This window comes from Brassica napus, chromosome C8 (assembly GCF_020379485.1).
Source record: "Brassica napus cultivar Da-Ae chromosome C8, Da-Ae, whole genome shotgun sequence".
NCBI lineage: Eukaryota > Viridiplantae > Streptophyta > Magnoliopsida > Brassicales > Brassicaceae > Brassica > Brassica napus.
Genome location: NC_063451.1, coordinates 17148273 through 17217507, shown reverse-complemented (window position 1 = coordinate 17217507; position 69235 = coordinate 17148273). Strand labels below are relative to the sequence as shown.

At 39.2% G+C, this 69235-nt stretch overlaps 6 protein-coding genes, 1 long non-coding RNA gene and 1 pseudogene across 11 annotated transcripts in view; 2 read left to right on the top strand and 6 right to left on the bottom strand.

The window, feature by feature from the left end:
• LOC106416161 (ATP-dependent DNA helicase Q-like 2) overlaps nucleotides 1-3591 on the top strand; it is a 4450-nt gene extending 859 nt beyond the window's left edge. The window contains exons 4-20 of one of the 3 annotated variants that reach the window (XM_048765577.1): nucleotides 1-107; nucleotides 182-286; nucleotides 516-620; nucleotides 709-831; nucleotides 948-1036; nucleotides 1142-1178; nucleotides 1256-1289; nucleotides 1387-1439; nucleotides 1514-1591; nucleotides 1677-1742; nucleotides 1939-2005; nucleotides 2081-2134; nucleotides 2314-2421; nucleotides 2515-2579; nucleotides 2677-2755; nucleotides 2932-3137; nucleotides 3236-3591. The exon at nucleotides 1-107 is cut by the window's left edge and continues 109 nt beyond it. In XM_048765577.1, the coding sequence (XP_048621534.1) occupies nucleotides 1-107; nucleotides 182-286; nucleotides 516-620; nucleotides 709-831; nucleotides 948-1036; nucleotides 1142-1178; nucleotides 1256-1289; nucleotides 1387-1439; nucleotides 1514-1591; nucleotides 1677-1742; nucleotides 1939-2005; nucleotides 2081-2134; nucleotides 2314-2421; nucleotides 2515-2579; nucleotides 2677-2755; nucleotides 2932-3137; nucleotides 3236-3433 (1574 nt within the window). In that variant the 3' untranslated portion in view covers nucleotides 3434-3591. Of the gene's footprint in view, nucleotides 108-181; nucleotides 287-515; nucleotides 621-708; nucleotides 832-947; nucleotides 1037-1141; nucleotides 1183-1255; nucleotides 1290-1386; nucleotides 1592-1676; nucleotides 1743-1938; nucleotides 2006-2080; nucleotides 2135-2313; nucleotides 2422-2514; nucleotides 2580-2676; nucleotides 2756-2931; nucleotides 3138-3235 lie in introns of all 3 variants that reach the window. The other 2 variants (XM_048765578.1, XM_048765576.1) reach the window with 2 other exon arrangements.
• A 965-nt stretch (nucleotides 3592-4556) lies between these two features.
• On the bottom strand, nucleotides 4557-6830 carry LOC106412343 (pentatricopeptide repeat-containing protein At1g31430). Its single transcript, XM_013853265.3, has one exon. It carries the CDS (start codon nucleotides 6295-6297, stop codon nucleotides 4594-4596), a length of 1704 nt encoding a protein of 567 aa, XP_013708719.1. The 5' UTR covers nucleotides 6298-6830; the 3' UTR covers nucleotides 4557-4593.
• Nucleotides 6831-6909: 79 nt separating this feature from the next.
• On the bottom strand, nucleotides 6910-9661 carry LOC106415630 (SH3 domain-containing protein 1-like). The gene is made up of 10 exons (XM_013856382.3): nucleotides 9292-9661; nucleotides 8893-9006; nucleotides 8742-8811; nucleotides 8516-8664; nucleotides 8335-8436; nucleotides 8043-8243; nucleotides 7900-7962; nucleotides 7474-7812; nucleotides 7317-7391; nucleotides 6910-7250 (listed from the first exon to the last, which is right to left on the bottom strand). Exons 1-10 carry the CDS (start codon nucleotides 9349-9351, stop codon nucleotides 7122-7124), a joined length of 1302 nt encoding a protein of 433 aa, XP_013711836.2. The 5' UTR covers nucleotides 9352-9661; the 3' UTR covers nucleotides 6910-7121.
• Nucleotides 9662-22647: 12986 nt separating this feature from the next.
• LOC106415737 (phospholipase SGR2) lies at nucleotides 22648-28191 on the top strand. 3 transcript variants are annotated; one of them, XM_048765572.1, is made up of 23 exons: nucleotides 22648-22833; nucleotides 22941-23156; nucleotides 23253-23353; nucleotides 23499-23693; nucleotides 23847-24002; nucleotides 24148-24219; nucleotides 24311-24463; nucleotides 24613-24663; nucleotides 24777-24947; nucleotides 25045-25194; nucleotides 25359-25424; nucleotides 25532-25826; nucleotides 25938-26005; nucleotides 26202-26262; nucleotides 26356-26459; nucleotides 26551-26623; nucleotides 26728-26830; nucleotides 26928-27021; nucleotides 27095-27157; nucleotides 27242-27290; nucleotides 27396-27499; nucleotides 27623-27669; nucleotides 27753-28191. In XM_048765572.1, the coding sequence occupies exons 2-23, from the start codon at nucleotides 22958-22960 to the stop codon at nucleotides 28003-28005; spliced, it is 2628 nt and encodes an 875-aa protein (XP_048621529.1). In that variant the 5' UTR covers nucleotides 22648-22833; nucleotides 22941-22957; the 3' UTR covers nucleotides 28006-28191. The 3 variants fall into 3 exon arrangements, with proteins under 3 accessions (XP_048621529.1, XP_013711956.3, XP_048621528.1); XM_013856502.3 differs by having other exon boundaries at nucleotides 25532-26005; XM_048765571.1 differs by having other exon boundaries at nucleotides 22671-22833; nucleotides 22932-23156; nucleotides 25532-26005.
• Nucleotides 28192-29087: 896 nt separating this feature from the next.
• LOC106351701 (carbon catabolite repressor protein 4 homolog 4-like) lies at nucleotides 29088-37111 on the bottom strand. The gene is made up of 10 exons (XM_048765573.1): nucleotides 36967-37111; nucleotides 36639-36754; nucleotides 36484-36524; nucleotides 36228-36277; nucleotides 30527-30596; nucleotides 30258-30382; nucleotides 30069-30172; nucleotides 29834-29972; nucleotides 29615-29762; nucleotides 29088-29544 (listed from the first exon to the last, which is right to left on the bottom strand). The coding sequence occupies exons 1-10, from the start codon at nucleotides 37023-37025 to the stop codon at nucleotides 29257-29259; spliced, it is 1140 nt and encodes a 379-aa protein (XP_048621530.1). The 5' UTR covers nucleotides 37026-37111; the 3' UTR covers nucleotides 29088-29256.
• Nucleotides 37112-37193: 82 nt separating this feature from the next.
• On the bottom strand, nucleotides 37194-39202 carry LOC106412207 (alkylated DNA repair protein ALKBH8 homolog). Its single transcript, XM_048765574.1, has 6 exons — nucleotides 38764-39202; nucleotides 38403-38504; nucleotides 38084-38299; nucleotides 37731-38012; nucleotides 37557-37622; nucleotides 37194-37476 (listed from the first exon to the last, which is right to left on the bottom strand). The coding sequence occupies exons 1-6, from the start codon at nucleotides 39151-39153 to the stop codon at nucleotides 37408-37410; spliced, it is 1125 nt and encodes a 374-aa protein (XP_048621531.1). The 5' UTR covers nucleotides 39154-39202; the 3' UTR covers nucleotides 37194-37407.
• Nucleotides 39203-42021: 2819 nt separating this feature from the next.
• Nucleotides 42022-46085, bottom strand: LOC125591878 (annotated as a pseudogene).
• A 6117-nt stretch (nucleotides 46086-52202) lies between these two features.
• Nucleotides 52203-59394, bottom strand: LOC106412776. Its single transcript, XR_007327389.1, has 3 exons — nucleotides 59117-59394; nucleotides 52794-53205; nucleotides 52203-52699 (listed from the first exon to the last, which is right to left on the bottom strand). It is a non-coding gene; the product is annotated as an uncharacterized LOC106412776 (long non-coding RNA).
• Between the last annotated feature and the right edge of the window lie 9841 nt (nucleotides 59395-69235).

Sequence of the window (69235 nt, the reverse complement as noted above, 5' to 3'; positions counted from 1 at the left end):
TCAAGATACTTTATGTGACACCTGAAAAGGTATCAAAGAGTAAAAGATTCATGTCGAAGCTTGAAAAGTGTCACAATGCTGGTCGCCTCTCTCTTATTTCAATTGATGTAAGTCCTTCCTGCTTTTAATTTCTTACTTTGTAACCAATACTTGAATGTTTAATTTCCTACTTTATTTGCAGGAGGCTCATTGTTGTAGTCAGTGGGGTCACGATTTTCGGCCTGATTACAAGAACTTGAGCATTCTTAAAACTCAGTTTCCCAAAGTTCCCATGGTGGCTTTAACCGTACGTTCTTTTTCTTCTTTTTATTTGCTGCATCCTTTCTCCGTCCTGTTACATTCCTGAGAGAGAGAGTTTAAATCAGTCAACACTGGGAGCTTGTTCCACCTTACTATGCTTATCAGAATGTAACAATTTTATTCTAAGTTGATCTCTCCCATCTATATATATATATATATATATTATGTTTTGGAAGGTTGAATATTTCATTTTTTTTACTATGTCTCTGATGCAGGCAACTGCTACACAGAAGGTCCAAAATGATCTGATAGAGATGCTGCATATTCCTAAATGCGTCAAATTTGTTAGCAGTGTTAACAGGCCAAATCTCTTTTACTCGGTACTCTTTTAGTAATTTTTTTTAGTAGACGATTCTCATGCTGTTGATAGTTTGTAGGCTTTAACATGAGCAATAAATTGTCGTGCAGGTGCGAGAAAAGTCGCTGGTTGGTAAAGCTGTGGTTGATGAGATCGCAGAGTTCATACGGGAATCATATTCTAACAATGAATCTGGAATAGTTTATTGTTTCTCTCGGAAGGAGTGTGAACAGGTTTGCAACTAGAATTGACACATCATCATATGTTCTGACCTCACCATCATGTTGTTATTGTCCTTGGACTGGGGAGGAAAATCTTTCATATTTTCACTTATAATCAATGGTGATAGATTGCAGGAGAACTACGAGCAAGAGGGATCTCTGCTGATTATTACCACGCAGAAATGGATGTAAATATGCGAGAAAAAGTTCATATGCGGTAAAGGTCCAGCTTTGATGAAGCATGACTCTGGGCTTAATGATTCAGTTAGTGATGTGCAATTTGCAGCGTTGCCTAATTATGGTTGTTCTTTTATGTTCACAGATGGAGTAAGAACAAGTTGCAGGTCATTGTTGGAACAGTATGTATATTCCTCCTCTTATCATTCGATTATTTTGTGATGTACACCTATCAACTCTTCTTATTATTGCTTGGCAGGTTGCCTTCGGCATGGGAATCAACAAACCAGATGGTTAGTAGTGCTAAGCTCTGATCACCGTCCTTCACATTTTTTTAAATCACCGATTTTTATTTCCTTTTCCAACTGATACATGGGGGCATTTTTGTAGTCAGGTTTGTTATCCACCACAGTTTAAGCAAATCAATGGAGACTTACTATCAGGTTCTAGTCACCTGTCCACTAAAACTAGATGTGGTTATGAGGTTGCTTCTTATCACCATTACTTTATACTGCAGGAGAGTGGTCGTGCTGGTCGTGATGGCCTCCCATCTGAGTGCGTTCTCTTTTTCCGTTCGGGTGATGTTCCCAGGCAGGTAAGCATCAATTTACTCTAACCTGCTTATTTGTGATAAACACATTTCTAAAATTGCATTGATGCTTTTGTTTCTTGTACAACAGAGTTCCATGGTCTTCTACGAGTATTCTGGTCTGCAGAATCTCTACGATATAGTACGATACTGTCAGGTACCCAGTTTCATTTCTTCTTTCTTGAAGATTGCATTATCGTTATTCATGTAATATCTGGAGAAAACTTGATAATCAGGCCGCTCTGGAGTGACTTGAATTGTTTTCTTTTGGTGGCTTTAAGGGTCGTGATTTTGAAATGTTCTAAAATGTATGATATCTTATGAACTATCGTTTCTGAATTCCCTTGTTGCAGTCGAAAACAAAATGTCGTCGAAGTGCTTTTTTCCGTCATTTTGGAGAGCCGTCACAAGATTGCAACGGTATTCTTGTTTGTAGAATTGGTACCACCTACATTGATTCTAGATTTTCTGATCATTATTTTGGCATTATGTTAGGAATGTGCGACAACTGTGCCTTGTCAAGTGAGGTCAAGGAAGTTGATGTATCGGGTATGTATGTCCCACTTACATTCGCATGTTGTTTCTTTGAACATCATTCTTGTTTGAAATAAGCTTGAAACCTTTGTTTTTTTGCTGCCAAAAGTTTTTCTCTAGTAATTTTATAAGTAAGTATCTGCCAATATGTGAATAATATCATGATGAGTTTTTGGGGTCACGACTTTTTGCAGACCTAGCTAAGCTCGTGGTTTCTATGGTGCAAGACATGCAAGCTAAGGATCAAAGAGTGACAATGTTGCAGCTGGGTGACAAACTGAGAACTAAGCACAAGGATCTAAGTTAGTTTCATTTCATTACTTTGAATTGCAAACAATATTTAATGCCTTAATCTCTCGCTCTATGATTTTTTTTGGTTGTTGTTGATCGGCTAGGTGCTGAGCTAAAGAGAGAAGAGATAGAACATCTCGTGATAAAACTGATTGTTGACTCGGTATTGGTAAGATCGTTGTCCATGTTTTCTGTCAGATTGTATCTGACACATGATAAACCAGCTCAAGACAGCTGTATCTGAGTTTTGTTCTGTTTTTGTGCAGAAAGAAGAATTCCTGCACACACCATACTCGACAAACGCCTATGTAACAACGGGACCGTTGGCAAACCAATTGTTGCAAGGTAAGGAGTTGTAATGAATTGCCTTCATCTATAGGCTTCAGGATCTGATTAGAAGTCATAAGAAACAGTCAATTTTAGAAGAATATATTAATGTTATGGTCATTATTACTTGGTTGCTCGGCACTCATAGATAAAACTCCTGAAAGAAAACTTGTCCTACATGTGATCTGGAACAGGAAGAAAGACGATCAAAACGGAAACCTCAAGCAGACAAATAAACAAGAAATCGAAAAGAAGTAGTTCATTTTCTGGATTAGAATCCAAGCTTGACGAGCTAAGGAAAGAGATATCTGCTGCTCATGGAAGCATGCTCCCTCACACTGTCCTCTCAACACAGCAGATTGGCTTGATAAGTTCCCAGAAACCAGATTCATTACAAGAGGTGAGTTATCTTTTTTCTGTATATAACCCGGATTTTCATTGGTGTTTGTATATCTACTCCTCTCTGTTAAAGCTGCTTTATTGGTTGGATTTTTGCAGTTGGAGAGCATAATAGGAAAACTGAAAACAGACAAGTACGGAGACAAGATTCTAGAAGTGATGAGACATGATACGGTCTCTGAACAACTTGTTGAAGATGCAACAAAGGAAGAGACATGTAAAAGCAGATCAAGTAAAAGAGCTAAGACACAGAAGAATGTTGTTTTGTTAGAGAGCAGCGAAGAAGAAGAAGCTTGATGAATCCGGTTTGGAAAAATTTCAGGTCGTCGGCAAACCGGTAATACACCATTCTTTATGCATTAACTATGTACTGCGAATTGGCGTTTAAGGGATGCTTAATCGATATACACTTGCACCTTGTTTTCCAAGTGATAATCATACCAATGATTCTGTTTTCCACTTTTTTTTTTTGAGTTCTCTTAATCTGGGAGTAGTGAAAACGTTGTCCTAAAACCTCGAACCAAAACCGAAGCAAATGTCCTGTACTTTTAAACTGATGTTCATATGTTAAACCACTTATTTTAAGACTCGCCTTCCATTTATCATTCAAGCCTTTATGCCAGACTAGATCTTCTATCCCTTTCATTGGCTCAGTCAGCTTCTCCTTAATTCCGACAAGAATCACCGATCTGCTGATGCAGTTGAAGCAGAACCCTTGTTTCCTTTACTACCAAGCTTCGAAGAAAATGTTGACACCTGGTCTTTAACCTCACTCTCTTCCCTTGTGACTGAGCTCATGAACTCCTGAATTCAACTATATAAGCTAAGATGCAAATAATGATGATGAAAATTGCTCATAACATTTAACGGCACAGTCAGAGAATACACTTTAGCTTTGTAAGCTTTCCATCCTCTCTCTTCATCTTCATTTACAACTCCATGATCCTCCTCCTCCTCACCTGCTAAAGTTTCCGAGTCGAGGCCACTCTGAAACGGATTGTAAAGAGTTTACTGGCGGAGATAATCGAGCTATTTATGAATATAACCTCGACCGGTTTAGTGCGGTTTGGCTTGGCCTATAGCTAATGTATGAATTTAAGTACGTAGTACACTTGTTCTTGAACTTCACAAGAATCGTAATCTGATTTTTTTTCTATAAAAAAGTAGTTATTTCCCTTTGTGATCTGGAGTTTGTTTCTTACTTGAATATACATATAGGAATGGGATCATCAGAATCTATTAAAGTGGTAGACCAAACTCACATATACAGTTTTGGGGTTCTCGTTTTTGAATGGGAAACGACCATTTGATGCCCTTCTTTCATTGAGAAAGGCCTTAACGTTGTTGGTTGGGTATATGCTAATGAGATCCCTTTTCAATATTGTGAAAGATCAGCTTTTGCTATAGGTTGACTAAGAAGTTATCTAACACCAAAAAAGTGTTAACTTTCAATTACTTCATGTTCCAAACTCAACATCCAATTTGTAGTTTGATGCAAGCATTGTATTAATCTCATCCATTTTTGGGTGAGATGATGATGATGATGATGATGATGATGTATCTCCAACAATGAATTCATGAGGCACCCCATCAATCTCCACAGAGCTGCATCCAGGAAACTTTCTGATTCCCAAATCTTTCATTCTCCTTCTCACATTCGTCACATCTTGCCATCTATTTGCAGATGCGTATACACTTGCGAGCAGAGTATGAGCACTTGAATCACTAACTTCCACTTCCTTCAGCTTCTCAGCTACCCGTTCTGCTACCTCCAAATTCCCATAGTTCCGAGCAGCGCTTAGCAAAGAGCAGTATACAGGAACCAAAGTTTCATCGCTTTCATTCCTCATTTTGTCTATCAATTCCTCTGCTTCATCTAAACAACCAGCTCTGCATAGTAGATCAATCATACAGCTATAGTGCTCTGTTTTAGGCTGGATCATCGAATAGAAAACTCTACGCCCTTCTGCTACAAATCCACCGTGATTACAAGCTGTTAGAACCGCGACAAAGGTTATATCATCTAATCTAACGCCAACGTTTTCCATCTCGTAGTACAAGTCCATCGCTCTCCTTGACATCCCGTTCATGGCAAGACCGTAGATAAGCGATGTCCAAGAAGCAGCGTCTCTCTCTTTAGTTTTATAGAAAACCTCTAGAGCTGTCTCTATGCACCCACATTTTGCATACATGTCTACAAGAGCAGTACCAACTACTTCATCTACTCTAACTCTGTTCTCACATATGTAACCATGGATCCACTTCCCTTGCTCTAGAGCTCCCGTCTGCGCACAGCCTTTCAAGAGAGAGACGAGCACGAAGTTATCAGGGCTAACACCTTGGCTTTGCATGCACCTGAACAGCTCGAGTGCTTCGTCAAACCGGTTAAACTGAACATACCCATTCATCATAGCTGTCCACAGAACAACATCTTTCGCAGGACTTCTCTCAAACAGCTCTCTACCCTCATCGATCCTGCCCTTACTAACATACCCAGAGACCATACTAGTCCAACACTTGACATTTTTCCCTCTCATCGAATCGAAAACAGCTCTAGCCTTATCGAGACATCCGCATTTACAGTACATATTCACCAACGCATTCCCAATCTTAACACTCGTTTCAAGTTCTGTGCCAACAACATACCTGTGAATCCCTTCACCAACTTCCAAATTCTTCAAAGCGGAACAAGCCGAGAGAGTGCTCACGATGGTACTCTCATCAGGCTTCAGGCTGCTCTCTTTACTCATCCGCTTAAAAACAGCAACGGCATCATCAAACCTCCCGTGCCCAACGTAGCTGGAAATCAACCCGTTCCAAGAAACAACATCTCGTTCAGGCATTTCGTCGAACACCTTATGAGTGATCTCCATCTTCCCCAACGCAGCATACATTCCCATGAGTGAATTACACACGTAGGGATCGAACTTAAGCCCAGATTTCACAGCGTAGCCATGGAGTTTCTCGCCTTCTAAAACGTTCCTCAAGCGTCCGATTGATTTGAGAACGATGGGTAAAGTGAAATTATCAGGAAACAAGGCGTTTCGTCGCAGTTCAGAGAACAGAGCCAAGACTTTGGTGAAGGTTTTAGTGTCGGCTAAAGATTTGAGCATCTTGTTGTATGCTATGAGCGATGGAGTTTGAACAGGACCCATCTTCATCTCAGATATTCCCTTTAGACACGCTTGAGAGAGAGAGAGAGGGCTTTTAATCTACTCGTCAACTTTGTAGAAAAACAGAGCTTTTCTGCATATTATTATCATTTGTTACATAACCCCCAAAACTGTCTGAAGATTACTAAATTAAAACGAAAAAGATTCGGTTCGGTTGGATTCGAGGACTTATATTTCTGGTTTTTGAAAGTTTTGCTGAATTGAACTTAATATTTCTGATTTTTATTAGATTTCTTTCGGTTTAAACTTGTTAAAAACTTATTGGGGGTGTTACTGAATACAAAATTTCAGTTCAATTTGTTTAATTCCGTTACTTGGTTATTTATGTTCGAGAGTTTGGCAAAACAAATTTATTTTGAAAACTGACTTAACCGGCTATTGAACTGAACCGAAAAAAAAAAAAAGCTTTTCGCGCACAAAACCGAATCTGATTCTGAATCAAAAACCAAAAATTTGGTTCGGTTATTAAACCCAGAGATAATTCAAACCATATCTGGAACTGATCACATCTAAGGCGCGGTAAGAAAAACAAGAAGAGATACTACGACAAAAACCAAATTAAGAAGGAAGAAGATATAGATTTACAAAAAAAAAAAAAAAAAAAAGGAAGAAGATATCATATTATCATTTTCAGAGTAAATATTACAGAAGAAACAGAGAACCCATCAAACAAACGTTAAGATAGGAGAAAACGACTTGAAGAGTAGTAAAACTTATGATGATACATAAACAAGGAAGAAACAACACACATAATGATCATACGTATGTACTCGTGGAAACATCAAACATATCATACATTATAGAGGGTGAGATCATTGCTGGTTAAGGTTTGCTTCCACAATCTTGCTCGCAGGAGCTTTCTCTTGTTTCTCCACGTACGCCGACGGAAACCATCCAGCTTTCCCCTTGTATTCTCCTTCCGACCACCCTGTCCCAGCCACCTGAAACACAACCAGAATCATAAGACCGATCTTTCTCTGTTTTGCATTGTTTAGGAAAGGGTGTACCTGTCGCACGATGACATAATCATCAACCGCTAGACTCAGTTCTCCTGGCGCTTGAGCATCAAACGGGTGCACAACCTGTCCCAAAAAAAAAAAAAACAAGAAAACATAACTCTTGTTCTTGACCGAGTTTGGAAGAACTGCTTCGAAAGACTATTACCTTTGCAAGAAAGTAGGAATCATTTTGACTGAGAAGTTGCTGATGACTGTGATGATCATCAGATCCATTGGAGGTTTTCGTATCTTCCTGTGGACTAGAAGACTTGATTTCTTTCTGAGGTTTGGATTTAATTTCTACTTCGGGACTAGACTCCATGTCTTCCTTTGGATTGGGTTTCGTTACTTCTTCATGGGGAGTAGTATGCTTGGTTTCTCCTTGGTGGTTTGATTTGATCTCTCCACTGTGACTGGCTTGGGGATGTGAAACAATATCCTCCAAATGTAAAGGTAGAGGTAGAGACTTTGGTGATGATTCTATAGCTTCTTCCCCAGCAATCATCTGAGAACATGGAAGACATCCAAAATCAGTATGTTCTATTCATTATCTCAAGTAGTTTATCATAGAGAGAGAGAGAGAGTTACTGACCTCAGAATGTAGCTTATCAAGGATATCAAGAGCATTGCGATGATATGATATCTCAGCTTCAACCTGCAGTTGGTAAATTTCATTTTCATATCCAATCCAGGGACCAACCAGTAAAACAAACAATCATCAAGTGGAGTCTTTACCAGGGTACGGAGGCGCTGATAAGTTACGCTCTGCTGCTGATTGTCCACTTCTAACATAGCCTTAGTAGCTTCTTTGCCGAGGGTTTTCATGCTTGATTTGAGGTCAGCCAATCTGGACTCAGAGTTCTTAAGCTTCATGTAAGCCTCTTCAGAAACATCAGATTCCTTCAACTTTGATCTTCTCCTCAGTACATCAGTCGCCTATTCATTAAAAAAAAAAAGGTTTTTTCAAATTATAAATTGACTCGAAACAAATTTTTAAAAAAAAAAAAAAAAAAGAGAGACTATTTACCTGTGCTTCGACTTCTTGTCTCAACCTGTCGTAATGATTCACTAAATGCCTTGCATCCTCCAAAGGCGCACTATATATCATTGTACGAATTGGCTCACAAACCTAACCAAATCAAACCCTGAAGCTTTATTAAATGTTATGAAACTATATAATTGAAAAGGAAATGTTCCAAAAGTTTTACCTGCTCACTAAGAACTCCAAGTAGAGTTTCCCTGCCATCTTCCACAGACTTGTAAGAGGTCCCAAAGTGATGTGCAACTCTTGAGAGAGGAGTGTTAGCATCGGGATTCTCATCTCCATATTTCTTACAATCTTCAGCAAACTTCAACCCTATTATGGATACAACATTCCTAAATCTGATCCCAAGAAGTATATAAATGAGACTGGAGTAAGAAACAAGAACTCACCTATCTCTACAACTTTCGTGCCTGTCGCAATGAACCCTTCTAGCCCACGAACAATGTTCCTTTGCAAACGCTGTCAACATAACAAACTAATTAGATTTCTTAAAAAAAAAAAAAAGTCTCCCTTGAAAAATACTAAAGATTATCATTTTACCTTTGCAGCCTTGGTAGAGCTGTATAGTTCTTGGAGTTTCTGATGACAATGAAGCTCTTCTTCGTCAACAACCACAGCATCCGCGTTAACATGCCCTAAATGCTTCAACACCGCCTGAACAATAACTGGAACCTTTATACAAGACAGAAAAACCCTACACAAATCTTGTCTGAAAAGATAACGTAATCAGATAGCTAAAAACAATAAAACTTGATTCTAAAACAAGCAAAAGTCTACCAATTCAATACGTCAGTCAATCATATCTGCCCCCTAAGACTATAAAAAAATAAACATGAGCACTTCCAAGATTCCACCTTTATTGAAACCCGCATAATCAATTTTTCCAGATTTATCTCCTGAATAAATCTAACAACACAGGAAAAAAGGAAAGAAACCCACTTGCTGTTGCCTAGCAACTTGCTCTCTGAGCTTTGCCGCTTGCTTTCTTATGGCTTCCATGGCTGAAAAGTCGCGCTCTTTTTTTTACTCCTTGCTCAAGTCGGTTTCTTCACTAGATCGAGAGAGAAAGCCAAATCAAAAGAGGGGTAGTTGGAGTTTCTGAATTAGAGGAAGTAGAGAGAGAAAGTCGGCAGTTTTGGACATGGATCCTTAACTCCTTTACAGGTAACAGTCGGCAAAACACCAAAAGGTAACGACAATGGAATATAAATTATAGTGGAGATGAAAGATGAAGCTACTCACTCTTTCGGTTCAACGCTTTCTTTTCTTTATGAGTGGTCTTTATTTTCCTACTCATTTACTAATTTTTTTCTCTAAACACAGTCGGCTGATTATTTACCAAAAAAACAAACACAGTCGGTTTAGCATTTCTACTTCTACTTTTAAATATAAAAAGAAATAAAAGAATATGTTATAAATATTGTGGATGTCCATAACCGGTCCGGTCCATAACCGGTTCAATGCTAGAGAGAGAGTCGGCCGTGAAGAGAGAGAGAGAGTCGGCCGTGAAGAGAGAGAGAGAATCGACATCTTGCATTTTCCTTATTAGATTATGATTTGTACTCTTTTCATATTTGTATTTCTTTTCTTTAGTCTTTCCATTATTCTATGACAGTGTAATTCCCTATATATAAATGGCTCCTTATGTTTATGAATAATACAGAAACATAGATTATATTCTCTAGTTTCACAACACGTTATCAGCACGATTACTCTAAGAACCCTAAGCTACAAAACCCCGACGATAAAACCCTAAACCCTAGCCGGCGATAACCCCATCCCAATCGCGAACCAAAACCCGATCGAGAACATCTCATCCCGCATTCAAACCGTTCCCGATTCCATCCAGCACGCGACGATCTCAGCATTCAGCACGTTCGCGACCTGATAGCAGCTCGATACCGTTCGACGATCTCAGCTCCAGCTCGCGACCCGATCAGTTCCAGCTCGCGACGATCAGCAAGCAATCCGTTCGCGGTTCTTCTCCAGTTGGAGGTCCATTCAACCCGTCTTGAGGTTAAGGTATTACTAAACCTAATAACCAAAACCCTAAGGCAATAGATCCAATCCCTAATAACCAAAATTGAATCTTATTGCTTGATCTAAAATCGAAACCCTAATACCCTAAAGCCTAGCCGCACGTATGCAGATCGCATACCATGCAAACCCTAAAATCGAAATCGAAGTTGATTGTTTATGTGATTGAATGTTTTGAATCTGAATTTGATCACATAGAACCGATTGCTATGATTGATTAATCTCATACTTGAATTTGGTTGCTTGAATTGATGATCCAATTGAATGAATTAAGGTTAAAGAAATCGCTTAGGTTTAAGTTGTTTTCATCTTGTTTAAAGACTTAACCTGACCGGCTTGTTCATATTGAAACCTTAATTGCATTGACTGATTAATCTTGAATATGATATGTTAGGATGATAGTAATTAACTATTTGATGCATTGCTTGATTGTTTGATTGAGGTTTCATGTTTCATGATCACTTAGAAACCATTTTGCTAAGATGTATAAACGATTGCATTATGAACATATAGAAACCGTTTGATAATATTGTTCATACCCTTGGCCGTGTGGCATGCCTTGCATCATGCATGTTCGGATTGTTTGGTTGTGCGGCTTGTTAACATATCATGCATGCATAATCGTATGAACTGAATGCATCATATCCATTTGGTCGTGTGACCAATTTGCATATCTGATTGTCTAGTATGCATCATAAGAACATTATAAATCCTAAGAATGAAACATATAATTTCAGATGTCGAAAATCAACAACTTGGATTTTGCTGCCCTAAATCTCTCTGGAGATAATTACTTGCAATGGGCACTTGATGCTAAGATCATCCTGAAATCCAAGGGACTCGGTGAATGTATCACCGAGGGCAATAATGCAAGTGAGAAAGATAGATATAGAGCTATATTGATTATACTTGAGAGTCTCAAAGATCAGTATTTGACTATTGAGAATCCTCTAGACCTTTGGACAAAGTTGAAAACGAGATATGATCACCAGAGAACGGTGTTATTACCAAAGGCTATGTATGATTGGAGGAATCTCAGAATCCAGGACTTCAAGTCCGTGGACGAGTATAACTCGGCTCTGTTTAAAATAGTTTCAAAATTGAAACTGTGTGGTGAGGATATAACGGATAAGGATATGCTTGAGAAAACCTTTTTCACCTTCCACCTTCCACACAAGCAATGTGTTGTTACAACAACAGTACCGTGAGAAGGGCTTCACAACTTATGTTAATATGATCCCTTGTCTCTTGCTCACTGAGCAGAACAATGAAATGTTGATGAAAAACAGTGAATTGAGACCTCCTGGAATAAACTCATTACATGAGGCACATGCGACCGTAGAGGCTAAGAAAGAGTCGAACCATGTCCAGAGTGATAGCAAACACAACCGTGGTCGTGGAAAATGGCATGGACGTGGTGGTCGAGACCGAAACTCGTTTGGTCAAGGCCAAGACAACTCATATGGTCGTGGCTCCTATGGAGGCCGTGGACATGGTCGAGGCCATGGACATCTTTCAAGCCACAAAACTCGACCAAATTCGTGTGTCATAGATGTGGTATGGATAATCATTGGGCTAAGACATGTAAGACTCCCAAACATCTCGTTGACCTCTACCAAGAGAGTTTGAAAGGGAAGAATCCTGAAACTCATATGACTTATCAAGATGGTGAAGAAGATTTCAATCATGAACAAGATGATATTATGGATTATGAAACTTCAGATTGTTTAAAAGATCAAAGTTGATTTCGGCCATCTAAGTCTTTGTGTTCTTTGCTTTGTGTTTTCTATGTTTTGATTTCTTTGAATTTGTTTTCTATTTATAAACTTAATGAATGAAAGTTTTTATAAAAGTCTCTAAAGTTTAGATTTATAAAAGACTATATGTCTTGATAATGAGTTCACGTGCCAAGCGTTTTATGATTACTGTATGTCCATGGGGGTAAGTATGGAACACTCCGTGGCACATGTACATACACAGAACGGCTTGGCCGAATCATTCATAAAACGAATTCAACTAATAGCTAGACCATTGCTTATGAGGTCTAAGCTTCTGACCACATCTTGGGGACACGCGGTCTTGCACGCGGCCGAACTGATTCGTATAAGACTGTCTAGTGAACATAGATATTCCCCATCACAATTGCTTACGGGTCATGAGCCAGACATATCCCATCTTAAGACATTTGGCTGTGCCGTTTATGTTCCAATTGCTCCACCACAGAGAACAAAGATGGGACCTCAAAGGAGGATGGGGATATGTGTTGGATATGATTCTCCCACGATTATAAAATACCTTGAGCCAACCACGGGTGATTTATTTAAGGCCAAGTATGCGGATTGTCACTTTGATGAATCCGAACATCCAACATTAGGGGGAGATAGCAGTAAACAGGTAAAAAAAGATTACATGGAATCAAACATCCTTATCTTGGCAAGATCCTCGGACTCAGGAATGTGATTTAGAAGTCTAAAAGATTATACATTTACAAAAGCTAGCTAATCAATTGCCAGATTCCTTTGCTGACCCGAAAAGAGTGACAAAGTAATATATACCAGCTGCTAATGCACCAATCAGAATTGATGTTTAAGAGGGACACAATCAAATTGCTACAGAGTCTAGACAACGTTTGAAACGTGGTAGACCAATAGGTTCCAAAGATAAGAACCCTCGGAAAACTAAGAAAGGTGCAGAGAATGAAACCGAGGTTGTTGAAACCCTAGACACGACCGCGGTCGTTCCTAAATCCCGGGACTTAACCGCGGCCGATCCCAAAACCTTAATAGCGATTGCGGACGATCATGAATGCTTAGATGCGGCCGGCCCTGATGTATCTAATACTTATTCTTGGGACGCCAAGATTCAAGGTACTGAAGGTCCTGATAATAATGAGATCTCAATAAACTATGTCTTGTATGGGATAAAATGGAACAGAAAGAATGTCGACATTGATGATATATTTGCATACAAGGTAGCACTTGAACTTATGGATTTGAATGAGGATCATGAACCCACGTCTATTTATGAGTGCACTCAACGATCAGATTGGATCAAATGGAAAGAAGCTATAAACGTGGAGTTAAACTCTTTAAAGAAGAGAGATGTCTTTGGACCAATAGTCCGGACACCATATGATGTTAAACCAGTCGGCTATAAGTGGGTCTTTGTGAGGAAAAGAAATGAACACAGCAAGATCGTGAGATATAAAGCACGGCTTGTTGCACAAGGATTCTCACAGAGACCAGGAATCGATTATGAGGTGACATACTCTCCTGTGGTGGATTCTACTACTTTTAGATTCCTGATAAGTCTGGCTATAAGAGAGAAATTAGAATTGCGGTTAATGGATGTTGTAACTGCATACTTATATGAGCCACTGGATAATGAGATTTATATGAAAGTACCAAAGGGTATAGAGTTGAAAAACAAATCGAGTACTCGAGAACAACACTGTATAAAGTTGAATAAGTCACTTTATGGATTGAAACAATCAGGCCGAATGTGGTACAATAGGTTAAGTGAGTACCTAGAGAGAGAAGGATACAATAATGATCCGATCAGCCCTTGTATCTTTATAGCCCTTGTATCTTTATAAAGAAATTCAGCCAGAGCTTTGGGATTATAGCAGTGTATGTTGATGATTTAAATATCATAGGAACCTCTGGAGAGATTTCCCAAACAGTTGAATATCTTAAGAAAGAATTCGAGATGAAAGATCTTGAAAAAAAAACAAAGTTTTGTTTGGGATTACAGCTTGAGTACATAAGAGATGAAATCCTTGTGCATCAAATGGCATATACAGAAAAGTACTCAAGAGATTCAACATGGCCGAGTCTCACCCATTATCTAGCCCCATGGTCGTGAGGTCCCTCGGCCTGGACACTGATCCGTTCCGTCCTAAGATGGACGATAAAGATGTCCTTGGTCCCGAAGTGTCATATCTCAGTGCCATAGGAGCTTTGATGTATCTGGCTAGTCACACGACCATATATATGTTTTGCCGTGAATCTATTGTCTAGATTAAGCTCTTGTCCAACCCAAAGGAACTGGAACAGGATTAAACATGTTCTTCGTTACGAAAGACTTGAGTTTATTTTATAGTAACCAAAACAAAGAAGGTTTAGTTGATTTTGCTGATGCAGGTTATCTTTCGGATCCACATAATGCTCGATCGCAGACATGCTATATTTTCACACATGGTGGAACGGCCATATCATGGCGTTCCATGAAGCAGACGATCGCGGCCACATCTTCAAACCATTCGGAGATCTTGGCTGTTCATGAGGCCAGCCGCGAGTTGTTCAGAACAGGGGGAGTAATACGTGTTGTACTCTTTTTCCTTCACCATGGTTTTGTCCCACTGGGTTTTCTTGATAAGGTTTTAATGAGACAACATCTAAGGCGTATTACAATCCATGTATGATTATGACATCCAAGGGGGAGTGTTATAAATCATATCGTGGATGTCCATAACCGACCCGATTCATAACCGGTTCAATGCTAGAGAGAGAGACGACCGTGAGGAGAGAGAGAATCAGCATCTTACTTTTTTCTTGTTAGATTATGACTTGTACTCTTTCTATATTTGTATTTCTTTTCTTTAGTCTTCCATTATTCTATGACGGTGTAATTCCCTATATATAAAAGACTGTTTATGTTTATGAATAATACATAAACATAGTTTCTATTCTCTAGTTTCACAATGAATAATAATTTATTAAATCAATATTTTAAGTCCAGTTCAAATATTTCTCTAATTACACTCGGTTTATCATTTCTACTTATAAATTTTTATAAACAAAAGGATTGACAAAAAAAAAAGGAATTATAATTTGTTAGATAAATTTTTTTAGATTCAATTCAAATATTTCTCGATTAAAATGCCTTTATTTTTTTTTGTTATCCTCAGTTGTCTTGTTTTGTTTATTTAGCTCGAGTGTATTTATGAAAGTTTATTATAATTTTAATGACAGATATAATTGGACAATTAAAAAAAAAATTGTCTTCATTTTCTTTGGTCTATTTGCCGAAGATCCTTTTCAACGTGAGGTAATCATATGAATAACTTTTGAAAATTCAGTCTATTTCACATGATAAGTCTTTTTAACTAAAACTAAGTAATAAATAACCAGTCAATTTCGTCGGTCTGGCTTCACTTGAATGCTTTTTGGACTATAACTGGTGTGGCTATTTGTTTTTGGTTTCTAAAATACGAGAAAAAATCTTAAGGAAATATAGATATTATTCACTGAATATTCGTTAAATTGCATTACTTATTCAAATACAAATGAACCATGCACTAGCAGCTTTCATAGAGTGGGTGAAAGTTTGCAAGATTTATAAAAACACGAAAACAAAAGAAAAAGAATATTGAAACGGGAAGGAGTTAAGGTTACCTGGTGATTAAAACGGTTATTGATAGTCTTTCCATTTCAAAAATTATATTTTAGAAAACAATTATTGCAGAAAGCCATTTTTACAATTGCAATAGATTTTTTATACGAAATAATTGTAAGTTGAAGATTTAAAAAAAAATTATATATTAGCTACAAATATGAAAATAGTTACTTACAAATATAGTCAAAATTTAATGTATTTTTAATATATGTGGAAATATATATTAGCTTTAATTTTCATTAAGATTTTGCTGAGAGGTTTAATGGAGGACATTGGGTTGACTAATGGGTAAGAAAAAAACAGATGTGTGTTCTGAGTTTATTGCTTTTGTTTCTTTTACTCGATAATAATAATATATAACAATAAATTCTGTCTAACGAATTAACTTTAGCTTTGGGAGTTAGATTTTGATTGCTATCATTTTATTGATCTTAACTAGGGATGTTAACATTTGATCAAAAAAAAAAACTAGGGATGTTAACATGAGTAAAAAAACCCAGTCCAGCCCGATCCACAAATAACCCGACCCAATTTATTCTCAACCCACGAAAAATCAGCCCACTCCAACCCACAAATAACCCGACCTAATTTATTCCCAGCCCACGGAAACCCAGAAACATAAAGGTTTGAAGCCAAACCCAGAAAATAACTCAGTAGGGTATGGGTTTATCCATGGGTACCCATGTTGCCATTTTATTTGTTGTAAGCACGTCATGTAAAATGTTAATTATCTTTTGTGTGTATAATCAAATTATAGATTTTATATACCATTAAAAAGATAATTTTAATATCTGTCTATATTTTAAAATCACAATTATTATAAATCAATACTCCCTCCGTTTCATAATATAAGTAGTTTTGGCTAAAAGCACGAAGATTAAGAAGTATTTTATAATAAATAAGTTAGACAATTTAACCAATAAAAAATAAGTCTATTTAATTTGATTGGTCACACTGTATTCAATAAATGTAAAAATTACCTAGAATTACGAAAACTACTTACATTTTGAAACAAAAACATTTCCCTAAAACTACTTACAATATGAAACAGAGAGAGTATAAATTTAAATAAATGACAGCAAAATTATTATTTAGCACACATGGGAAACAGGAAGAAGGATGTGGCTGCAGCAACGATACCTTAAGAACTAGCTTTGTAGCATATGCCTTAAGAACGAGAGAGTTACATTGAGGGACACTTTCTCAGTTTTTCTATCGCTAAAAGACACATTACAAACTTAGCACACTTTTAACTGCCAGCTGTTTATTTTCGGACAAAAGTAACCCTGATATTGTCTAGAGAGGAGTGTATTGGTTTTAAAGAAACAACCGAAACACTTTCTCTCTCTTTGTAACTAAATTTCTTTTTAGTTACAATAATTGACAAAGGGGTGAATTTAAAAAATAGGTATATGGGATGAAGAGAATCGTTTTTGGTCGTTTGATCTGATCTAAAGAAAAAAAGTCTAACAGCTGCGGAAAGTCTATGAAAGTTTTTGGTGGATGGTGCAATTAATAAGGATATGACTGTGGTGAAAGTAGCAGAAGACAAAGGTTTTCATCTTTTTTCCTAGAAAAGCTTGAAATTGTGTTGAGAGATACGGTGAAAGAGAAGTTGAGCAGAGTTGGCAAAAACTCCGTCGAGCGTTTTGTGATTCCGTTTGAAATCTTCTTTGCGAAGGTAGCAACGTATGTTGGTTCATTTTAATTTAATAAAAGATGGTTTCATCTATTTCATTATTCTTATGTTATTGTTGGAAGTAATGATTTGGTTATTTGTGGTTCCGATGGGAAACTGGGAGTTCGTGGTGGACAAGAAGAAGATTGGATTGTCTCAAAGTGTGTTGTGGATGGCACTCTCGTGGTTCGTGTGATTGTTGTGGTGGTCGGGTGTGTGGTGTGGATGGGACTCTCGTGGTTAGCGGGAATGTTGTTGTGGTTGTGAGTATTGCGGTCAAGGCTCTGGTGTTCAGTGGGTTATATGAATGCTGATGTTTGGGTTTTCAATGATGTGACTATTGCAAACATTTGGAGGACCATTTCTGCTAGTTGTTCGTCGGAGGAGATTCAAATAGATTCAGGGATCATGGTCTTCTGTTTACCGAACACATGAGCTTTAACTTCTTCCACAGGATCGATTTATCTTTACTCTTTTTTTGCTACACTAAAACCTTCCGCTGTTTTACATGAAAAAACACACACATGAAGTTTGCAAGCTTCGTTAGAATAAAAAAGTATATGAACAAAATCTAATTGTATAATATGGAGTTATGGGTTTGAAGTTTTGTTAATTTAGTTTAGCGGCTTTAACCTTTTCTAGTAGAGAATTTATAACAATTAGAAACCAATCAAACAAACAAATTACATACATATACCACTTGTATAACTAAATAAAAATCTGTAGATGTGGTTATGGTGGATACATAATTGGTGGAAGTGCAATAAACTTGCGGTGAATTTGAGTTTTTGTTGCTACTCTCTTCGTGGAAAAGGATTTTGGCAAATATAAGATATCGTGTACAAAATACAATGGACAACATCACATGGACATATACCATTTGTTTCAGAAAGCATATTACCATAGGTAACACAAAAGAATCAAGATCAACACATGAACCAAACTCCAACAAAAGTGATCGGTTCCTTCTTCATTTTTATCGGCAAATTCAAATCTCAACCCGAGCTTCTTCATCTTCTTTGTTTTATCCTCCTTATCTCCTAAAATTCTTCTTCTTCTTCTTCGATGTAATTGTCTTCCTCTGTCATATTCTCTTTTGGTGGAGGCATTGTTGCAGTCATTGTGAGTTTGTTGAATACTTGTGTGGTTGCTGCTAAGTTGATGCTTGTGCTTTTAGACATGTAGGTAGAGCTTATACACTTGTGATTGCTCCCACGGTTTTATGTGTCGGTGGCTGTCGCTTAGATTTGTAAATGGGAGTTAGTTGTGGACAAAAGAAAGATGTGTAGATCAGAGATGTATGGATGGAAGATGCGTGGACGAGAGATGCGTGGACAGGAGAAATCGCCGCCACCAACCACCACTATTATATCCACACTCACGTCGTCCACCATCACCTCCATAACCTCTATCGCTTTCACTATGGTATCCACCGCTTCCTCCACCGTATCCAACACCGTCGTATCCTCCACCATCTCCTCCACTCAAGTAGCCACCTCCACCAACCACCACCATTGTATCCACACTCACGTCTTCCACCATTGCCTCCATAACCACCACCGACTCCATTGCGGTATCCACTGCTTTCTCCACCACGGCCTCCATCGCCACCGCATCGTTTCCAAAGGACCGAGCCTCGTTCGTGGTAGTTACTTTTGAGGTTTGGAAGAACCTTCCATGGAGAAGAACAGTCGCCGATATGTCTGTGGAACAACGGCTGCTAGGAAACAAACCGTTGGCGGTTGAGAGAGATGGAGTTCGAGTGAAAACCGGCGGATCTTGAAGATTTAAAGAGTATCTAGAGGTTTACAGTTCAGGTTTTTGAGACTTTAGCTATAATCTGAGAGAATGACGACGGAAAAAGATCAAGAGTACAACGAAGGAGGAAAGATACAAGGGTTTGTTTGTCGATTTAGGGATTTTGTGAGTTCGATAAAAGAAAAGTGATATTGAGATTTGACATGAATAGAAGAAAATGAAAAAAAAAATTATATTTTAATGTTTTTAGTTAGAGGTGGTAACAAAATGTATCAACCGTGTAGTTAAGGATATATGTGTAAACTTGCTCGAAGAAAGTGTGTCATCTAGGAAAGTGTTCTTTAGTGTAATATGTAAGTCATATTGTGTCTCTGAGGGTAATATTTTCCATAATATAAGTGAAAACATAAAACATCACTTGAATCTCAAGCTCTCACACTTGAATCTCATCGTGTAGCTTCCTCATCATCATCAAAGAATTTTTCAATATCACCTAGAATTTAAAATATAAATTAGTCAAATATATATAACATAATCTTCTCAAATGAAAATCAATATTTTACCTTCAAAGTCTGCATAACCTCGAAGCCAGTTACGAGTGCAAATTAATGCTTGCACAGTTTTCGGGAAAAGCCGGTTTCGGAATGGAGTTAACACACGACCTCCAATACTAAAAGCAGACTCTGATGCCACTGTAGTTATTGGGATACTGAGAAGATCTAATGCTAGGGAAGCTAAATCACCATGGCGATGCCCGTTCTCTTTCCAATAATTCAAAACTTCTATATCTGCAAAAGCTTTTAACCCTAGCCTGGGCTTTTCCAAATACAATTCCAAACTTGACTTTGTGTTATCTGAACCATGTAGGATACTCCTCTCAAGTTCAAAAAGATCCTGACATAAAACATAGTAATAAGATAAGAATACAAAATCAGACAAGAACATCAACTAGAACCAGTTATGAACTTCTAAAATCAGACAAGAACATCATATATAACAGCTTTTAACTTCTAAAATCAGACAAGAACAGCAACTAGAACCAAATCTAATCTGTTAAAATCAGACAAGAACATCATATATAACAGCTTTTAACTTCTAAAATCAGACAAGAACAGCAACTAGAACCAAGTCTAAAATCAGACAAGATACCATTATCATTACTGCTCATATCGTTAACAGAAAACACCATTATCACAGAGACCACACGCCATTACTTTTGTCGAAAGCACCAGACCATACGCCATTATCACACAGAGACAAAAAAATATACACAGATACAGAGGAAAAGAGAGAGATAAACAGAGCAAGAGAGATAGAAAGACAGAGTACATGATCGTGTGATGGGTTTTCTACCAGAGATCTGCTTCCTGCACAGCAGAGAAATCAGAACCGAGAGAGAGAGAGAGAGAGAGACGACGAAGCTTTTGATTAGGTAGAAAGAGAAGACGACGAAACGTTTACGGACGACGACGTTTTAATTTTTTTAATAGGTCTCTGGGTACCCAGTTACTCTGTTGGGTTTACCCAAATTAGTATAAGAGAAAAAGACAAAAATAGCACTAAATCAAGTTTTTGTTTCCAAACTAGCATTCAAGGTCAAAAGTCACAAAAATAACACTTAATGTTTTATCAAAAGTCACAAACTTAGGGTTTAAAGTTAAAGGGTGGGGTTTAGGATTTAGGGTTTAGGGTTTAGGGGTTAGGGTTTAGAGTTTAGGGTTTAGGGTTTAGAGTTTAGGGTTTAGAGTTTAGAGTTTAGGGTTTAGAGTTTAGGGTTTAGGGTTTAGAGTTTAGGGTTTAGGGTTTAGAGTTGAGAAATGAGGTTTTGGGAATAAGATTTCAAATTTTGAAAAATAAAAAAATTAAAATTTTCAAAGGATAGGCTTAGAAAGGTGCTATTTTGGTCATTTTAGTTTTTGAGTGCTATTTTTGTGATATAAACTTGATGCTATTTTGGAGATTTGCCCGTAGTATAAACCCAAAAATTATTAACCCATATAAAACCCATTTATTTGTTGAAGGGTAGAAACTCAGCCTATTACTTATGGGTTTGGGTAAATTCATGGGTATAAACCCATGGTAACATCCCTAATCTTAACCTATCAGATAAGCTATTTAACCAAGATTAACAGTTACATGTGGAGTCTGATTTCAAAATTGTATTCTTCAAAAAGATGCAGTGAAAATCTTCGCCATGAAGTATTTGATTTTTTTTTCGGATCGTTTCAATTAGTCTTGTTCCAAAAACGGTTCTTACAAAGTTAAATTGAAAACCGTGACATTTTCGTAAAATCCTTAAAGAGCTGAGAAAGGTTGGTTTGCGAAGAAATTGAAGTCCATAATATAGAATATCAAAACAGTTCAACAATATAAATGTTCGGAAAAAAAAGTATATATGGAGATTTTTGGGGTTTCAAAACATTTACAATCAAAGAGAATAGAAGATTCAAATAATGGATAAACTTGAGCATTTTCTATAGAAGACTCTTACTTGAGTTTTTGTTCTTTCCAATCTTTCCTCATGCAGTCAGGCTTCACATGTGAAATGTCTTTTTCATTGCTCAAATGATGTTGAGACATGGAGACTATTTGGAGACGAATTTCACTCCACTCCAATCTTGATTCAAAGATCTGATCCAGTCGTTTGAGAACCAGTTAAAAAGTCAACAAAACATAAAAGAACAAAAACCCATCAAAATCCCAAAGAAAATCAACACTACTTTGATCAAGTCAACATTGACTTTGGTTACTATTAATTTTATCTTCGTTGATCTTAAGTCTTAACCTATCGTATGAGCTGTATAGCCGAGATTAACAGTCACATGTGGAGTGTGATTTCAAAGTTATGTTCCTCAAGAAGCCGTAGTGAAATTTTTTTTGCCATGAGGTATTTGATTTTTCTTACAGACCGTTTCATTTGGCCTTACGTCAAGAACGACTCTTACAAAATTAAACTTCAAACGATGACGTTTTTGTAAATTCTTGAAGAACTAAGACGGATCGGTTTACATCGAATATCGAACTCGTCTCACACTTGTATCAAAACAGTTTCAGCTATATAAATGTTGTAGAGAAGTTTTATTTGGAGCTTTTGGGGTTTCAAAACATTTACTTAGGTAGCGAGCTCTATTAGAATATCGAACTCGTCTGGCAGTTGTAACATTATTTTGACGTCGATTAACTTTTAATATAAACTGAGATTTCTGACCGTTAATCATTCATTAATTATCACATGAACTCAGTATTAAAGAATGTATAGATAGATGTCACCTCTCCATACCCGTTTGGTACTTGATAAGCCACATTTGTTTAAGAATGAGCTTGGCCTTAAATCGAAACCCATAGCTAAATGGGTTCGGCTGCGAAATGCTGACATGGCATCCACGTGGCAATTGTTGATTAGATGATAGTGCGCGCAACCCGCTTAAGCAAAGTTTGGGTCTTCTTTGCAAAAACAAACCTTCAATTCGATTTACCCAGCTGTCACTCTTTCTTTTGCAGCAAACAGCCTTTTTCGTGTTGAATTAGTTCTTCTTCTCCGTTCTAAATCTTTCCTTCTCTTGCCAGTTCTTCACGTGATTCTTCAAAGATAATCGATCAATATTCGTTCGGTACGATTTTATTATAGAATTTCTCTGTAGGGTTTTGTCATGATAATTCGAAATTCGAAATTCGAAATCAGTCAGACTTTCTTGTTGATTCTGACTAGTGATTTTAGGTTTTATTTCTGATGAGATGGAAGATACAGAGCGCACCCCTGCGGTTAATACAACCTCTCCGGATTTGCTGAAGAACACTCCTTCCAACATCGCCAGGTTAGAAGACGTAATCGAGCAATGCCGTGGCAGGCAAAAGTATCTCGCTCAGACCACAAGCCCTTCAGATGGGAGTGATGTTCGTTGGTACTTCTGTAAGGTTTCTTTGGCTGAACACGGTCAGTCTTTTATTTGCCTTTCTTGTAATTTTGGGACAAGAGATTGATTCATAATCCTTTTAAAAGTTTTTATCCTCTTTTTTTTTTGTTCTGCAGAGTTAGCTGCTTCAGTACCTGGCACTGATGTAGTAGGAAAGAGTGAGTATTTCCGTTTTGGGATGAGGGATTCTCTTGCCATTGAGGCTTCTTTCCTCCAGGTTCTTCTCCTTCTTTTTAAGCTCTTTTTTAGTTTTACAATGTATTTGTTTATCTCTACATGTTCTTGACTATTTGGCTCTTTGGTTCAAGATTTGAATGGAACTGTCGTTTGTTATAATTTGTGTTGGGCAATTTTTGCTATAGAGAGAGGATGAGTTACTTTCACTCTGGTGGAAAGAGTATGCAGAATGCAGTCAAGGCCCTATTCCACAACTTAATCCTAAAAGTAAATCGAACAAGCACTCTACTGAAACTCTCTCAGAAGCTTCTGTGTCCTCTAGTCTATATGCACTCGAAGAGGAGAGGGTTGGTGTACCTGTTAAGGGTGGGCTATATGAGGTAAAACCTTTGAGGTTTAAAGATAGTATCTTAGAATTTTCCTGTCAAAATTAACATTGTTGAACCATTAGGAACCCATTAGAATTTTCCTGTATGAGGTAAAGACCGTTGAGGTTTCAGTCCATTTCTGATCAAGGAACCGGAATGCTGTAGGTGGACTTGGTAAGGAGGCATTGCTTTCCCGTGTACTGGAATGGAGATAACCGGCGCGTGCTTAGAGGCCACTGGTTTGCTCGTAAAGGTGGCCTAGACTGGCTTCCAATTCCAGAAACTGTTGCTGAACAGTTGGAGATTTCTTATCTTAACAAGGTTAGCTATCTTTCTGTGCAATACATTTTGATTTTATGGCCTATAAACAATTGATGCTTTTTCCTATTTGTTGAGATTTCCTGAAACTTGTTGATATAAATTGTAGATGATAACAATTGACCAATTTAGGTTGGTGTTTTGTTAGGTTTGGCATAGAAGAAGGTTCCAACCCTCTGGGTTGTTTGCAGCTCGTGTCGATTTGCAGGGTTCCAGTCTGGTATGTACTTGAGTTCATGGGTATGAAAATTGTAATTTTCTTTTCAGTTGAGTGATTGCATAGATGATATGATCCCAAGTTGTTAATGTAGGGACTTCATGCTCTCTTTACTGGGGAGGATAATACATGGGAAGCTTGGCTTAATGTGGATCCCTCTGGGCTCTCTGGCATTGTTGGCTATACTGGCAATGGAATTAAGTTGAGACGCGGTTATGCAGGCTCCTACTCTCCTAAACCTACACAGGTTCTTACAAATTATTCTGGAACTTATTCTCACATTTCTTTTCTAAGGTCTCATTAGAAATTGTGAAAGCTCACTGAGTAAGCTTTATTTTTGTGTTTGCTGATTAAGAGTTCCTGCAATCGAATCATATTTATTTTGCTTCTGTTCAGGAAGAAGTACGCCAACAAAAGGAGGAAGAAATGGATGACTATTGTTCACAAGTATGTCTTAGTATACTCGTTTCCAATGAATTGCATATAGAGCATCTGATCTCTGTTGTCAAACTATTTTCAGAATATCTCAATTTTTTTGTGCTGTGTGTTATTATGTCCAGGTCCCTGTTAGACATCTTGTATTCATGGTTCATGGTATTGGCCAAAAAGGTGAAAAGTCTAATCTTGTTGACGACGTTGGAAACTTTCGCCAAATCACAGCAGGTTTAGGGGAACGTCATCTAACCTCTCATCAGCTCGGCACTCAAAGAGTCCTTTTCATCCCATGCCAGGTATCTCTCTATATATAAATCTTTTTTTTTTCTGGTTTATCTTTGTATAGTATGATTTTACTTCATTTATTCTTTCTTTCTATATTGTTTTTTGTAGTGGAGGAAGGGTTTAAAGCTAAGTGGTGAAGCTGCTGTTGATAAATGTACTTTAGACGGTGTACGGCGTTTGCGAGAGATGCTGAGCGCAACTGTTCATGATGTGTTATACTACATGAGCCCCATTTATTGTCAGGCTATTATTGATTCGGTATTGCAATTTCCCAACTTTGATACTCTTTTTGTTTTAGTAGTGCCAAACTGAATCTAGTTTGTGATTTAGTTTTAGAATTTTTGAACAGCCTAATAGCTTATTAGACATTGTTACTATCATCTTCTGCATCATTATAATCTGTGCTTGTTTACATCTTTCAGGTCTCAAACCAGCTCAATAAACTGTATCTGAAATTTATAAAGAGAAACCCGGACTATGATGGAAAGGTGCATATCTCGTTATAAGTCTATTGCATTTCATCAATCTGTGACTAGTGTAAGCTTCCATTAAATTAAACAAACTCATGTTCTGTTCATGGACATTTATTATACAGATTTCCATATATGGACATTCTCTGGGGAGTGTTCTCTCCTATGACATCTTATGTCATCAGCACAATTTGTCATCCCCATTTCCAATGGATGCAGTATACAAGAAATTCTTTCCAGATGAAGAATCTCCTCCAATTCAAGCTAGCGCTGATGAACCTTGTAGTTCGCATCAATCATCAAAAATTGAGCCAGAGAAATCTAACCAGTTGAATAACACCGAGGAAATCACAGGTGAAGATAATGACATGATGGATAAAAAAACAACGTTGTTGGAGCATCAAGATGTCATTCAAGAAGGTCCTTCGTTGGTCTCTGATTCTGTAGTGGACATCGTTAGTGCTGCTATTTCCTCACAGGATGGACCAGATGGAGCTGACTGTAGAACGTATGATTCTTCTTCTTTTCCAGGACAATCATGGGAGAAAAAATGTGAAAATTCTAAAAACGAGGAGATGATCAAGTTATTGCAGGAAGAGGTAAATACTACCACTTCTAATTTTCAAATTTTCAGTCCTTTGATTAAATTTTGTAGCTTAGGTTCTTGCAAGCTTTCAGCATTTGTGTTCACAGCATCTCATACTTCCTTAGGTTTCTGTTCTGTGGAAGTTTTTCTCCAGCTTGTTTGCGGATTGAACAAAACAAAAAAATAGTTATTTTTATTTTTAATCCCAGGTTAAATCATTGAGGTCAAAAGTAGCGCAACTGCAATCAGAAAATGCCAGAATAACCGATGGTATTATTTCTGAACCTCCACTTTTATCTTTCCCGTATTTGGAACTTCTTGCATGTACATCTTACTGATGATATGAAATGGTGTTATCAACAGAAAAAACCAAGACATCTATGATACCTGAGAAGGCGCCAACTAAAGATGCCACTGCACCTTCTAGCTTTACTCCTTATATCAAATACCGAAAGCTGGAGTTCAAGGTCTGGGATCGTATACTTAATATTTTTCAATCTCATTCGAACCACAATGCAAAAAGTGTCAGCCTAACTTTTAACTGTATATCCTGCCCAGGTTGACACTTTCTTTGCAGTTGGCTCTCCTCTTGGAGTCTTCCTTGCCCTTCGAAATATACGTCTTGGGATAGGTAATACTTGTTGAGTAGAGTTTTCTTGTACGTTATTTGCTCTGCTATCCAATTATAAAGTCTCCTTTTTTTTTTAAATGTAAAAGCTGTTTAACATGTCTTAGGTAAGGGAAAAGATTACTGGGAAGAGGGAAATGTTATTGAAGAGATGCCAGCTTGTCGTCGAATGTTCAACATTTTTCACCCCTATGATCCTGTTGCGTATAGGTTGGTCTTCATAGGAATAAAAAAGTATTCTAGCTAGTTTATGGTCTCTCCTTATATTACGTTATTTTGACAGTGTTATTGTGTTTCATGCGTGCAGAGTGGAGCCACTTGTCTGCAAAGAGTACCTTCCCAAACGACCTGTTCTTGTTCCTTACCACAGAGGTGGCAAGCGGTTGCATATTGGATTACAGGTAATTAAAATCTTATGGTTTAGTGTTCCTGTTTCCTGCTTCTTCTAATTTTGTTTGCTGCAATGTTCGATAGGATTTCAAAGAGGATTTTGCGGAGCGTTCACAGAGATTAATGAATCATTTTGTTTCAGCAAGGGTGTGTGTTCCCAGACTTCTACTTAGTTTTTTTTAATCTTTTGCGATTCAACATACACAAGCCTCATCTTTAATTGTCATGCAGACAAGAGTTCTCACTATTTGCCAATCCAAAAGCTCGGATGAACTAGAAGGTAAAAGTTCGATTTGCTCATTTTTTCACTCCCATATGATGGCTCCAAATGGCATCTCCACAGTTGATGAATCCATCCATCTACTTTCTAATGTTCCTTGAACAGAGACTGAAGAAACCGATGACGAAAAGGATGGAAGGTCCTATGGTTCCTTAATGATGGAAAGGTTGACTGGAACTCGAGATGGTCGAATAGATCACATGCTACAGGTAGAAGAAATCATGATGCATCATCATTCATCACCTAATTAATAGCCTTTTAATATTCTTTTGGATTTGGCTTAAGCATGCTAGTTTTCAGATAATAATTGACTGACTCTTTGGGTGATGCAGGAAAAAACTTTTAAGCATCCGTATCTACAAGCTATAGGAGCTCATACGTAAGTGAAATTCTTCATTGATGAAAACATCACATCTACGTTTAGAAGTAAGAACTCAAATGACTGTAATATATATTGTGCAGAAACTATTGGAGAGATAATGATACTGCTCTGTTCATAATCAAACACTTATATCGTGAGTTACCAGACGAACCAAACTCGCCCATGGAATCCAGAGAAGGAGATGATAGTCCAAAAGACTCAAGTAGACCTCATAGCTGGATAGACAGAGGAGAGACTGATGATGCTGATGAAGAGCTTCCTTTAACATTCTCCAATAAAGAAATCGCAAGAAGCTTCTCTGCAGAAGCCAAGAAATATCTGAAGAAGCCTTAAACACTTTTGACCATAGGTTTAAATATCTGAAGTCCAGCAAAATAGCTCCCTGATTTTGTTTTTGTTTACCGTGCATAAGTAACATGTGATGCAGGAAATGTGAAAAAAAGAATACTCAAGACTATTGGTTTGTCTCATTGTAACTATAATTTTACAGATAATAAAGAGAGCTTCTTCCTTTGGGCATATTGTTTTGCTGTTAGCTGTGTTCATTTTTTCAGGTCCGTGGTTGGAAGATTTTAGCAGACATTGGCTTAAAAAACCGAGTTAAGACTCTAAAGCTGCTCCGAGTTCAGGCCACACAATAGCAGAGACCGACCACGAGCCATCATTACAGGCGCTAGGTTGCCAGTTCCAAGTAAGGGAGCGCCCAGTCCAAAATCCAGTTCAGTCGTCCTGAAGACAAGATCAAAGCGGGTCCTTGTCCGAGAAATAACCGAGCTAACATCAGTCCAGGTCGGCGACTCTCGATACAATGTATCAAATCTGTGAATGAGTACTGATTGTCAGTTCAGTAATCCATTTGTGTCTATGTTTGCTATCCCTGACATATGGTTTTGTTTCAGATTTTCGTCGGTGGTTTCACCTACAGCTACAGACAAGACGTTGCCAATGTAGCTCGAGGTAATACATTGCCTCTGTAGCTCGAGGTAATGGTCTCAGACTCTCAGTCTTCCTTTACCGTCAACAAGTCAGCCCAGCCCATATTGCAGGTTTTATTGTAAAAATCCAGATTTTTCAGATAGCTATTGGCTCGGCCGGGAGATGTTTTGAGGGGTTTTACGATTCAATCAAAGGTTAATAGTAAGTGAGATTGCTTGGTGTTGAAGTAAAACTAGGCAACCGGAAAGAAGGTCGAGAGTAATAGAGAAAGGCTATGAACTTTTGCGGGTTGTTTCCAGAAGCTTTGACTATGATCCATGAACTGTTCGGTGAAACACACATCAAACATGTTCATTTTGAGTTTCAATAGGTAAAAAAAAAGTTTGTGCAGCAGTACCATACTTTAGTGGTTGATAGATAAGGTAGATTATGATCGGCTGGAATCTTATTCCACGAGATCATCATATGTAAACATGTCATGACAATAAATCTTTTCTATAGAAAATTCAAATCTTCTTTAAGAACCAGAAAAAAATGTAAATTTAAAGTTTGTTGAGAAAACTGATGCAAGTCTTTCAACACTTATGTATTGTGTATGTTTCACTGCTAGAACACAATTCAAAAATGAAGCTATGGAAACAAAACTTTCTATTCACGACTGATCTCAAACTCAGCCCCTATAGGTAAATGGTCACTTGGGTGATGATCATTAGGTAAGAAACCAACAACATCCGGAGATTCGGGTTCAGGTAGTTGGAGGATACTCACAGGTTTGATGAAGTCTGAAGGAGAGAAGAAGATGTAATCAAGTGTGTTTGTGAACTTAGGCTCTCCTCTTGTCACTTCATAGACACTACACATAGGAATAGGAGCCACTTCTTCTTCTTCTATGGTCTCTGCAGGTTTCTTATAACCTGATACTAGGTAACTATACACCTGAAAACAACAAAACAATTGAGAAAATAGATTTAAAGTGTAGAACTAAAGGCAAGGAATTGAATCAAACCATATCCCCAGGGATTGAATTGAAGTCACCAGCAAGTAGCAACGAAGGTGTGCACTCGAATTCATCTGATATTAGCGTCTTGAACTGAGCTAGTCGTGAAAGTAGATACTTGGCTTGAGCAAGCTTCACATCAGCCAGCTCCGGGTCCCTAGAAAGAAAGCAAACATGAGAATGAGACATGCTTTAACTAATAGGTGGTAACAAGAGTTGTTTTTTTACCAGTAAAGATGTGTGTTGGCCACGATGACCATGTGATGAAACGGCTTGTTGATCCTAAAAGCAGCCATTATCCCAACACAATCGCGTTTTAGTCTCACTTGTGGATCATTAAGGTCACGGCTGTCTTTTCCAGAATGTTCTTTTTTGTTTGAAGGGAACATGAGTAGATAAGAAATTGGTAAATGATGTTTGAGATATAAAAGAATCACCACAAAGAAGTTGACATATTAGATACCTTTCGCTTCTTTTTCATCACCTTTTGCTTCGTTGGAGGTCTCAATCTTCTGTTCGTCCAAAAGATCATTGTATTCGATCCGTTCTTTGGTGACCAATTCTGCACTAAATCCAAATAAGAGTCTTGTTTCTATCAGATTAAGGTTTCTGCACTAAAATGGAAACACGACTACTGTTTTTAATCATATACCAGCTAGGCTTGAAGAAGATTGCACAACCATCACGCTTTCTCTGCCCAGTTCTCTGAATATAAATTCCAGAGTAGCCCAGAGACTCCATGTTTTTTCTGTAAAAGCTATCGTACTCATCTACTTCCTGAGAGAAATATGTAACAATATTAACTACCTACCTAGTGGAGACTGTCCAATGGATAACTAAGATGTAGTTTGGTCTCATGAGAAGAAGGGTTTCTAAATTTCTAACCAAAAACTCAAAAGAAGAAAGCTGACAAGAACAAACCTGCAAACAAAAGAAGTCAGTCTGGAGTTTTTTCAGAACGCTGAGAATGGCATGTGAACGAGCTTTCCATCTGCGGCACAAAAAGGAAGAGCAGGTCTCATTTACTGCAAGTATCTTAACAATTTTAGGATACTTGCAAAGTACATGTATATTAAAAAGATCACTACTGGGAGCAAAACCAAACATAGTGAGGCTGTTTCTAGGTAAAGTTCTTGGACACTTTTTTTTTGAAAGAATGTTAAATTTATTCAGATCAAAAAAGGCTTTTGTACAAACTAATGCAACTTGAGTTTAAGCTTGTGTGATAGTTTTGAAACAAATTTTGTGGAGTAGAACCCGTCTAATCTCTAGACGAAAACCAAACCACCATCGCGTTGTTGAAAGATGTTCCAGCTCGTCCCCGGAGTGAACTGATTCGGTTTCGTATTTGCTTGTCGATGAACTTGATAAGAATGCTCGGAGGTCTCTGAACCTTGCCGTGTCTCCTACCATTTCTCTCCAGCCAAATACTGTGCACTGAAACTTGAAAAGCGTATCTTAGGAGGAACCTTGTCTCCCCTGAGACAGTGTGTGTCGATATAAGATCAAGAACTTGACTCCATATGTGTGAGTAGTTCTGTCCAAGTAGCTTCCTTGTAAGGTTCCTCCAAATAGTCTCTGTGAAGGTGCAGCTAAAGAAAAGATGATTTCGGGATTCGACTGCAGAGTTACAGAGGATACACTGAGCGTTTGCCTGAGAGTTCCACTGCAGCAGCCTATCTCCTGTTGCCAGGCGATTATGTACAGCAACCCAAGACATAACAGAGCACTTTGGAGTTGATCCAGCAAACCAGAGACCCTTATACCACTGAACTTTTGACTGCGGCACTCGAATAGAGTTCCAAGTTTGGTGTGTGTCGAAACAAGGTCGAAACACATTGCCTTTCCCTTTCCACTTAACCACATCGTCCTCTTCTGTAAGCCCCTGGGCTCTCAACTTCAGGATCTCCTTATCAATGGTGATCAAGTGTTTTTCTCTGTAGCGGCGGCTCCGGTAGTTTTGAATAACAAACTCGACGGTGGCGTTGAGATTGATCCCAAGCGCGATGCAACCTTGCATTTCTGTGAGGTCTATTATCCTCCCCAAGGGGGACCACTCATCAAACCAGAAAGAAGTAGGAGTTCCACTTCTTATTTCTACTTGTACAAAAGATCTGGCCAGAGATCTATACTTCAATAGCTTCTTCCAAATCCAAGAACCTAGAGAGCTTGTGTCGCTGATACTCCAGAAGGAGCCCTTTCTTATCAGATACCGCTGAACCCATTTGACCCATAAGAGTAGTCTGCGACAGTATACGCCAGACGAGCTTGAGACAACATACCTTGTTTGTTTCAGACAACGACCGTAACCCTAAACCTCCCTCCTCTTTCGGTCTACATACGTTGTCCCAAGATATCTTGGCTTTTGTTGTACACATAGCCGGACCAGACCATAAGATCGATGAACAAAGCTGATTGATCTCTTTAATGCACTGTTTCGGGAGCCTATAAACCGACATCCAGAAGTTTGTTATACTGTGGATCACAGAGCCTATAAGTTGCAGGCGGCCTGCAAAGGAGAGCTGCCGTGCCGTCCAAGTTGTTATACGTTTCTTGACTCTGTTTACCAGAGGGGAATAGTCACTCGATGTCATACGCTTTGTTAAGAGAGGAACCCCAAGATAACGAACCGGAAGAGTCCCAATCTCAAAAGGAAACTGCTCCAATATGGCCTCTCTGTCTTCACATACTCCAGCCAAGAACAAAGTAGACTTTTCCAGACTTACATGTAAGCCTGACATACCAGCGAAATCTTTAAAGACTTCGAGAATCCCTTCCACCGAGCTCTTTTTGCCATCTGAGAATACCAATAAGTCATCTGCGAAACAGAGATGGGTCAACTGGACCTCTTAACAGTAAGGATGATATCCTATTTTCTTCTCCAAAGCTACTTTATTTAGCAACTTAGACAGCACCTCCATACAGATAACAAACAGATATGGGGAGAGAGAACATCCTTGACGAAGCCCTCTGGAACTATTAAAGTAACTAGCTAGTTCTCCATTGATCTGAACCGAAAAGGAGGCCAGTTCAATACACTTTTTCACCCAAAGAACAAATTTTTCCGGGAGATTTATCGCAGAGAGAATAGACAGCAGAAAAGGCCACTGAACTGAATCGAAAGCCTTGGAGATATCGATCTTTACCGCACATCTAGATGATATTGTTGGCTTGTGGTAGCTCTTGACAAGCTCAGAAGCTAGCAAAACATTCTCCATGAGCAGGCGGTCTTTGACAAACGCTGACTGATTCGTGGAGATGAACTTTGGGAGTATCTTTTTTAACCTGTTCGCCAAAATCTTTGAAAGTACCTTGTATAAGACGTTACAACATGAGATGGGTCTGTAATCTCCCATTTTTGTTGCTTCATCTTTCTTTGGTACAAGGGCTAAGATAGTAGAGTTTATTCCTTTGGGTAGAAAGCCTCTTGTAAAGAAAGACTGAACTGCTACAACGAAGTCTTTTCCAATAACCGGCCAAGCTGATTTATAGAATTCGCAAGTAAACCCATCAGGTCCTGGGGACTTGTTGGCTGCCATTGCAAATAAAACTTTTGTAATCTCCTCCTCTGATACCTCCTTATCTAAGAACCGCATATCTGTTTCTTCGCATTCAAACCCCAAAAGTTGTTTAAGTTCTGCTTCTAGAATGCCTATGAAATCATCCGGCTTGTGCGATAGGAACAGAGAAAAATGCCTCACTGCCTCCTCCTTAATTTCTTCTTGATGTTTTGCTATTGTACCATCTTCTTTATGGATCTCTCTGATCGCGTTACGAACCTCTCTAACTCTGGCGGCTCTATGAAATTGCTTATTGTTGCCATCTCCAATGCCCAACCAATGAGCTTTTGCCTTTTGACTGAGAATTTTCTCTTCAAGAGTAGAAAGAAAATTCCAGCGATCATGGGCTAGTGACTCCTCTCTCATATTCTCTTGTGTTGGGTTGAGCATAGTAGTATTTTGGCGATCACAGAGGATACCCCAAGCCTCCTTTGTTTTCTTCTCTATTTCCCCAATATGAACTTTGCTCAGCTGCCGCAGAAGAGGTTTCATCAGCTTCAACTTCTTTGACAGGCGGTGCAAAGCAGAAGTAGAGTTAAAGAGAGGATCCGTAGTAGCCCAAAAATCTTTAACCAAAGGAAGGAACTCCGGGAACTCAGCAATAGCATTAATGAATTTAAAAGGTTTTCGAACTTTAGCCACCCCCTCCTGGATCACAATCCTACAGCGCATATGATCAGAGCAACCTCCCGCCTCAAAGACACAATAAGCTTAAGGGAACATCTGCAGCCATGAATCATTCATCAAGGTACGATCCAGTTTCTTGCAAATCAAGTCATTGTCCCTTTTATTGCTCCAAGTGAGCTTGGGACCTTGATAAGACATGTCAATAAGCGAGCAATAGTTGGCCATGCTTTGAAATTCTCTCATCCCATTTGACACCAACGACATGTCCTCATTCCCTGAGTGCTCTTCTTCATCCAATATCTCATTAAAATCTCCAAAAACCAACCATGGCTTGTTCCTTATCATAGGTGAGTCCTGATGAGATTTCAGATCCTGCCATAGCTCCCTTCTCTCTTCCATTGTGTTAGCAGCATAAACAAAAGAACAAAATATTTCTTCAGCCATCCCATCCAGTAAGATGGCACAAGTGATTACTTGGCCACTCTTAAAACATGGAGTCACTCTAACCTTCGGACTCCAGACAATCCAAATCCTTCCCAACCTATTATTTTCATAATTAGACAGGAAAGACCAATCACCAAAAATTGATTCAGCAATACGATTTGCTTTTGTTTCCTTTACTTTCGTCTCCAGTAGACAGCCAAACTGGAACGATCACTTTCTGATCCATTCTCGAACTACAGAGTGTTTAGTTTTTTTATTGAGTCCTCTGATGTTCCAGAAGAAACCAGACATCAATTATTTTTGCGAGTGGACTTTTTGCTCGAAGCCAGAGGCGCACCCTCCTTGGCTTTCTGAGCACTCGGGTCAGATAGAAACTTGTGCTTATCTTTAGAGTCTCTTGGTAGAGACTGCCGCATGATAACCACAGTTTGGTCCTTCTCTCTTGTTTGATTAATCTTCCTCTGCGTATCTGCTGACATAGGGTTTTCAGCAGTCTCAGAACCTTCCTGAACATAATCTACAGACCCTCCTGGACGGTATCCTCATTAACCTCCTCTTCCTCCTCCGTTGAAGCAAGAACCGAGAATCTTGAGGTAGTCAAGACCTGTTCAGGCTCTGTCATCTTCTTAGGTGATCTACTAGCTTTCCCTGGGGACACATCAGACCACTCCAGCTCCTTTGGGGTAATCGCTTCCGCTGATTGACTCCTCACTGTTACTTCTGTTAAACCCATATTTTCCTCTGCTTCCACATCCACCACCCGAGTCCTATCATTCACCCCATCAGACTCCATACTCTGCTCTTCTTCCTTATCCTTTAACTGATCTGAAGCAGGAACCTCCTCTCTCTGCGTATCAGCTTGTTCCTCCAAGTTATCAATCTCATTAATTGATGAACCCACAATTTCACCATCTTCCACCTCTATATTTGTTTGTTCTTCCACCTCTACATTTGTTTTTTCTTTCAAAACCTTCTTTGGAGCCAAGCATGCCTGCTCCAGATGGCCCCACTTCATACAGTTAGAGCACCTCGAGGGGAGCCAAGGGTAGATATACTCGACAAGAGTCTCTTTACCGTTTAGGTTGAAACTCATCGATTTAGGAAGTTCTTTTGTGAGATCAGCATTCACAAATATTCTTTGCAACTTCAAATTGACACATTGTGCTGTTTCCGGGTGGAGCCTAACAGGAACTCCCACTGGACTTGTTATCAAACTCAAACCCTTCCAAGATACCATATTCATTGGGACATGTTTGAGATGTACCCATAACGGGATGGATTTCTCTTCTGGTTGATCCTCCTCAATGAAAGGGGACTAGTTAGACATAACCACTGGAATACCAGCCAAATTCCACATACCCCGACGAAGGATGTGTTTCCTCGTTGAAGAGTTTGGAACCCTAAACTTCATAGTGTTCGAGTTGATAATATACACCTCCACCATCTGTGTTTTATCTCCCAAACCCCAAATCTTATTCACTATGGCATGGCCTTTAGCGATGTGAGGTGCTTTGTCCAAAAACTTTCCCATAAGAAATTCATCCCATAAGGGAGATGCATCCTTCACTTCATCAGGAACCAAGATCGATCCCACTCCATCCTTCATCACCACGTTAACCTCGTACCTCTTTAGACCTTTCTGTTCACCTTGAACCGCTCTAACCCAATTGCCTTTTGAAGGAACCGGAGTCAAAATAGGCGGAGAGCCCATCTCAGACGAGTCAGAATTAGCCGGAGCCCCCATCGGTAAACCTTTGGCGGCGCCGGCAAGCTGCCTTGGGGAAGAAACCACCTTGAAACCCTAATCGCCAAAGTTCTTGGACACTCAATAGGATCCATTATTGTTTTAGTACTTTTGGCTTGTAATCATGATCGGAAATAAACTTTTTAGAGGCAAATCTTGAGTTAAGTGTTTATATTCTAGGCTATTGATCACAAAGGGGGTTTGACTAATGTAAGAAAAAACTGGATTTCAAAACTGAGAAACATACTTGAGGCAGGCAGGTGGAGAGTGTGGGAAAAGGGAGCTCTTCACATAAACCTAAAAGAAAGGAAAAGAATAAGCTCAAAGAGATGAGAAATCACATGAACCAAACAAACAAACAAAAAAAGGTAAAAGAAACTACATTTATCTATAAATTTTAAAGTCTTAAAACACACAATACAAGGACTCAGTTTTGATGTGAATTAGAATACAAATTTTTTTTTTGTCAAATCATTATGAAAGACCTTTGATTATTTGAATACCTGAGCTAGTATGTTATAGGAAACGAGACGGAATCTGATGCCTGCAAACAATTAAAACTCTCATCACATTCGCCAACTCGAAAATTACATACTTACAAGTTTTTTACCATCTTTTATTTCTAACATAGACATTTATAGAAACCACAAGAACATACCATCAGGTTTACTGATTGAATTAAGATCAGCTCCTTCAACAGATTCAAATTTTCCAACTTTAGGATCCATTGCAGTAGTCATCCTTTTCGAAAGAATCTTCCTGCTGGCTCGACAACTGTTCAATCAAAATCAAAAGGGTCAACAAAGCTATGAAAATTATCAATATTTAGGTTGAAATTAAAAGAGGCCGAATCAGTCAATCATTGCCTATTATTAAGTATCAGCCCACTAAAATCGAAGATTCGAGAGGATAAAATTTTGTTCATTTTTTTCTCTCGATTTGGTCACATTAGTGAATTCGAAAGTACAAATAAGGAAACAACCCACCTGGTGAAAGAAGGAGGAATGGGACGAGGAAGATGAAGCAGAAGAGTATTGTTAAACATCTGTAGAGTACTAATTAAACCAGCTTTTGTTTGGCCTTTGACTCGAGAGGGTTCAAAATGAAATATACAGTCTGCTGAAAAACTAGGAAAATATTTTTATTCCGTCCCCTTTACTTTTTAAAAATCATGCAATGAACCTTAAATTTGATATCAGTCAAATATAACCAATATTTTCTCTTAGAATTCTTTTTTCCTTTGCAATTTGATATTACAAATTACAAACACAACTGTTTGAATCATTAGATATCGTGCATAATAGTCTCTATAATTGGTAGTATTGTTGCTGGATGACATAAAAAAGAAATCTACATTTATAGAGTTGAGAGTTTGATACTCAAACTTCTACATTTCAAAAATCATTTCACTTAATTTCTCCTTTGCCTCAGTTATGTTTTTGTTGTTGAGAGTCACAGTATTGTGGGAACTCACACCTGCAAGGATGATTTCTCACCTGCAGCCAAAAAAAAGTTATCAATCTTTCTGAATTAATTGGTCACACCATCGTCTAGAAAGTTGTCGATAATATTATACCTTCCGCAATGTGAAAGATACCCTTCTCGGACTTCTCCTGATCACTTTATCCTTCACCTTGTCAATCTATTAGAGAACACAGCAGTAGATAGAAGAGTTGAGGTCAAAGTTATCTCAAAGGAGAGATTGAAGCCAAGACAAACAAACAGAGGTTTTGGTGAGTAGTATACAAACCTTGTGATGTGGAATGTAATGATTCCAAGCGTAGCGAGCTTCCCCGGATAATAGGAGCATAGACCGAGGAGGAAGATATAAAGCTTTCTTGATGCAAGTGGAGGTATCTGGCTTCTCTTCTTCATCCGTGCTGGTTGAGGTTACTTTCCAGGTGGAAGCAGAGTATCTTCTGAACTCCATAATGCAAGGACCAGCTAAGGAAAGGCTGAAAATGCAATCTTCAAACGCTGAATGTGTGTCAATGTGAGGTGATAAACCCACACCAGATGGGTACTCATTTACCTACAACAAGAATTCCTCAGCCATCAATGTAGTTCAAAAGCATTATAAAGAGTCTAGTGTTGATGATGTACCGTTAACTGGTCTAGTTTCAAGCTTGCTGGGTCGTAGTCAAGGTTCGGGAACAATGAGATTCTTTGGAGTATAGGAGAAACAAACGGTGGAAGCTCTCCGAGACGGTTCTTGGTATCAACATTTCTTGTCCCGTAACAAAACTCATATCCATAGTGTTGAACACGCCGTTTGGCGAGACCGATCCAAGGCTGAGTATCAACAGCCGCAAGCAATTGCTGATAGAGACAGAGAACGATAAGCAGCAACAAAATAGGTAGAGAAGAGATCATCATGATCATCAAGTGCATACTAGACCTTAAAGCACATCACAGATAGTACCTGTTCTTCTTCAGCAGTGACAAAATCAGGTAACAGGAAGAGCCCTGGGATATTCAAATCTGAACCAGACAAAGACACTGGGACGCATTCGTTCACCAGCGTCTAAGCAAAAATAGAACAGTGAGCAAGTGAATGCTAATTGCAACCGAATCACAGACAAGACACAAAGTTTCTGTCTTTAACCCAACATTAACATAACGTTACATAAAAGAACAAATCGGTGCAAGTGAAGTTGAAAAAGAATGCTCATCGCAACCGAATCACTAATACAAGACACAAAGGTTCTGTCTTTATCTTTAAACCCAACATCAACATTAAAGATCAAAACTTTGAAAGCACAAATGTAACTGGGAGTACCTACCTGGGAAGGTAACTGAAGAACAGAGTGTCGAATATGTAGAGTCCGTCCATCGAGGTCCGGACATGGCCGACCACTCAAGGATTCTAGAGCGGATTTCGCGGAGAACGGATCCGCGAAAGAGATGATGACACGAACGCCGCTCTCGTCCGCCGGGTAGACGCCCTTCACTTCACCGAAAGCAGAGAACACCGCCCCTATCGCGTCGTGCGAAAGTCCAACCGCCGGCCCGCAATTCGCGACGTACAGATTGGATGAGTTGGATTCTCCGGTGCCGGAGGAAGGCGACGGACGGACGAATCGGGGCTGCACCATTTTCCTAACCAGAGACTGTTCCTTGTGGTTCCTCACTTCCTCCGACCGACTTGGGGTTTTCGAAAGGACCCGACCCATTTTTTCGTAACATCAGTACGAGTCTGGCTCGGCTTCCTTGATCAGATTTGGGCCGTTTTTATTTTTTTCTTACTTAGAATTATTTCAGAGTGTTAGTTCTTTTTCAGACATTCAAGTAAAGCATAATACGATTTGAATAGATAATCTGAGGTTCGAGTTAACAAGTCAGTTCGCTATAGGCTATTACATGTTAATCTCATCCTATATTTATCCAAACCCACCATCCTTCCTTCCTGCCCTTATCTCGCGTTCAAGCTATGTCTTTACCCTTTCGGGTCTAGTCATGATCTGCATCCAAACAAAGAGGCATAAGCAAACAACATGCTTAGTGAGAGCGGTCATTCCGTCCCACTCAACCAAGTAAAGCAATCGAGTCAATCAGTCAATAAATGGACATGCTTATCATCAGTCAGTTACTTAGCCGACCCAATCGTTCCAAGCCAAAGCGCCATCAGATTCAGTCAAGCCCTAGCAGGCCAATACGGCTCTAGGCGCATGATCTGATCCAGATGCGTCGATGGAAGGAACCGACTGTTCGGACCAAGCCAAAACTTAGCAGATAATTCGAATTAGACAAGCAATCAGTACATAGAACATTTCTATCAATCAGACTACGATTCAGTACGATAGGCTACGGTCACACACTCACCTTTGTCTTAGAGTCGGTTTGTTCTGTTTGATTCGGTCTCTTCTGACACCTCTTGAGCGGTTTCCGTCGGATCTTCGATCGTTCAGACAGTCGGATTCACCCCACAGACGATCGTTCTTGACTCGGACTTGATCAATCCAGCCAAATATCAAAAACTCTCCCTTAATCAGACTTTTCTCTCTCTCAGTTTCTCTCTGGTTCTTTCTTCCCCTTTCCGTACAGAAATGGCGAAATAAGACAAAGGAGACGATTAAAATGGGCAGTTGGGCGGTTTAGGCCCGAGAAACTGCCAAGTTAACCATTCCCGCTTATTTTACTCGCGGCTCTTAATCCGTAACCGCCACCCCGTGCTCCAAAGCGTTCCAGCGCGAGTTTTTCCCCTTTTCGGACTTTAACTGTTCCCGCCAGTTTTACTTAGACGAAACTCGAGCTAGAGCTGACTGATCCAGTCGACAACTCTAACCGCCTTGTCCGAATCAGAATGATACTACTGAATCAGCTCATCTCAGCTTAGCCGAAAGTCTTAACCGCCTTGTCTGATTTCAGACAATCGCTGTCTAGCCGACCAGTTCAACCGTCTTTTCCGAATCCAACAACACTTGTCCGGATCCGACCATCGCTGTCCGAAAATTCCGCTTTGCCTGGATTTTCATCGAGTTGTTCGAACATCCTGAGTTTCAACAAACCGAACGGCCTGTCCAATAACCCGAGCGTAAGACCGACTGATGGAGCTTTGTTTGGCTCAAAAACAGATCTGTTCCTAGCTTTAATCGGGTACATGGTTCCGCTCTAGTCGCTACTAATCAGGCGCCGATCCAAGTTCTCCCATCCACCCACGGAAAGTCCTTAGAACTCTGATCAGCTCTTTCTAGCATCATCCAATCCATTCAGTACGTTCTCACAGTTTGGCCAGTCAGTCCTCAGATCATCCTAACATCGATCTTCGGAACACGGTCGCTACAAGTTCTCCCCCACTTGGCTCAGACTCGTCCTCAAGTCTTTCTTCCTGAATCTTCCGTGAGTTTGTCAAACCACTTTGGAAATTCAGCTTTCATTCTCGCCTCTGGCTCCCAAGTCGTTTCTTCCTCTCCATCGCAGTCCCAAACGACTTGGATCATTTTGATATTCTTTCTGCCTTCAGGTTTGGTTTTTCTACCAATGATCCGGACTGGTCGTCCTTCCACAGTAAGGTTCTCTCTCAAGTCAGATGGTGGTTCAGGAACCACATTGTCTTGATTCCTTATGCATTTTCGCAGCAAAGATACATGGAACACGTTATGGAACTGAGCCATCGATGAAGGCAGTTCCAGTTTGCAGGCGACCTTTCCAATCCTTTCCAGGATCTTGTACGGCCCCATGTATCTTGGACTTAGCTTAGCATTCTTTGAGGATCAGTCCTTTCCTTTGTAGGTGACGGTTTTGAGATATACCATGTCTCCTACTTCGAACTCAAGGTCTTTTCTGCGTCTGTCTGTATAACTCTTCTGTCTGTCCTGAGATTCTTTCATCTTCAGTTTAGAGACTCGGATTCTTTCAGTTGTCTCTTCTACAAAATCTCGGCCAAATATGCTGCGCTCCCCCACTTGGGTCCAGCATAACGGTGTCCTACACGGACGTCCGTACAATGCCTCGTATGGCGACATTCCAATGCTTGCATGATAGCTGTTGTTGTAAGAAAACTCAGCCAGATGCAAGTACTGATCCCATTTGTCTCCCCAATCCAGAATACAAGATCGCAGTAAGTCTTCAAGTGTTCGGATTGTCCTCTCTGATTGTCCATCCGTTTGCGGATGATATGCTGTACTCATATGGACCGTGGTCCCCATCGACTTCTGCATAGCTCTCCAGAAGGCCAAATAAAACTTGGAGTCTCGGTCTGACACTATGCTTACCGGAACTCCATGAAGTCTGACGATCTGTTCCACGTACAACTTGGCTAGCACCGCTGCATTGCCTGTTTTGTTGATAGCCAAGAAGTGTGCAGACTTGGTCAATATGTCCACTATCACCCAGATAGCGTCCTTGTCGTTCCTGATTGGCAAGCCGGTCACGAAGTCCATCGTGATCTTATCCCAAGGCCATTCTGGGATGGGTAAACTCTGAAGTAGTCCACTCGGAACTTGATTTTCTGCCTTAACCATTTGGCAGATTGGGCACCCAGCTACCCATTTTGCAACATTACGCTTCATTCCAACCCAATGATAGTATCTCTTCAAGTCTCAGTACATCTTATTGGCTCCTAGATGTATCGAAAACTTTGACTGATGTGCCTCCTTTAGGATCTCATCCCGCAATCCTTTGTCGTTAGGAACACACACTCGGCCATTAACCAGAATCGTCCCATTGTTTGAAGTCTGATACTCCGTTTTCTCGTTCTTGGAAGCTTTGATCAGATCTTCATCCTTTTCCTGTGCAAGGTGAACTCGGGACAACAAGTCCGCCTGATCCGCTGCACCAAGACCCAACGGTTCCATTTCGTCAGTCAAGGCAGCTAGTCTTAAGGTTCCAACCATGTGAACTAGTTCCTCCATGTCTTTCTCTGAAGCCGAAGCTACGCTCTTCCGGCTCAAGGCATCCGCGACCAGATTTGCCTTTCCCGGATGGTAGGCAATATCGAAGTCGTAATCCGCAACCAGTTCCATCCAACACCTCTGTCTAAGGTTCAGCTCTGGTTGAGTAAAGATATACTTCAAGCTCTTATGGTCCGTGAAGACTTGGACCTTAGCACCATAGAGATAAGACCGCCATATCTTCAGGGCAAACACGACAGCAGCCATCTCTAAGTCGTGTGTTGGATAGTTCCTTTCGTGTTTCCTTAGCTGTCTAGACGCATACGCGATCACTTTGCCTTGCTGCATCAATACACACCAAAGTCCAACTTTGGATGCATCTGTGTACACCACGTATGGCTCGTTGTCCATTGGAAGAGCCAATACTGGAGTAGTCGTCAACATCATCTTGAGTTTGCTGAGACTCACATCACAGTCTTCTGTCCACACGAACTGAATATCTTTCCCGGTCAACTTTGTCAACGGTTGAGCCATGCTGGCAAATCCCTTAACAAACCGTCGGTAGTATCCAGCCAGTCCGAGAAAGCTCCTGATCTCTGTTGCGTTCCTTGGTCTGGGCCAGTCCGCAATGGCCTTGATCTTCTATTGGTCCACGGACACTCCCTTGTCCGAGACCACATGACCCAAGAAACCAATTTCTCTTTGCCAAAAGCTGCATTTGCTGAGCTTGGCGAACAACTTATGGTCCCGCAGCTTATCCAAAACCATTCTCAGATGGTCCTTGTGCTCTTCCTGATTCTTTGAGTAGATCAAGATGTCGTCTATGAAGACTATAACGAATTCATCCAGGTACTCTCTGAAAACGTTATTCATCATCTTCATAAAGGCTGCAGGGGCGTTGGTCAATCCGAAGGGCATGACCACAAACTCATAGTGGCCGTATCTCGATCTGAAGGCTGTCTTACGGACATCCTCTTCAGCAATCGGAATATGATGGTATCACGAAGCTAAATCAATCTTGGAGAAACAATTAGCACCTTGGAGTTGGTCCAATAACTCGTCAATCCTTGGAAGAGGGTACTTGTTCTTCACTGTGACTCTGTTAATCCCCCTGTAATCAATGCATAGCCTGAAGCTACCATCTTTCTTCTTCACGAACATAACCGGTGCGCCCCAAGGTGAACTGCTTGGGCGCACAAACCCTTTCTCCATCAGTTCATCTAACTGTTTCTTAAGTTCTGCCATTTCAGCCGGAGCCATCCGGTACGGAGCTTTCGAGATTGGCTTTGTGCCCGGCTCAAGCTCAATCGTGAAAGGATCAGAACGGTCCGGTGGTAATCCTGTCAAGGATTTGAACACGTCATCATACTCCTTTACAATCGGAATCCCTTCCAACTCAGCATCAGGTCCGGCTTCCTCAGGTGTGATTGAAGCCAGATAAGCCTCACATCCTTTTTCCAGCATTCTTTCTGCTTGAAGTGCTGAAATGATCAGACTCCCATTGGTCGGTCTGACCCCTTGATAGACAAGCTTTCCATTGCCTATCTCAAACTGAACTCGGCCACGATGACGATCAAGATGTGCCTTGTATTTGCTCAGCCAATCCATTCCAAGGATCACATCATATGATTTCACTGGGCAAACGACCAAGTCGGCTGGCATGTTCACTCCTCCGATCATCACATAGACGTTTCGGATTTTCCCTGAAGTGTACATGATCTGACCACCAGCTGCCCGAACCACTCTTACTTCTTCTTCTGGTTTTTTCTGAAATTCCCCTATTCCAATCATCTCGGGTTGCATAAAACAGTGTAATGCACCAGAATCAAACAGAACATGGGTTGCCACTCCACCCATGACTAAGGTCCCTACATATTCACCCGGAACACTAAGGACCTACTCTACAAGCAAGCAATTTCACACAGAAATTCTTAAGGCAAAGGTGAGAGATAGGATGACTTACCAGTGATCGGACGAGACGTGCTTGGGTCCATTGACTCATCCCCGATTGTGTACACCCGCGGCATGATGGCCTGCCTCTTAGCCGCCGGCTGAGGCCCATCACTCGGACGCTTCCCAGCAGATTGCGCGTCCTTCGGACACTGATTCTTGTAGTGCCCCGTTTCGCCGCAGTTGTAGCACACACGTTCCCCAGCACCCTTGTTCTGGCTCTTTGGCCTTAGATCTTCCTCAGGGCAATCACGCACCTTGTGATCCATACTTCCGCAACGGTGACAAGCTCCCGTAGCAGCACGGCAGACACCAGAGTGCATCTTCTCGCAAGTCGAACACGCACTGCGACCTGTTGCATTCGGCTTGCTGGAAGAGCCAGTCTTCACCGGCTTTTGATTCTTTCCCCCATGCTTACCAGGATGGACATGCACCACTGTGCCAAACACCTTGGCTTCCTCACTGATTCCAGCTTCCTGTTCTGCGGCCTTTTCCACCAGTTCGGCCACAGTATCATAGTTGCGGATCTTACAACGAGTTCGGAGATCAACCCTGAGTCCGCACATGAATTTGCGGACCAAGGAGATTTCCGACTCGGCCTCACGCCCAACATACTTCTTGAGGCTGTTGAATTCCGCTTCATACTCCCTTACAGTCATAGATCCCTGTTCCAGTCTGAGAAAGCTCCCTCGAGATGATCAAATGCTTCCGGCGGAAAATACTTCCCACGGAATTCGGTCTTAAAGTTGGCCCACGTGCATTGCTCAGCACCTATCCGAGCCGCTACACCTCGCCACCAGAGGTGTGCATCACCGTCCAAGTAGTGGACATCAATGTCCTTCTTGTAAGCAAGAGGACAACGGATCAACTTAAAGTTCCGCCCTTTCCTGTCAATCCATTGATCTGCTTCCTTTGGTTTGGAACCACCCGAAAAGAACTTTGTTCCCCGTTTCTGCATGTGGTCCATAACCTTGAGGTAAGACAGATTCCTAACAACGTGTGCCTCCTCTCCATCAGGTACCACGTTCTCCACTTCCTCCGCAACAGGTGGAGCCACTGGAGGTGCCGTCGCAGCAGGCAATCTTGCCAAGACTTGCGCCAAGATAGCTAAAACGGCTTCCAATCCAACCGGAGCAGCAGCAGCTCCAGCAGCAGCACCAGCCGCTGCAGCATTGCTCAAATTCACTGCATTCTGAGCAGCATTCCGAGCCTCTTCCGTACCAGCTTCATTCCTGGCCACGTTGCTCGCAGACCCCTCAGCGGTCTCATTCACAGTCCTTCTTGTGTTACAGTTACTTTTTGCAATCTGAAACAAGATCACAGGCAAGTTAGTCAAAACTAACTTGGGATCAGGACTCGGAACACATAGTTTACCGCGAGACGTCAGGTTTGGAAGGATGGTTTGCCCCAATAACCCACTATACTTAGATTGTCCTAGAACTCGACTCCGCTCTGATACCACTTGAAAGGACCCGACCCATTTTTTCGTAACATCAGTACGAGTCTGGCTCGACTTCCTCGATCAGACTTGGGCCGTTTTCATTTTTTTCTTACTTAGAATTATTTCAGAGTGTTAGTTCTTTTTCAGACAGTCAAGTAAAGCATAATACGATTTGAATAGATAATCTGAGGTTCGAGTTAACAAGTCAGTTCGCTATAGGCCATTACATGTTAATCTCGTCCTATATATACCCAAACCCACCATCCTTCCTTCCTGCCCTTGTCTCGTGTTCAAGTTATGTCCTTACCCTTTCGGGTCTGGTCTTGATCTGCATCCAAACAAGGAGGCATAAGCAAACAACATGCTTAGTGAGAGCGGTCATTCCGTCCCACTCAGCCAAGTAAAGCAATCGAAACAATCAGTCAATAAACCGACATGCTTATCATCAGTCAGTTACTTAGCTGACCCAATCATTCCAAGCCAAAGCGCCATCAGATTCAGTCAAGCCCTAGCAGGCCAATACGGCTCTAGGCGCATGATCTGATCCAGATGCGTCAATGGAAGGAACCGACTGTTCGGACGAAGCCAAAACTTAGCAGATAATTCGAATTAGACAAGCAATCAGTACATAGAACATTCCTATCAATCAGACTACGATTCAGTACGATAGGCTACGGTCACGCACTCACCTTTGTCTTATTTGTTCTGTTTGATTCGGTCTCTTCTAACACCTCTTGAGTGGTTTCCGTCGGATCTTCGATCGTTCAGACAGTCGGATTCACCCCACAGACGATCGTTCTTGACTCGGACTTGATCAATCCAGCCAAATATCAAAAACTCTCCCTTAATCGGACTTTTCTCTCTCTCAGTTTCTCTCTGGTTCTTTCTTCCCCTTTCCGTACAGAAATGGCGAAATAAGACAAAGGAGACGATTAAAATGGGCAGTTGGGCGGTTTAGGCCCGAGAAACTGCCAAGTTAACCATTCCCGCTTATTTTACTCGCGACTCTTAATCCGTAACCGCCACCCCGCGCTCCAAAGCGTTCCAGCGCGAGTTTTTCCCCTTTTCGGACTTTAACTGTTCCCGCCAGTTTTACTTAGACGAAACTCGAGCTAGAGCTGACTGATCCAGTCGACAACCCTAACTGCCTTGTCCGAATTAGACTGATACTACTGAATCAGCTCATCTCAGCTTAGCCGACAGTCTTAACCGCCTTGTCTGATTTCAGACAATCGCTGTCTAGCCGACCAGTTCAACCGTCTTGTCCGAATCCAGCAACACTTGTCCGGATCCGACCATCGCTGCCAGAAAATTTCGTTTTGCCTGGATTTTCATCGAGTTGTCCGAACATCCTAAGTTTCAACAAACCGAACGGCCTGTTCAATAACCCGAGCGTAAGACCGACTGATGGAGCTTTGTTTGGCTCAAAAACAGATCTGTTCCTTGCTTTAATCAGGTACATGGTTTTGCTCTAGTCGCTACTAATCTGGCGCCGATCCAAGTTCTCCCATCCACCCACGGAAAGTCCTTCGAACTCTGATCAGCTCTTTCTAGCATAATCCAATCCATTCAGTACGTTCTCACAGTTCGGCCAGTCAGTCCTCAGATCATCCTAACATCGATCTTCAGAACACGGTCGCTACAGTTTTCCTTTAACGGCGCCGTGACTTACGCAAACAACAGCTGTTTAATGGGCCATCGTAGGCCCATTTAACATTTCCAAATAAGTTAATTTTCCCTAGAGACTTTTTTTTTGACTCAACGATAATTTGTAGGCAGAAAATTAAAAATTGAATTTCCAAAAGTCAAATTTTAACATATTTATAAAATAATCCATATTAATAAATGTATATATAAACCTGCCTCCGCAATCACAAGTCGATCAATAAAAAAGAAGCTCGATTTGCTACAAACTGTTACTAGTAATAATTTTCTGCTATTAGGAATATAACCAATGAGAATAAAATTATAGAAATGACGAGGAATCTTTATTCCATATCATTTTTTTTAACGTTGATTTATTAGGATACTAGGGTCGGTGCGTCCTACGGACGGGATATATTTTACTTGTGATCTATGTTATTATTTTTTATATAATTTTGTAATTTGTGTTTTAGGTTCACATTTGTAAAAGATGCGTATGAGATATACTATTTTATTAATTTAAGATATTGGTTTGTTAATATGTAAATAATTTTTGTTTGACTTCTTGGTTCTATGATATTACCATGATTGAGTTATTATATCATTTTAGTTGAATTTTTTTTAATTATAGCATTTAAAAAAATCACATTTAGTTGATGTCAGTGATTTATTATATATTAACATCTAAATAATTTATTTGTTATATCTCAATTTTAATGTTTGACCCTTTTAAAGTAGGAAGCTTGAGTCCGTGAACTGATCTTTATATTTTGTCTTTTAAATGTTGTTTGGGTTAGTATGACCATTCTTTTTGGTTTTCGTATGTGGCCCTGCAAATTTAATAGTGAATTTTTAGTGGTGGTATGATAGGTAGACGATTTTGAACTTTTTGGAATGTTTTTAGTACTGTAAGTATTAACTTGGAGGTTAAATTAACATTAATTGTGAACTCACTTATTTATAGGCGTAAATCCACAACAATTTGAGATAGGAGATGTATGGAATGAGACGTTTTGGATGAGTGAGTCGGTGATATTAATGAAAACATTAATTGTATTTAATAAATCTAACAGAGAACAGTAACGCCGCAGTTTTTTCTCTGCGGGAAAAAGAAGAAACATGTCATAACTTGAGTCAAATAATGATTTTCGTATAGACCAATTTTAAAAATAATAGTTTTGTTGTATGGCTTATCCTAAGTCAAACTTCTTGGTTTTTTAGCAAGCTCAAATTAAATTTATCCCATTAATTGAAACGCAGCACTTTGGAGTTGACATACACGTGTCGAAACCAGAACACTCGACTTAATGACGTGGCGTTGAGGTGTCTTCACAGGAGAGAGACCAACATTTTTTTATATATATAGATAGATTACAATTATTCCATATCAAATTTAGTGAGAAACAAATCTATTCTATAATTCTCTACCAAAAAAAGAACGAGAGAAATGAAAAGAAAAAATATTCTATATGAATGGAAAAATTGTTACGAATATTAAGGAATACATTGTTCCTAATCATTCCTTGGTCACCATTCATAGCCCGTAGTATCAAGATCCGATACAAGAAAAAGAGAGGTTGAGGACTATGTTCTGATGATGTTAAAAAAAAAAATGTTGCATGTACTGACTAGTTAAGTGCGTGCATGTTAATGATACATTTACAATTGTCTCAGGCTCAATAGTTTAACACCCTCTAAATACAAAAAGCAGAGAAGCTTCAGGTGGCACGCATCGAACCAAGAGAATTCTCTAGTTCAAGGAGAAGCAATAGTCGGTACTTTGCTCATCTATCTATCTATATAAAAGAAGGTTTTATCTCTTCTAGTAAGCCCACCTAAGATGCCATGTTACAAAATCGAGCTCTGTGGGCGTGACACGTGTCCCAGGTGAGCAAAACTCAGTGTTTCATTTAATCTGAGGTTTGTTGGGCTTTCTGTGTGTTTACGTGTTTGGACTCTAGATTTCGATGTTTTTTTGCGGCCCGTATAGTTAGATTTCTTCTCCAACCCTAATTCTACAGACGCGAAGCCATGGAGTTCTGAATCCCTCTTCGTGTTTGGATGGCGTCGTATTATGCCGGCCAGAATGAATCCCCATTAAATTCAGTTCGATGGCGATGTATTTGGCTGTTCGATTCGACTTCTTCAACTCTTCACTGATTTTTTGAATTGCTATCGAAGTGTGCTGGATTCGTGCATCCTCATTGACGATCAAATTAACACCAAATTCTCACTACTCACACGATCTTTCATTCAATGAATGCCCTCATTGAAGCCTTCGCTTGAATCCTCCACTATAAATATGTTAGTTTCCTAGCCAAATTCTAATGACTTCATTCCTCTCAATGACTTTTTTCTTACTTGTTCAGCGACTGTTATAGCGACCTCCGCCCTGTTACTCGCCGATATGGAGACCCACCTTTTTAGCTCCAGCGTCGAAGTGCGTCTCCTCAGATTCTAGGAGGCTCTCCCACTCTCTTTGATCATCTCTCTACCAGCTATATGATTCTACATTGTAATCTGTTTCTGTTTGAGGTTTATCTTTCAACTTTGATTTCTTTTGCAATCTGACTCGAGCTTTCTGATCATTGGAACAATCTTTGTGGATTCCTATTTTCATTTCGATCTCAGCTTAATTCTGAGAAGAGCCTTTTCTAATGGATATTTGCTGCTTATGTAAGCTCATATCTCTTTCAGATGTTATGTATGTTGAAAGAAAGTATATCTTACATTTATCTCCTCACTTATTGTTGATATGTATGAAGATAAAAGATGTGGAGAGATGTCACAAAATATACATTTCTTCAAAGACCAAATGTCAAAGATTGGAGTTTCTCCAAGAGAGTTTCTAGACAAAGAAGTTGATATGGATTTGGATGATGTTGAGGTGAACCCACATGCTTGATTTTGTTTTCTAATTTGTGGGACAGCCATTGCTTCCCGTTTTTTTATCCCTATATTTGATTTCTTCTTTCGTCTTTTCAGGTCAATCTTGGAGAGATAGAAAGTTAGAAACTGAAATTTCCAAAATCAGTGCTAATAATGACAAGCTGCAGCGCTCTCACAATGACCTTGTGGAGTATAAGATCCTTCTTGACAAGGTAATATGTTATCATTTTACTGTATTTGTAGATGCTTCGCCTTATTATTATACAGCGAGCATGATTTGGTTTGTAACTAATTTGACAGCTTTCTGGTTCTGTAAAATATACTATTATACATGATCTTTGCTCAGCACAATTCTTAGTGATTGTACATGAATTTCCATAGTGCAAATTGAATAACTGTTATCTTAAAGCGTTGGATATGTATCTCATGCATTCATGTGTCTGTTGGGTTTTATAGGCTGGTGATTTTTTTTCCTTAAGCCCATAGAAGTCCTACCGGTCAACAGAGTGAGATAGAATCACAAAAAGTGGGTGAAAGACACCTTCGAGACTCATTTGCTGCAGGAGGTGTCCTTTTTAAACAGGAAACTTCTGTTGATCCAACAATCCAAGTCTGTTGAAGTCATGCCGTGATAGAGTTAGCTGTTAGCTACTCTTTTCTAATTCAAGGATTGGGAGGAACCCTTGTTTTAAGATGATGATATGACTGCTACAGTGTGTATGTAGTATGTACGTTGTGTAGTTAGTAATCTGTTATGTATATAATATGTAAACAACTTTCGTGTAGTTTATCTTAAAAAAACACAAAAAGGTCCTCAAGCATGCCATGGACTTTATGATTGACACATCCTAGATATCTTTTTTTTTTATAAATCTCAAAATTTTTATTATGTCTTTTCTTTCTGTTTCCAAAAAATGTTGAGGGTTCTCTAAATCTGTCAAGAACACTTACCAGTTGTAAAGGAGAGTTTTCTTATTCACATTTGATATCATGACAGCACTTATATATAACTACGTAGTATGTAACCTACAGCTATATACACTAAGTTACCGACATATGTATTGGCAAGTACTTAAAGTTAAGGTTACAAACATCCAACTTGAATAGAAAAACACTTAAGATTTTGATAAATAAAAATCTGTAAACCAGCTTCAATTTATAAACAAGCTTTTGCTAACAAATTCATGCTAAAGCACAAGATGCACCATGTATAGTTATTCGATTGCATATTAAATAGGATAAAAATAATCATTATATAGTTAAAATGTGTGAAAATAAAAAGGAACATATATAATTGTGGGCTTATATTAACATTATGTTATCGTGTCATTATTAGTTCTAAAATGAATAGTAAAATACATAGATAAAATTGTTGTAAAACAATTACGAACTTTAACGCTATTTTTAGTTAATAAATTAAAGATTAGAATAAATTTCTATTATTACTTTGTATTATTAATTAATATGATCTTTTATAATGTCATCAAGAAAGTGTCATCTCAATAATCTGTAAAATCGATGCAGTGATTGTTATTACCATAAAAAAATGGAAAAGTTCTTAGAGTTGATTTTACAGTGACTAACAAGTGCCTACACTAATCGATCACTACTCAGTTTCCATACTTTCCGGTTTCAATAATTTCTTATTTTGATAGCTTTACTTTACTACTTTCTTTGCATTCAATATAACATTCAACTTTTAATAAAAAATGCAACTTCAAATAATCACCACTTACATTCTAATATCATGTCGAAAGACTATGATTTCAACATAAAAAGTAATTATTCTTCTAACATACACAAAATATTACCTACTACCCAATCCTTCCGGATCCAAAATATTACAAACCACAAATAACGCACCGGATATGAGATCAAATTTTTGTAAAAGGAAACAACATGAAGACCATTTGAAGTCCTCATAGCATATCAATGCCATAACTCTTAAATATAGAAACATTGTAAATAAGCGAAATATATTTTATCATATATAATTCCTCCTCAGCTAAAACTTTTCAAAAGACAAAAATCAGTATCATACATATCTCTTGCAAATACAAACCTAAAACATAAACCACAAAGTCATACAAAAAAATAATAACTTAGATCACAACTAAAGTATATCACGCCCGTGGGGTGGGCTGATCCTAGTATACCATAATCTACTGCTTCTACTTGGAGTTGTAGTGACCTTAGCATCTCCATACAAAAAAACTAAACCGGTCTCTCTCCCATCGGCTTTGTTCAAGTCATCTGTGAGAGAATGTCTTACACGAGACGAAAGCAAAGGCCTCTCAGGTGTTCTATAAAGATCTCGGGAGCTATGGAAAAAACTCGGTGGCGCTGGAGAGTTAGGGTTACTTGCAGCATCTTCTTCAATATTTCTCCCATTCTTGAGAGTATTCTGTACGCCAAATTCGCAATTGTTCTTGAATATGCCTCAAGAACCGCATGACCAATGTCCTGACAAACGAAGAAAGAAGAAGTGTTGATGTCCAGTAAGTAAAGTATGAGACATGGAGATATAGTTCAGGTTAGTTCTGTTTATGTTTTGTACCTTGCCATACTGAATCTTTGTGGCATAAAGAAACGAGTTAGGACGATTAGGGTATTTGGATTTGATCTGATTTCTAAGCGCTTCTGCTCGGTTCAAGAGTGACTCACTTTCATACAATGGATCTCTAGTGAATGACCACGGTATCCTGACAGGTGATTTACTGTTGCTGGCTTGCTCTGTAAGCCTTTCTTTCCATGAGAATATAGCAGTTTCTAACTTGTTAACTGTCTACAGTGCACTATGTTCGGTCCCCAGCTTGAGAGATGTGATAATATCATCTACTGTGTTGGATTCCACGGCCAACAGTTTGTACAGTTCATCACCGAGGCTGTTCTTTCCAGACTACAACACAAAGACGTCCTTATAATAATACAATGCTCCAACTAGCTTCTTAGAGACGTCCTGTAGTTGTCTTGCAAGCAAAAAATATTATAAAAATGTCATAAACATAAAGTGGAACAAGCTTATGGTAACATATAACTTAAACAAAGACAGGAAAGGCACACTAAAGAAAATAGAGTGTCTGCGTTTACAAATAAAGGAAAAAAACTTATAATCAGCATAGCAAAACCCATCAATAAAACAAGCAAAACTATAGCAATGAACAAGTGAACAAACAAGTATATGAACAAGCAAATCGACAGCAATGAATTTAACTTGTGAAGATAAGAACTTGATGAGCAAGTCTTAGCAATATTCAAATGCTAACCAAAGAAGAACTCAGGTTAAAGTAAGGTTTACTTGGGGTTGAGTTAGCAGACTTTGGACCACAAAGAGAAGGCTTACTATTGGTGTATAGGTCTGAGCACAAAACAGGACCGTTTGTCTCTATGCGTTTGGCCTTATCACAATTGTAAGGGAGAAGTCTTTTGGCGTTTTGTAGCTGCACAAGACCAAGGTTGCTTCATCCATAAATAGTAGCATTGGTTCAGAGAGAGAAAGTAGAGTAGAAGCGAGAGTGTTGAGCACACAAGAAGCACTGTAAGGGTGAGAGAAACAAGATGTAAAGGCATAAGCCTTGGGTAGTTTCTAAGGGGTTTTTACAGAGTGGTTTCCTTAGCCATTCTTAGGAGAATCACTTGTAACCTCTTGTAATCCCTTTGTTCTAGTGGATTCCGAGCATAGTCTCGGCGAGATGTAGCGACCCTCGTTAATGGGCGTGAACTCGTTAAATGTCTGTGTGTTCTCATTCTCTTCTCTCTCACACTCTCTTATCCAAAGCTCTCTCTCTCTGTTTCATTCATCTCAACATAAATCTGTTATGTATCTAAAGTTAACATAACTAGAGTCTTGTCTGTTGAAGGAAATCCTAACAGATTGGTATCAGAGTCTAGGTTTGGCCAAGAAAAGCTCTTGTTTGTGTAAAAGCTTCAAGCTTTATGGTGAAAGGTGCCAGCTTTCTTTAGAAAGCTCCAACTTTCAAAGAAAGGTACAGAAGTTCATGAGAAAAGGTTTAAGCTTTATCTCAAGATACCGTCGGGAAGGACGTTATAGGTTTCTGTCGAATTTTGAGTTCTCGTCAGAGTTTCAGATGGGTTTCAAGAACAGAGAGACATGTGTCAGAGGTGGAGACGTTGCTGCGTCTATGGCTGTGTCAGGTTGAAGACGGACGTTGAGAGCTGTCTGGGTCAACGTCAAAGCACTAGGCGAAAGTTACAGAGGAAGTCGCCGGGTCTCGTTCTGGTAGTCTTTGTCGAGGAGAGACGAAAGAAGAAAAAGGCTCACGGAGGTTCCATGAGCGACGAGACTCAGGGATGGTGGCGTAAGAGTTGTTCTTTGATTCGTCGGAGGAAACGTCGACGACGAGTGACGGTGGTCGGAGGTATCACCATCCTCGGGATTTCTCAGACTTGTTGAGAAGACGTTGAAGAAGATTCTGGATGAAGTTGGATTCACAGTTTCTCTACAAGAGCATCTAGTGGTTGATGTTGGTCGTATCGGAGGTGAAGAGGAACAGAAGTAAATCTGGTCCAAGATAGAGAAGAAATGGTGAAAGGGAAGAGTCTCAAGTCCAAAACGAGACTCTTTCCCGAAGCGACACCGGCTTTCTTCGATGGAGTGAAGTCTGATGAGAAAGACTTCTCTGTTTCCCTCGGTGAAGAAAAGAAACAGATTCGATATGCTAAGAAGAGAAAGATTCAAGTGATTTCAAGGTCACTGAATTTGAAGCAAGAATAGCTGGTTAGAAGATTGTTCTTGATTTGCAGTATTAGAGACTGGTTGAAGGAAGTTAGTATAAGCTAAAGTTCTTTCATAAGTAGCTGATGGTTTCGGATTCTGAAACTCAAAGTGTGTTATTAGAATCGAAACATCAAGCTCAAGACTCAAATTCTGGGAGAAGTAGAGGCTGATTCTGCTGCAATCACAAGGCTTTTGTGATTCTCTGCTTGGAAGTTTCAGGTTTTCTAAAGTTCTGGAAATTCAATGGAATAGAAGACTCTTTGAACACAGAGGTTATGTACTGATTATGCAGGGGATTTCAGAGAAGGGATTTTTCTGTTGTTGTGTTTGATGGTCAAATTAATGTGATATTATCAGTCTCAGAAGGTGTTCAAGTTGAAGTTATTCAGCCTCGGTTACTCATAAGTTCTTGGAACTAAGGGACGCCTTAGAACCTTGAACTATATGAGTGTTATAAGGCTGTATAAATATCAGTAATGGTATGGGTCCTTTCGTTGAAGAATTTGTACGAAGCAACATTTTGGTTCTGAAACTTCAGTGGCTCCATTGAGTCTTGAAAGGGGTTTCTGCTGCAGGATTGGTCTACGTGTGTGAAGCTTTTGTTTCTCGGGAATATGGGGGTCATCAGTTGACTGGTCATTAGAGAATGGAAGCTACATCATTGCTATTTTCAGAGGGATGCAATGATGATTATGCTCTTGGTGCGGTCTGAAAATGTTCTGTTGAACAGAAGGTGTTACCCTGAGGTTCATTGCTATTTTCAGAGGGAATGCAATGAATGTGGCGCTCTTGTAAGCTTGAGTGTGTGCAGAGAAGTGTTTTGAGTTCTTATTTCAAGAAGTGTAAGCTCTTGAAAAGATGAAGATTCATGTTTTCAGCAGATTTGTGTTTTGTGTAACACATGGAATTTTTTCTGCTGGATTGAGTCTTAGTGTATCAAGAGTTCTTGTCTCAGGTGGAGCATTGTTTTCCCAGAAGAATATCTTGTATTGTATCTGAATTTTTCAAGCAATGAAGAAGAATATGATGGTCTAAAGCTTAAGGCATTTGGAGGCGAGCATTGTCATCTTAATGTTACTTGGAATGGGCTATATTACAATCTAGTATCGAGAGTCTTCCTAGCGGTGGAGTTAGGCGGCGTGTCCTGTTTATATTAACAGCGGTACAAGTTTTGTATATGCTACATTTTGGCTAAAGAAGAATACAAGATTTATGATCTCTGAGAGTGAGACATTAGTTGATGGTGAATCAGCATAAGTTGTATCACCATTATGGCATGAAGAATGCTCCATGAGAAGAAAATAAAGACAAGGCGGCTAAAGGTGAAGGTTCTTGGTGGTTCTTCAGTATGGCTGCAAGAGTAATGAAGTTGTGTCATGTTCTGTGACACGTAGTCTCAAGCAAGAAGCCACGGTGATTCATTCTACTATATGATATCACATAAGTGAATCAAAGAAGAGTAGATATTGATGTTAACTCTGGACGGTGAGTTGTGTTAGCAAAGGAATGGAGACTTCTACGTGGTTTTATATTCCAGCAAAAGTAATTGTTATTAAAGTTGGGGCTATGCTTAGAAGAATCTCAGATCATGTCGGATGGTCAATGATCTAAGAACTATTTTGCTATCTCAGAAGGGAAGAGTTAACAGATGTTATATTCACCATGGAACAAGGTTCATGCTTATTTGGCATGAAAAGAAACCAAGACAGGAGGTTATCAACGGGTTCTCAGCTCTAACGGTGGTTTAATCTGATGGCTAGAGTTGATTGCAGTTTTGTTTGAAGCTGGTCGTTGGTAAGGAAAGACAGAAACAGTTGCAGGGTTTTCTGAGAAAAGTCAGAAACGACACTAAGGTACAGGTTGGAGATAAAGTCATTGAAGTGTATTCATTGAGTTCTATAAAGAAGAAGATAAAAGAGACAGATGCAAGCGTGCATGAACTGTTTCATGATTGCTCACTTCAAAGAGTTGGCGCTGCTGTGTATCTAGCCTGATACATAACTTATCTCACTGATGGTGTTTGCAACAAAGAGTCCTAGAGAAGATGCAAATGCAGAGGATGAAGCTGCTTGTGGAAGACATACATCAAACAGTTATTTTGAAGATGTCTTATTGCATCAAGGGAAGAGAAGATTATGTAAGTATCTTCTTGGTCATCACTTACAAGTTAGTGAAGTGGTAAATTCATCAATTTCAGAAGCAGGCCTAAGTAGTATTAACTATGAAGGAGGCGTTTCGTATCCAAGATCAGAAGTTGTTGATGGTGAAGATCAAATTCGTTTTTTGGTGAATCTGCATATTTGTAAAGGTGTTGCAGGTTGTTGTTACAGCAGAAATATGCATCATGAGCTCTAGAATTGATGTGGAATGGCTGTACAGAAGGGTCTCGTGTGTATCACAGTGTATTGGTGATGAGAGACAAGCTTTAAGGCTGCTGGTAGTGGTTAAAATCTGCTGGTGGATGCTATGTTTTTCGACAGGAACTTTTGACAAGCGAAGTGTTCAAGTTCGGTTGGTTTGTTAAACAGGTTGATGTAAAGGGATAATATCAGTTGTGAAGTGAATTCTCAACAAGCTATAGAGATTGTTTACATGGTTGAAGGGCTTCAAGTTTGGAAGCAAAAGAGGTTTTGTTTTCTGCAGTTGGTTCAAGTATTTATTGGTTCTTATCTCAGTGCACATGAGTTTGAAGTAATGGCTAGCAAGGGAATCTGGTTTTGCAGAGAAACAAGTGTGTTTTTCCAGTCACTGTAATGGCTCATGAGTATGAACAGAAGCTATGTGAAGGTTATGTGATTGGAAGGGTCTTAAGCCGTAAAGCTTAAGGATAATTCTGTTGAAGATAATCAGTTTTGGAATTTAAATTTGTTGGTGGAGCTATAAATGCATCAAGAAGTGATCATCAAGAGTTGAGCTCGCTCGATACACAATTTGTATCAAAGCTGGTTTTCACAACTCTTGTGATTTACGAATGCTCAGATAGTTCAGGATCAGAGACATGAATGGTCACAGTTGCAGAAGGTTATAGCAAGTTTATGGTGTTTAAAAAGCTGATTATCAAGGCTGAGTAAGTATACTCAGGAACTGAGACTGGAATCCAAGAATCTAGAACAAAGGAGGAACTCAAGTTATCTCTCTCTCAAGTATGTGCAGGCTGTTGTGGTTGATCATCATGTTCTTAGGTGGAGATTTGTGAAAATAGGAACTTGATGAGCAAGTCTTAGCAACATTCAAATGCTAACCGAAGAAGAACTCAGGTTAAATTATGGTTTACTTAGGGTTGAGTTAGCAGACTTTGGACCACAAAGAGAAGGCTTACTATTGGTGTATAGGTCTGAGCACAAAACAGGACCGTTTGTCTCTATGCGTTTGGCCTTATCACAATTGTAAGGGAGAAGTCTTTTGGCGTTTTGTAGCTGCACAAGACCAAGGTTGCTTCATCCATAAATAGTAGCATTGGTCTAGAGAGAGAAAGTAGAGTAGAAGCGAGAGTGTTGAGCACACAAGAAGCACTGTAAGGGTGAGAGAAACAAGATGTAAAGGCATAAGCCTTGGGTAGTTTCTAAGGGGTTTTTACAGAGTGGTTTCCTTAGCCATTCTTAGGAGAATCACTTGTAACCTCTTGTAATCCCTTTGTTCTAGTGGATTCCGAGCATAGTCTCGGCGAGATGTAGCGACCCTCGTTAATGGGCGTGAACTCGTTAAATGTCTGTGTGTTCTCATTCTCTTCTCTCTCACACTCTCTTATCCAAAGCTCTCTCTCTCTGTTTCATTCATCTCAACATAAATCTGTTATGTATCTAAAGTTAACACAACTAGAGTCTTGTCTGTTGAAGGAAATCCTAACATAACTTATCACAAGCAGACCCATCTTATCACAAGTGAACAAACAAGTATATGAACAAGCAAATCGACAGCAATGAATTTAACTTATCACAAGCAGACCCATCTTCAAAACAAGTGATTTAACTCCATGAATCTATGAAGTAAAATGAACATATCTCAAATCTCATAAAACCCATCTCAGATCACAAAAAAAATCATCTCAGATCAGAAAAAAAACCTAATCTCAGATTACAAAACCCAACTCGGATCTCAAACAAAATCAACAATATGAGCAAATCCAAAGGATGGAGACTGACCGTAAGAGAAGTGGAGAACGGACGGAGGAGAAGACTTCTCCGAGAAGTGGAGAACAGAGGAGAAGTGGAGAACGGACGGAGGAGAAGTGGAGACGAGAGACGACCAGAGAGATGAATGGAGAACGGAGAGACTGTGGAGAAATCAATGGAACTTGGTCTCAGAGAGCTTCGTCGCAACCTGAATCGCCAAAGGAGTCGCCGAAAACTCGTGAAAGAGATGAAATGAACTTTTTCGCTTCCCCCCCCCCCCCCCCCCCCCCCCAACTTTGAAAATCCTTGAATTTTTTTTAATTGGGCCCCTAATGTTCATATTAACCAAATCCACAAACACCTATAGATTAATTGGTTTCCAAATTTTGACCATTTAAAGCCCATTTGAAAATATGAGTATAACTGATGGAAGCCCAAATATATTTGGACATGGACTCCCATTGGACAGCCCGCCCATTTTGCAGCTCTAACAAAGAGTTTAGCCAGAGTCAGAGCCGGCCCTGGCCCAAAGCTGATGAAGCATGAGCTTCTGGCCGTCAATAAATAAGTAAACTTTCGGCCACATATTTGTTAAAATATGTGTTAGTCTAGTGGTTTAGTACGGCTGTCAACTTGCATCCCCAGGCCAGGTTCGAAGCTCCCCTCCTACATTTTGGCCACATTTTTTGTTTTGGCTTCTAGCCTTTAGATATGTAGGACCGGTTCTGGACAGAGTTGTTTTCCAATGACAAAGGTTAAAGAAAGCAAAGCTTACTTTGGGTATAGCTTCCTTGATAATGGCAGGTACTGGCATTTCAAGAAGAACGTTTTCGTTTATGGACTTTGTAGCTTTGAAGACTTTATAAACTACTTTGCCCTTGTCTAGCAGTTTCTTCCTTGCTGAGTTAGAGAGACCAGGTTTAGGTACTTGTGGCGATGGAAGCCACCATCGCTTGCTCTCGCTTGTAGTCCTGTTTTGTCCCTTCAGCTCTACTGCCGGTTCCTGAACACCAAAACTATGTGTTCACCATTGAGTCCAGTATCTCATGTGAATCTTGCAATGATCAGAGGAAAAAACAAAGTGTAACGAAAAAGTAGATTAAAAGATAAGCATACACCCTTACCATTAGCATTGAGTCCAGTTTTTGAAGAGCTGGGAGATTCATATGAATGTCTGCACGAGCTTTCGGGGTCATAATCTGTTGGAACAACAAGTTTAGTTAATGTGGAGTAGTCATGGGTGTAGATCCTAAAATCTACACTAAGTATTTAGTAGTGATCGGGAGTTTAATCAAGGGAAGATAAATGATGTAGGAAACGATATCCTCAGAACACAACGATATAATCAGGTATGAGTCGGCGAAAATGGACTATATTCGCAGGTTGAATATCATAGAGATATCGGGAGAAAGAAGGATCATGACTGTACTCGAGGTCGAGCTGCCTACGTACACGTCAAGGGATTAAGTCTAAACATAGTTCGATTATAATCATCTCAAAAAGAGATGTCGGGTTTGTCGATCTCTCGAGAATGAGATGGTTTTGTTATCTCGATCAATACGTCGGGCTACGTTGGTATTCAGCGTGATATCGATCTCGTCATATCGAGCTAGTCGTCGGTTTAGTTGTCTTATGTGGAACATTGGCTTTGCTGGTCTCGAATCGTCTATGAATGGATTACGAGTTCTTAGGAGTTCGGGATGCTTACGTGCGATCTCGTTAGGTCAAACATCGTATGAAGAGCTCTCGTCCTTCATCAATCATGGAAGCGCATTGTCGCGACGTAAAGTTTTACGTCTCTATAACTCATCTCCTTGTTAACGCGTCTTGGGCGATGAAGGACTTCGGTCTGATCAAATACATGGCCGTAATTGATGTGTCGTCTCTGTTATTTTCCTAGTTAGAAGAGTTTGCTATCCTTTGTCGAGCTCGGAAGGGAATCCCCTTCTAAGAGTAATGGCTTTGTCTTTTTATATGACTTTCAAGCTGTTGCACGTGCTCCACTATCCTTACTTTGACTTCCTTTTACGTTTGTTACGAAGCAGATATTTCAGGAGACTTATAACTAAACATCATTTACTCAATATTTGATAAAATACACACCGAGAATAGTGGGAGAGATTTAGTGAGAAATTTGGGTCCAACATTTGTCCCCCCCAGTCGTTCAAGTGAGTTGACGAGGATGGAGGATGGAAAAGCCTTTCAATATCTGAAACAGAGATATGATTCCTAGTTGGTTCTTCTCTATAGAATTCACGAAGTCTTTTGCCATTTGATAGCGAGATCGTGCAAGAGTGATTGCATGAAGCGTTTGATCTTGGCTTGTTTGTCGTGATCGGAACATGAGTTTGATCTGAGCTACTATATGCATTGCACCAAGTCACTTGAGGTCCGTTTGATCATTACATGACCGACTTACTTTATGTACATGGGTCCAGACGAGATTTCAATGGAATTTATTGAAAACGCTGCGAAAAAGATGAGAGTTGGATACTGTGCAGGTAGTGGGTTGAGCTTGTCAACGGAGATGTCGATCTTGATAAGTACGAAGAGTTCCCTTGATCTCTCTTGGTAGATTGGATTCGTATGATGAATATGTTTATCGAGTCTGTTGATATGAATATGCTCGTGTCGATTTTTGTTTATGTAAATACTTTTTGTTTGTGTAAAGGTATTGGATATAATCCCAACGAATCATTAAGTCAATGCAAATGATTGGCTACACGTAGAGAGTCGAACGTTTACTTTGGTTCGGCTATAGGAGCAATTTATATCGCTCGTCCTCGAGATGCTTTGCGAGATGGAAGCTGATCAGGAATCCAACTCGCGGACCAGTTGTGGCCTAAGGACGAATATTTCTGCATGGCTTGTCTAGATTTGTCATTTTCTTTCACATAAAATATTCCATGGTCGAGAGCTTCTTTAATATGATATAGATAAAATCTATCCATTTCTTCTGAAGAAGTGATCGAAGTAGGTCGAGATTATTTGAGGTCAGGCTACTTCTGCAGTGGATGGTTCTTTTTATAAAAAAAAAATGGATAAATTGTTATTCTTCGCTTTTCCGAAGATTGAGCTTATCTTAGATCGGCATCGATGCTTTAAAAAAAAAAAAGTGTATTGATTATCGACCCATTCGAGATCAAGCTACTTGGAGATCCGGCTTGTTGTCTTCTAGAAGCGAGATTCTTTACCTTCTCCTCGAGTTACATGAGCTCGTCGGAGATGTAACTCGATGCCTTTATCAGAGAAGGATGACATGTTGACACTTCGTGTTTCACGAGTTCATTAGGGATTGAGTTCGTTTGTCTTTTAATTCTGATGCGAGATTTGTTTCTGCTTTATGTTGGTCGGTACTGTGTCTTACACAAATCATATCCACGTGGCTAGGGTTTCGGGAGCTCGATAACTCGAGGGGTTTTCGCGTTGTTCTTGGTCGGTTAAATTAATTGGAGCACAAACTGGTGGGCTTCTGTATTTGAGCTAGTCGATCCAATTTTTGTCCAATCTGGGAAATTCTAGGTGGCTCAATCGTGACCATGTTCGTCGCCTGGGCTGTGATCTATGATCGTGACGGCTCATATTCTTTGGACTTCCATACTGGGAATATCCGAGTCTCAGAGTTTGGTACTGCAATGATCGGAGTTGACACGGGACCTCGTGAACTTTTATGATCGAGATCTCATAAGATCGAGTGTGATGTCGGATCCCATTGAATTTGATGGTTAGATCGTTTGTCTTCTACGTCTGGTGAATGGGATGGCAGCGGCCTGCTAGCAGACTCTTAGTTTCGTCGTTGTGGATCAAGTCTTACTGCGGCTGGATCTGATCTTTTATCAATCATATTAAGTCAGGATGATGATTTCATCAGTCTTGAGAGAGACATCAGTTTTGTCGTCTCGAGTGAGAAATTGTCTTTATCGGTCTGGAGGCATCAACTTTGTCGTCTCAAGCGAGACACCAGCATCATCTGTCTCTCGAGAGATGTCGGCTACGTCGGTCTCGAGATGTCAATTCATCGGTACTCGAATGAAACGTCAGGTTCATCGGTCTCAAACTATATGTCTTTTCTAGACATTAGTAAACGGGTTCTTAGAACTCAAGTTGGTTAAAGACGTTCATGTAAGGTCATCTATCGTGTTGGAGATCTTTGTTCCTCAACATATGTTGAAACTTATCGGGGAGGTGAAAGGAACATGATGGGATTCACAACTCCGTTGAGCATTCTTCATGGAGGAGAACTCTTGTGTCTGTCTTGTGATGAGTCGTCTCTATAGAGAGAACGTGTTGATATCTTCATGGACGCAGTTACTTGGTGGGAATGTGTGATCAGGTTTCAATCCTCAAGCCTCCGAGATATCTTCCACGAGAGGATGGGACTTCGTTTTACGTGCGGTCTTACAAGCCGTTAGAAACTCGTAGTGGCTGACCCAAGACGTATTGGCATGGTAAGAGAAACATGATGGGTAATGTATGGAGAACTCTATGTCTCGGTCTTCAGTCTTGATACAAGAAGAACTCCGAACTATCTAATCATATAAACCTATTTAGTTAATAAGATGATGAAAAGTATTATGTTCATGGTCGTGAGTTCTTTTCGTAGGTTCCAAAGCGGGAATGGGATCATTGTGGTCTAGAGCTCGTGAGTGGAGGCTCTCCTCTTTAACTATTACGTGGCTGAAAGCTGTCTCTTTATTATGTGATCGATCGAATGATGGAGGGTGTGTTTCTTTTGTTATTGTCTTTCTCTCGCCGAACCGGGGGGGATAGCCCCACGAAGTTGGGCTCGTTCTTCTTTTATAATGAAGAATTCATCTTCGCTTTGTATGTGATGTTTGTTACACCTGTTCCTCACATTCCGCCTTGACTCCTTTCTCTGACTCATTCAAGTTACCAGATATGCGGAGTTTCTTTTTTTTTTTATACTTGGCCTTTGATCTATGCCAAAGATCTTGTTTTGACTTGTATGGGCTTTATCAACGTTACTTTACGAGATCTGATGGGCCAGTTTAAACTTAACTCAACTTAATGCTAACCGGTTGTCTCACTCTTTTGGCGGGATGGATCTAGTATGAAATTTGGTACCAGCTGTCCCCCAGTTCTTCGAGTGAGGTGATGAGGTTGGAGAACGGAAAAGCTTTTTAGAAACTGAAAGTCCAAGTCGACTTTCCTTTAAAGATTTCGTAAAGTCGTTTGCTGTTTGGTAGCGAGAACGTGCAAAAGAGATTGCATTAAGCATCTGATCTTGGCTCGCCATAAGTTCGATCTAAACCATTAGATGTCGTTTGATAAAAGAACTTGTATCCTTGCATGTGTTGTAGAAAGATCGTAACAAATGTTGTATCATCGACTCTAGTCTCTTTAGATCACGAGCTCTTCCTTGTCGTCTCTTTACAACGCATGTCAACGTCTCGTCTACTTTGTGCAACAAATATCAATTATTGCATATATTTCCTCTTTAACCAATTAGAATCGTTTAAACGTCATGTTGGCCTAATCACATGGTGATAGGAATACGGTGATCTCTTTAATGGTTGCTTTTTAGCAGTGAGGACTCTTCTTTGCTGCTCTGTGAGAGAGGGGTGCTTGTACTTGTGTTCTTCAGCTTGTGAGATTTTATTCATGGAGGTTTAGTGGATAGTAACCTTAGTTCAGGTCTCCGGCTCATTAGTCTATCAAACCCGATTGAGACGCTGATTTCACCAGTCTTGAATGAGACATCGAGTTTGTCGGTTCTTGTGAGAAGTCTGGTTCGTCTTTTTGTGAGTTGTCGTTTATGGACAAATCGGTTAAAGGATTCTTATTAGCTGAATGTGGTCTTGTATCAGATTTCGTGTGAAGAACTCACGTTCTTCACCAATCATGGGGTCTTTCAAGGCGATAGAAGAGCGACCTCTTCTCTGGCTCGTATTTGTCTCTGTCGTGAGGGGACGACCTTTGTTCCTCTTAACTCGTAAAAAACAATGGTAACGTCACGTTGATTACGTAGTAAGAACTTTGCATGTATTACGTAGGAACATTGCATGATCACTCGTGAAATGATACACGTCATTAAGAAGATTGGAACAGAATGAGAATCTCTCTCTCATCTCTGGTCTTGGTGGTGGGGTCTTAGTCTAGCCCGCGAGCTCTTTAGAGATTCTATCCCTCCACTGCGTAGATGTAATGAATTTTTAATGTAATGGTTGAGACGGAATTGTCTTTGTGGTCGTTTCTCTTGCTGCTCGAGAGCTTTCGTTGGTGGGAGTGGAAGTGTAAAGACACTAGTAATATTGAGCTCGCTAGCTCTCCCTCATTCAATGTCGGGATTGTCATTTCCGAGTGATCGATAATTCGTCAAGGACTTATATCGTCTGAACTTTAAATGACTATTTAGAGTTCTATATCGATGAGTAGAAACTCATTGCTTATTATAATTATAATGAACAGACTTGATGTGCCGAATAGAAAAAGTCTCGTCGTCCACCAGTGCGTAGACATCTTTGATTTTGATACAACGCATTTTCCTTTTCGTTCCTTCGATCATGTGGTCAAAATGAATGTCTTTATCAGCTAATGATTGAAACTTGTTTGGCTTTTCTGCTGGCTCTCTTCCTCCTTCATTTGCTTACGGTGACATTATTACTTTCTCCGTTTCATATTATTTGTCATTTTAGGGTTAAAATTATGTTTTATTTTAAATATCGTTTTATATTTTCAATGTAAAATTAAATAACAATATTCTTCATTTTATTTTTATATTGTTTGAAATATAGTTAGGTTAGTAATGAAGTTTTTATTTTGAAAATATGCAAAATTAAATATATTTTTTAATTTATGTGAATAAATCTAAAACAACAACTAAAGTAAAACGGAAAAAGTACTAAAAAAGGTTAAATTTTAATTGTATTACTTATTTAAATTATCTTTTTTTTATCAAAACCGCACTACTTTTTCTATTAAAACAACACCATTTTTTTTTCTAAAACCGCAGTTGGACTGCACCACGCTTCAATTATGTCCTACTTATATTACTAAATCCGCGGTACCATTCAAAACTAAATATCGTCTAATTAATATCACGAGATTTTTTGTGTTACAAATTTGAATCTTCATCATTTTATAATAGTATAATCCGTTTAAAATTTTGCATAGTATTTTTTTTTTTTTTTATATAACACTGATTCATTCAATAACTGTAACACTGATTCATTCAATAACTGCAAAGGAGTTTAGGCAGCCTTGGAATAAAAAAACATTCACTAGTAGGTGACCTTAAAAACAATTTTCAAACGATTCTGCAGCCCATATAGTAATAAATGAAACATGAAAATATTAGAAACAAAGAATTTTTTTTGATTATAACAAAGATTTAAACCATGTTTTAGATTCACATTATCATGTAATAAAGATACAATTATAACTTTAATTACGCAAATAACCATGACAACCGAAATTGCATAGTTATCTTTGCTCTTCCAAAGTAAGCACCGTGAAAGGAATCAATTATCTTCCATCGGCACTTCTGGAATGTCAAGCATGTCTTCTTTAATTAGGCCGTCGATTCTAGTAATTGAAGGCAAACTGGAGTCGAGAAGATTACATAACATAAGGCATACTAGATCCTGCCAGCGCGGATATGAATTTTCGGTTTATGGTTATTTATTTAACTAAATGATGTATTTGTAATATTTGATGTATTATATTCACCAAGTAAATAATTGTTTTGGCATCTTAAACCATCTATTTATGATGAATATTCAATATCATATACAAAATTGAACAAATAGATGTAGTTAGAGAATTGTAGACGATATATAAAAACAATGGTGATTAATATAAAATATGAAGAAATATTATATCATGACTTAGTATGGCATAAAAGATTATAAATTAGTTATACATGTTTAAAGAAAATAAAATGATTTTTAAACTCCTATGAAAAATTTAACATATAAAAAATGGTGATGAATTAGTCATCAAATTGTAAATAATTGCATACTTTTGTTAATAATAAATTATTTATAGTCTTTGTTTTTTGTCAAGATAATTATTAAATGTCCATAACATTAATATGTTAAAAGACCATATTATGAAATCCCATGTTGTAACCGTTTTTTTCGGGAAGTGTAACAAAAAAAAAATTACCTTTAACTCTTCGTTTTGTTTAAGTTCTGTGTCGGTAAAAGATTAAAAAAAATCTCTCTATCTTTTTCAATGTTCAATTCAAAGCTTATTATGCAAAAATCATACGCAAATATAAGCAATTGGTTGGAATCTCTATATCTCTATATTCTTATAAATTTTAAATTTATTGTTTCTTCTTCTGCAAGCAAATCAATTACCGAAGTAATAGATCAATTGGTTGGAATCAAATCTATTATTATAATTAGTATAATTATGGTTACAGTTTCTATATTTAATAGGTACATTAAATATACGACGTTGAAGATATTCTGTTTTGATTAATAGAAGATATTGGATTTTGAGTTTGTATTTATTGATTTATTTTTTTATAAAGCTTAGAAAATCAGTGGGATGATTGGTTGGTTGATACATCCTATAAAGAAAACGAAAACTATAGGTGGTTTGACTATTGTACATCGATCGATGCATGATGTAAGTTGACTATATAAAACTGGAGCATGATTATTTCAAACTAAAGTATATGTAGGTTATATGCATTTGTTATATTGTAGTTAATATATTTTAAATATTACATAAGTCAAGTGATTCATGTTTTCGTAAAAATAAAATTCAAGTTCATTATTGGGCCGTACTCGTCTGTAATAAGCTACGTTAAATATGATGTATTTTAAGGTTTATTTAATGACATTAAGTTTAAATTTCATTAAGGAAAACTCATTAATTTAACTGAAAAAGACAAGCATTAAAATAGGTAGGTTCATTTAATGACATTAAATTTAAATTTGATTAAGGAAAACTCATTAATTTAACTGGAAAAGACAAGCATTAAAATTGATAGTTTAATTTAATTCTCAGTGGCATGGAAGTATAAATAAGTTAAAAAACTTAGGGGTATTTTTTAATGGGTACTTCTCTTTTAATAATATAGATATAATCACACTGTCAAAAGTAATTCCAAAGATAGAAAAAAAAAGTAATTCCAAAGAAAATAAAAGAAGTTATAAAAAAGGATAATAACTAATCAACATTAATTCATCTTCTTTCTCTCCACGGTTTCTACTACTCTGAAGCTCTCTGAAAATCTCAGGAACAACCTTCAATTATCATTAAAAGCTGAATGAGTAGTGATTGGCCATACACAAAAGTTCATGTTTTTGAAGCTAGAAGAAGTGTCAAGAAACCTAGATTAGGGTAAAAGGTTTTCTTATGATCAAAGTTAAAATCCTTTGCCTTATATACAACGGGTAGACCTAAGTACAATATGTAAATAACATAAATATACATCAGTTGTCGATATTTACACATATCACCCAATACCCCCCCCCCCCCCCCCCCTCCCCTCAAGTTGGAGTATGTAGATCACAAATACCTAACTTGCTAACAGACTCATCAAACTCCTTGCGACAAAGAGCCTTTGTAAAGATTTCTGAAAGTTGTTGCTTCGTAGAGACATGTTTCATGTTGATAACTCCTCGTATGATCTCATCTCTGATAAAATGGCAGTCGGAGCGAACATGTTTCGTCTTTGCATGATATACCGGGTTCGCTGAGATGAATGGCAAAGAGATTATCACAGTACAAAGGTATCGTAGGGGAGCAGTTGACACCCAATGCTTTGAGAAGCTCTCATAACCATAGAATTTCGCTCACCGTATCAGCCATCGCTCTATATTCAGCTTCCGTCGAAGAGCGTGAGACCTTATTCTGCTTCTGTGTGTTTCCAAGATATTGGTGAATCACCTAGCTGAATAAACCAAGCCATGAGTGACCTACTTGTTAGAGGACAAGAACCCCAGTCGGAGTCACACCAAGCCACTAGTTTGAGGTCCGTGTCAGCTTTCAATAATATCCCTTGGCCGGGGCTACCCTTCAAGTAATGTACTACACGTGTTGCAGCTTCCCAATGATCAGTTTTTGGATCATTCATGAACTAAGAGAGCACATGTATCGCGTAGGAGAGTTTTGGACGAGTCACAGCTAAATAAATCAGTCAACCCACAAGGTGACGGTACCTAGTCGGGT

What these genes read in the sequence shown, in the direction of transcription:
- LOC106412343 (XM_013853265.3), bottom strand. Translation starts at nt 6,297, where the DNA reads ATGAAGATGGGTCCTGTTCAAACTCCATCGCTCATAGCATACAACAAG.
- LOC106415630 (XM_013856382.3), bottom strand. Translation starts at nt 9,351, where the DNA reads ATGGAAGCCATAAGAAAGCAAGCGGCAAAGCTCAGAGAGCAAGTTGCT. An exon ending in TTGATAAGCTACATTCTGAG is followed by an intron (nt 7,813 to 7,899) that starts GTCAGTAACTCT and finishes CCATGTTCTCAG; the next exon opens with ATGATTGCTGGGGAAGAAGC. An exon ending in ATTCCTACTTTCTTGCAAAG is followed by an intron (nt 7,392 to 7,473) that starts GTAATAGTCTTT and finishes TTTTTGGGACAG; the next exon opens with GTTGTGCACCCGTTTGATGC.
- LOC106415737 (XM_013856502.3), top strand. Translation starts at nt 22,958, where the DNA reads ATGGAAGATACAGAGCGCACCCCTGCGGTTAATACAACCTCTCCGGAT. An exon ending in TTAAGGGTGGGCTATATGAG is followed by an intron (nt 23,694 to 23,846) that starts GTAAAACCTTTG and finishes GGAATGCTGTAG; the next exon opens with GTGGACTTGGTAAGGAGGCA. An exon ending in GGTTGCATATTGGATTACAG is followed by an intron (nt 27,022 to 27,094) that starts GTAATTAAAATC and finishes AATGTTCGATAG; the next exon opens with GATTTCAAAGAGGATTTTGC.
- LOC106351701 (XM_048765573.1), bottom strand. Translation starts at nt 37,025, where the DNA reads ATGTTTAACAATACTCTTCTGCTTCATCTTCCTCGTCCCATTCCTCCT. An exon ending in TTCAATCAGTAAACCTGATG is followed by an intron (nt 36,525 to 36,638) that starts GTATGTTCTTGT and finishes AATTGTTTGCAG; the next exon opens with GCATCAGATTCCGTCTCGTT. An exon ending in ATTCAATCCCTGGGGATATG is followed by an intron (nt 29,545 to 29,614) that starts GTTTGATTCAAT and finishes TGTTGTTTTCAG; the next exon opens with GTGTATAGTTACCTAGTATC.
- LOC106412207 (XM_048765574.1), bottom strand. Translation starts at nt 39,153, where the DNA reads ATGGGTCGGGTCCTTTCGAAAACCCCAAGTCGGTCGGAGGAAGTGAGG. An exon ending in ATTACATTCCACATCACAAG is followed by an intron (nt 37,623 to 37,730) that starts GTTTGTATACTA and finishes GTTCTCTAATAG; the next exon opens with ATTGACAAGGTGAAGGATAA. An exon ending in TATCTTTCACATTGCGGAAG is followed by an intron (nt 37,477 to 37,556) that starts GTATAATATTAT and finishes TTTTGGCTGCAG; the next exon opens with GTGAGAAATCATCCTTGCAG.